The 72,089-nt window shown below is 46.4% G+C and overlaps 1 protein-coding gene across 3 annotated transcripts; it reads left to right on the top strand.

The window, feature by feature from the left end:
• The first annotated feature begins 12,521 nt into the window (after window positions 1-12,521).
• LOC143814895 (oocyte zinc finger protein XlCOF8.4-like) lies at window positions 12,522-71,124 on the top strand. 3 transcript variants are annotated; one of them, XM_077293566.1, is made up of 7 exons: window positions 12,522-12,655; window positions 52,900-53,049; window positions 53,179-53,355; window positions 54,981-55,104; window positions 55,184-55,281; window positions 58,114-58,204; window positions 69,472-71,124. In XM_077293566.1, the coding sequence occupies exons 2-7, from the start codon at window positions 52,972-52,974 to the stop codon at window positions 70,245-70,247; spliced, it is 1,344 nt and encodes a 447-aa protein (XP_077149681.1). In that variant the 5' UTR covers window positions 12,522-12,655; window positions 52,900-52,971; the 3' UTR covers window positions 70,248-71,124. The 3 variants fall into 3 exon arrangements, with proteins under 3 accessions (XP_077149681.1, XP_077149680.1, XP_077149678.1); XM_077293565.1 differs by lacking the exon at window positions 12,522-12,655 and adding an exon at window positions 30,621-30,670 and having other exon boundaries at window positions 69,469-71,124; XM_077293563.1 differs by lacking the exon at window positions 12,522-12,655 and adding an exon at window positions 44,890-45,196 and having other exon boundaries at window positions 69,469-71,124.
• The last annotated feature ends 965 nt before the right edge of the window (window positions 71,125-72,089 follow it).

Below are 72,089 nucleotides of genomic sequence, written 5' to 3'. Positions count from 1 at the left end.
CGGTCCTGTAAGAAAGGAGAGGCAGTAGGTCTGGTGCCGTTAGGACAGGCGGTCCTGCAGATTTAAAGAAGGAGAATGTAAAAGTTAAATTGCCTTATAATGTGATTATAAGAAGGTCTTTAGCGGATTCAGAGTGTACGTCCTTAAAGGCAATGTTAAATTATTGTTCAAGAATTTGTACTAAGTAGAATACCCGGTTGGGTAAGAGAAGTTATTTATAGCATGTTGCTATGATATTTAACCATGTTTGTAACGTTCAAGTGTCCTCACCTCCCATAAAGGGAAGCTCTGTTCAAGTATACTTATTGTTATTGCACTCAACAAAATTGTATGTCTTTTTGCTAAACTGTATTGTTGTTTTCTTCCCAGTCCCGGAGTACTGGATTTAACCAGGGGGGAGTGCAGCGCCCCAGAGTCCTGGTCATTGCAGTACTGTGGCTCCGCCACTAAGGGGAGCCGTGGTACGTCCGATGGCACTGAAGGAGTTCATCTGATCAGGTATCACAGACACCAATAGATTTCACCGCCGGGCCTCCAGGGGGAGCTGAGGGTTCTATTCATTAGGCCACTCCTCACATACTGGTAAAACTGGGGGTCAGGCAGGAAGTTAGAGAGAAAGCTGACTGGGTTGGAACCAGGCAACACCTTGTGGCAGAGGGTGTTGCGGGAGAAGATTCGGTAGGGTCTCTGTCAGGGGTGGGATCCTGACAGAGACTTGGCAACTTGAGAGAAGGCAACGGGACCGTGCCTGCTCAGTATAGCAGCGGTGCCCAAGAAGGGATTGGAAGCGAGATAGATTGTGCTGAGTGAGAAACGAGATCAACGCAAAAAGGAGAATACCAGTAGGGGTCGTGCTGTAAGACCGAGGCAACATCCTACTGAGGCGCACAACCGGCGGCCGGAACGCCGAGGGAGTATTACAATATTCAGCTTCAAGCAATACTCTAAACAGCGGCAGGACAGTCAGTCTAAGGCGGGCTGTCTCACTTAAATCACCTATGCAGTCTTGGGGGGCAACTAGTGGAGAGGGGCGACTCTAGGGTCCCGGAAGAGCTCCGAGCCTACCCGTCAAACGGGTGCCGTTCTAACCGTAACATCAGGGAGGGACGGAGGATTAGAAGAACATCATCTAATCGAGTTGTGAGGGAACTTAAGAAACAGACACAACAGTTGTGGGGACTTTCCGTAAGCACAGCAGGGAAGGACCGCAACACATAGCGCTAGAAGGAAGGCACAGATTTCCGCCTGCTAAGAGAACTCTGGAGGTGCCATTGGACCGGCCGGACTTGCGCAGCCTGGCTATCTGGACTCCGGACTGAGGACCCAGAGATCTTCAGTAAAGAGGTAAAGAGACTGCAACCTGGTGTCCTCGTTATTTACTGCACCGCACCACTACGGCATCACCACCACCATCATCTACCCACATCTATCACTGTACGCCCCTCAGCAGGGTCACGGACCGGGCCTAGCCACCGTGACAACCCTAGAGCAGAGACTCACAGGCCCGGTACCGGGTACCCCTCGGCCCTGCGGCAGCGGGGGCGCTACAATAGTAAGTGAGCATTTCTGCTACATAGAGCAGGGCTGCGTGACTGCCTATGTAGCACAGGCGATCGGATGATCGCAGCTTCTAGTTTCCCATGGAGGGTATTGAAGGAAGTGAAAAGTAAAAAAATGTTTTTAAAAATATAAAAAAATATTAAAGTTCAAATTACCCCCCATTCACCCCATTCAAAAATACTCATATCTGGTATCGCCGAGTTCAGAAAAAAAGAATTAATCCAATCGTTAAACGCCATAACAAGAAAAAAGTCAAAGCGCCAGAATTACATTTTTTTTAGACACCGCAACATTGCATTAAAATGCAATAACAGGTGATGAAAAGATCATATCTGCACAAAAATGCTATCGATAAAAATTACAGCTCAGAACACAAAAATGGAAAGCGCTCAAAATGTCCTCGGAGGGATACTAATAAAACGTGGATCCATGCTAAAAAAAGAGAGAGCAGCTAACGTCTCCGATTTGTTTGAGCGGATTGATCTCCATGACAAACAACATAAACGATCTGCTTCCCTCCAGGTACACGCAGATGCTAGAAAAGAGCTAAGGTATTCTCATGGATGGGGTACACACAAATATTGTGGAATTTCAGGGACCTAGTTATGGACAGAACCAAGTGGAAGCTTCTATTCTCGGTGCTAGATATGGGGCCTCCTCGAGAAAATGACCGAAAATGTCCTGCGCTAACGTTAATCTATAAGATGTGGGATAGGGTGAAATATTCTGGGGATTGAAAATGACACAAGCTAAACTCCTTTATTATTATTATTATTATTTATTTATATAGCACGATTGATTCCATGGTGCTGTACATGAGAAAGAGGTTACATCAAAATACAAATATCACTTACAGTAAACAAAACTAACAATAACAGACTGATACAGAGGAAAGAGGACCCTGCCCTTGCGGGCTTACATTCTACAGGATTAAGGAGACAGTAGGTCGGGGGTTGCGGTAGCTCCAATGGTGTTGAGGTGGCCGTGTGGTCTTTACAGGCTGTAAGCTTCTTTGAAGAGATGGGTTTTCAGGTTTCTTTTGAAGGATCCAAATGTGGTGGATAACCGGACGTGTTGGGGCAGAGAATTCCAGAGGATGGGAGATATTCGGGAGAAGTCTTGGAGGCGATTGGGTGAGGAGCGAATAAGCGTGGAGGAGAGGAGGAGGTCTTGGGAGGACCGGAGATTACGTGAGGGAAGATATTGTGAGATTAGTGTGGAAATATATGGAGGAGAAAGGTTCTGGATGGCTTTGTAGGTCAGTGTTAGTAGTTTAAACTGGATACGCTGGGAAATTGGGAGCCAGTGAAGGGATTTGCAAAGAGGGGAAGGAGGAGTGTAGCGAGGAGAGAGATTAATTAGTCGGGCAGCAGAGTTAAGGATGGACTGGAGGGGTGCGAGAGTGTTAGAAGGTAGGCCACAGAGGAGTATGTTGCAGTAGTTGAGGCGGGAGATGATGAGGGCATGCACAAGCATTTTGGTAGAGTGACGGTTGAGGAAAGGATGGATTCTGGAGATATTTTTGAGCTGGAGGCGACAGGAGGTGGCGAGAGCTTGGACGTGCGGCTTGAAGGACAGGGCAGAGTCAGGGGTTTCTCTGAGGCAGCGGATTTGGGGGACAGGGGAAAGTGTGATTTCATTTATTTTGATAGATAGATCAGGTAAGGAAGATATGCGAGATGGAGGAAAGATAATTAGTTCAGATTTATCCACATTGAGCTTGAGGAAGCAAGAGGAGAAGAAGGAGGATATGGCTGATAGACTGGCACAACTATAAGTTACCAGAGCTACAGAAACTAAAAGGAGGACAGGTGTAGATGTTTGGTATCACAACTAGTGTTGAGCGATACCGTCCGATACTTGAAAGTATCGGTATCGGAAAGTATCGGCCGATACCGGCAAAGTATCGGATCCAATCCGATACCGATACCCGATACCAATACAAGTCAATGGGACTCAAGTATCGGACGGTATTCCTGATGGTTCCCAGGGTCTGAAGGAGAGGAAACTCTCCTTCAGGCCCTGGGAACCATATTAATGTGTAAAAGAAAGAATTAAAATAAAAAATATCGCTATACTCACCTGTCCGACGCAGCCGGGACCTCAGCGAGGGAACCGGCAGCGTTGTTTGTTTAAAATTCGCGCTTTTACTTGGTTACGTGAAGTCCCGGCTTGTGATTGGTCAGGGCGGCCATGTTGCCGGGACGCGGACCAATCACAGCAAGCCGTGACGAAATTACGTCACGGCTTGCTGTGATTGGTCCGCGTCCCGGCAACATGGCCGCCATTAACCAATCACAAGCCGTGACGTCACGGGAGGCTGGACATGCGCGTATTTTGAAAAGCGCGCGTGTCCAGCCTCCAGTGACGTCCCGGCTTATGATTGGTCATGGCGCCATGTTGCCGGGACGCGGACCAATCACAGCAAGCCGTGACGAAATTACGTCACGGCTTGCTGTGATTGGTCCACGTCCCGGCAACATGGCCGCCATTAACCAATCACAAGCCGTGACGTCACGGGAGGCTGGACACGCGCGTATTTTAAAAAGCGCGCGTGTCCAGCCTCCAGTGACGTCCCGGCTTGTGATTGGTTAATGGCGGCCATGTTGCCGGGACGTCACTGGAGGCTGGACACGCGCGCTTTTCAAAATACGCGCATGTCCAGCCTCCCGTGACGTCACGGCTTGTGATTGGTTAATGGCGGCCATGTTGCCGGGACGTCACTGGAGGCTGGACACGCGCGCTTTTCAAAATACGCGCATGTCCAGCCTCCCGTGACGTCACGGCTTGTGATTGGTTAATGGCGGCCATGTTGCCGGGACGCGGACCAATCACAGCAAGCCGTGACGTAATTTCGTCACGGCTTGCTGTGATTGGTCCGCGTCCCGGCATCATGGCCGCCCTGACCAATCACAAGCCGGGACTTCACGTAACCAAGTAAAAGCGCGAAATTTAAACAAACAACGCTGCCGGTTCCCTCGCTGAAGTCCAGGCTGCGTCGGACAGGTGAGTATAGCGATATTTTTTATTTTAATTCTCTTTTTTACACATTATTACATTAATGTTGTTTCGATACCCGATACCCGATACCACAAAAGTATCGGATCTCGGTATCGGAATTCCGATACAGCAAGTATCGGCCGATACCCGATACTTGCAGTATCGGAATGCTCAACACTAATCACAACTCGTAATTCTCATAAAGGCAGATTTTAACCTTCCACAATGGGAGTTTCATCGACGTCGGCAGATACGTCATGTGTATAGTATACAGCTTAGAAGAAACGCCACCCTGATCGGCAGACATCCCACAATAGAAAGGTTTAATATCCCGCATTTATAGACTGTTACTGGCCCTACGATTGATAGTTAAGACAAAATGGGAGGAGGATGTGGGTCCCTCTTCTGAGGAGCAATGGGGGAAATACTGGATTGACACCTAAAGTTTCCTTGTTGGAGTCACAAAGATTGTCCCAAATTCTTCTCATCCATAGGGTATATAGATCCCCAAGTATTTAATTTAAAATTGGAATATGAACGGATGACGAATGCGCTAGATGTGGTCCCAATGACGCCCACCTGATGCATATGACGTGGGAATACTGGCAATTACTGGAAGGGGGGATCACTCTTATACTAACTGTATTTGGGATACAGCTTGTTGGAACCTAAAATCTGTCACCTAGGACTCCTGGGAGCGGGCTTAGACCCCGACTCCCATATAGCAATAGCTCAAGAATATTATTCTACCAGAAGGTTGTTGGCTCTACATTGGATAGACAATTCTCCCCCAACGATAACAGAACTAAAATCCGGGATAAATATCACTCTATGCTTGGAAAGGGAAGCTTCTAGTGATGAGCAAGTGTACTCGTTGCTCAGGTGACCTCCGAGTATTTGTTAGTGCTCGGAGAATTAGTTTTCATCGCCGCAGCTGAATGATTTACATCTATTAGCCAGGCTGAGTACATGTGGGGGTTGCCTGGTTGCTAGGGAATCCCCACATGTACTTATGCTGGCTAACAGATGTAAATCATTCAGCTGCCTCGATGAAAACTAAATCTCCGAGCACTAAAAAATACTCGGAGGTCACCTGAGCAACGAGTATACTCGCTCATCACTAGAAGCTTATATTAATGGAACGCTCTCAAGAAATCCATCCACCTATGGAACAATGGGTAATGACTCCAGACATTGCTTCAGAAAACCTTCTCAGAAATCCTATACTGGACCGATTCTCCATTTCCTTACAGTAAACCGGGAATTTCTATCCTTATTCCCAAGGTGTCCGCAGATAACAATTGTCTCAGACCACACAATTGCCCCTTCTTAGGTAGAGTCTTTTTCTTTTGAGGTCCCAATAGGAATAAAAATAATCAGCCAGAAAGTATTCCGATATTTATGTCTGTACAAATGTAAAATTACTATTCCAAAGCATTGTCCTATAGAGCGAAATTGGGATGTATATCGTTGTTACCGGTTGTTGTATTGTTTACTGGTTTTTCTTTCGTTTTATTGTTTTTCTCACAATGTTTGTAAAAAAAAAAAAAAATGTTGATAATTCTTTGTTTTGTTCAATAAAAACGATCTGATTGAAAAAAGAAAGAAGCCAAAGTCTCTAATAGATCAAACGTATACAAAATACCAAGATTGCATGAGAAGGTACTGGTCCGAATTCACAGATAATGTGGAGGCTAATTGGCGAGGAGGCTACATCCACGCAGGCAAAGGACATCTGTATCCAAAATAAAAGGGGCTCCCCAGCCAGAAATTCATAACCCCACTGACACAGCGGAAGCCTGGCTGTTATAGCTCGCAGTGCAATATCCATGGCCAGTACCACGACATGCCACCGAATATTCTATTATGGACCCTGCCCTTCCTTCCTACAGACCCCTGAGCAGGAGGTACTGGACAAAGCTGTCACTGAGCAAGGGATAGGAGAGGCCATTAAATCATTCCCTGTGGGAAGCGTCCTGGGCCAGATGGATTCAATAACAGATTTTATAAGATGATTGTGCCCCAGTTATTACCATTTTAGCCAAAGTGTTCAATAATATCCCAGAAGACTTCCCTTTGCCCCCAGTCACTTGAGGCTCATAGATTGGTTTTATCAAAGCCTGGAGAAAAACCAAATGTCTGCCCTAATTTTCATCCAATATCATTAATTAATGTAGACGTTAAAATATTCTCTAAAATAATTACAACATGGCTCTCCCAGTACCTACCGTCAATTGTTAGAACCGATCGGGTCGGATTCATTAGGGGTAGAGAAGCTCGTGAGAAAACGTTAGTTTCACATAAAACCCCAGGGGATCCCAATGTGCCATGTCTGTGTCGTCACTGAAAAAGCGTTCAATAACATTAAACTTCCTTGAAGATCGCCCTACGACCAATTGGGTTGGGCCCTTTCTTGTTATCTAAAGTTCTCTCCTTATACACTGACGCTAAAGTGATACTTTAGCACGGGTGTCCCTATCACCCTCCTATACACATCAGTGATGGAACATTTAGTGGTAACATTACGTGAAAATCCAGATAGGAGTGGAGTTACTACAGGCTGACATCACTATACACTAGCTCCGTACGCAGATCAGCTGCTGCTCGATGTTTCAGACCCAATGATCTTAGTTTCCTCTATTACAAAGAATTCGGCCATGTAAACAATCTTAAAGTCAACTACCCTAATATAGAAACCAAGAGCATAACGCTGAACTGACACAACAACTCATTTCTAAGACGCAATTAGCACCTTCACGCTGCAGCCTATTTTTTTTTTTTTTTGTTTCTATATTTTCTTTCCCTTCTTCCCAGAGCCAAGACTGTTTTTATCTTTCTGTTCACATAAACATGTGATGGCTTGTTTTTTGCAGGACGAGTTGTACTTTTGAATGCAGCCTGCCATCTAGCTGTAGCAGAGCTAGACCCATCGCAGGTCAATTGGATTACTATCTTCTCAGCAGTCAGGTGAGGAATGTGGTGGTTTATTATTTTAATTCTTTAACAGAGGACATTGGCTTCAGTGAATTGGGCGTAAGGTGAGTATAAGGCCATGTGCACACGTTCAGGATTTTTCTCGTTTTTTTCGCGTTTTTTCGCTATAAAAACGTGATAAAAACGCGAAAAAAACGCTAACCTATGCCTCCTATTATTTACAGTGTATTCCGCATTTCCTGTGCAAATGTTGCGATTTTTTCCGCAAAAAAATCGCATCGCGGAAAAAAAAGCAACATGTTCATTAAAAATGCGGAATTGCGGGGATTCCGCACACCTAGGAGTGCATTGATCTGCTTACTTCCCGCACGGGGCTGTGCACACCATGCGGGAAGTAAGCAGATTATGTGCGGTTGGTACCCAGGGTGGAGGAGAGGAGACTCTCCTCCACGCACTGGGCACCATATAATTGGTCAAAAAAAAAAGAATTAAAATAAAAAATAGTCCTATACTCACCCTCGATGTCTTCCCGCCTCTCAGCTGCATGCTGCTGCTTCGGTTCCTGTAGCTGGTGTGCGGTGAAGGACCTGCGATGACGTCACGGTCCTGTGATTGGTCGAGCCCGGTCATGTGACCGCTCACGTGACCGCGACGTCATGGAAGGTCCTGCGCGCGCACACCATCTATACGGAACGGATGCCGCTGAGGTCTGCAGGTGAGTATAAACATTTTTTTAATTATTTTTAAACATTCTATCTTTTACTATAGATGCGGCATAAGCAGCATCTATAGTAAAAAGTTGGTCACACTTGTCAAACAGTATGTTTGACAAGTGTGACCAACCTGTCAGTCAGTTTTCCAAGCGATGCTACAGATCGCTTGGAAAACTTTAGCATTCTGCAAGCTAATTACGCTTGCAGAATGCTAAAAAAACCGCAAAAAAACCCGGAAAAAAAACGCAAAAAAAAAAATGCGGATTTCTTGCAGAAAATTTCCGGTTTTCTTCAGGAAATTTCTGCAAGAAATCCGGACGTGTGCACATACCAAAGTGTTTTTGGTAAATTTAGAGTCAATAAAGGAGTCTGGGTCTTTTGTTCTAGCAGAGCTAGACGTGTCGCGGGTCAATTGGATTATTATCTTCTCAGCGGACAAGGGAGGAATGTGGTGGTTTATTATTTTCATTCTTTTACAGAGGACATTGGCTTCAGTGGATTGGGCATAAGGTGAGTATAGATGTTTTTGGTTAATTTAGAGTCAATAAAAGTCTGGGTGTTTTGTTCAAACAAAAGACTTTATTCTGGGTGTTATTTTTTTGACAATTTGACAATGGGGTTAGTAATGGGGGAATCTTATAGACTTCTATTTTTCTCACAAATGAGTATGAGCCCTTAATCTCATCATCTATAGCTCGTAGGTTGGGTCCATTAACGCCCTTGTTTGACAGCCCAGATTCCCCCTGCTTCAGGTGTGGACTCATTTGTAATCTGGGACAGATCTTCTGGGGTTAGATTGAGACACGTTCTCATGGGATCAGGCTCTTTTCTTTCCTTTACAGAACTTGGTGGCTCCTGTCCAGGTAGTTGTCGATCCTGGCTGCCTTATTTCCAGCTCAGGTCATTTATAAATTCTCACATATCTCTGCCTAGTACAAAGGATGAACTCGCTCTGTTAGAAACCTTTAGGCTATGTGCACACGTTGCGGATTCTCTGCGGATCCGCAGCGTTTTTTGCGGTGCAGAAATGCTGCAGATCCGCAATTGATTTACAGTACAATGTAAATCAATGAGAAAAAAAAATGCTGTGCACACTTTGCGGAAAATCCGCTGCGGAAACACTGCGGTTTAAAAGAAGTAGCATGTCACTTCTTTTTTGCGAATCTGCAGTGTTTTTGTACGTATTCCATTATAGAAAACCGCAGGGGTAAAAAACGCAGCAAATCCGCAAAAAAAATGCAGCAAAAACGCACAAGAAATGTGCCAAATCCGCCGGTGCGTTTTCTGCCAGGAGAGGCAGAATCTGCACCAGAAATTCCTAAGGCTAATCCGCAACGTGTGCACATAGCCTAATACCTCAAGTAGCTCCTTGTCCTAAACTTCTACCTTGTATACAGAAAGCAAGACAAAGGGACCCCTGCAATGACCTCTACCCTTGAGGCTATGTGCACATGTTGCGGATTTTGCTGCGAGTCCGCAGCGGATTTGATGCTGCGGATCTGCAGCTGTCTTCCATGCGTTGTACAGTACCATGTAAACGTATGGAAACCAAAATCCGCAGTGCACATGCTGCGGAAAAAAACGCACGGAAACACAGCGGTGTTTATTCTGCAGCATGTCAATTCCTTGTGTGGATTCCGCAGCAGTTTACACCTGCTCCATAATAGGAATCCGCAGGTGTAAAACCGCAGGTGGAATCCGCAAAAAAACCGCACAAAAACCGCGGGAAATCCACAGTAACTCTGCAGTGCGGTTTACCTGTGGATTTTCCAAAAACAGTGCCAAACAATCCGCACACCAATCCGCAACGTGTGCACATGGCCTCACTGGGGCTTGGGAGAAGGAATTGGGTAGTCACATGTCAGAGTCAGGCTGGCACAAAGCATTCCCACTCGCCCACAGATTATCTGTTACTTGCCGTGCCCAGAAGACAAGCGATCCGATGATATTCTGCTGTCCCACCGTGCTGTGTAGCCTTTCCTCTCTGTGGTGGTTCGGCCGGGTCTATGTTACATATGGTTATAGGATGTTTCGCCCCCGGGTCCATCCTGTTCGCGATGCCAAGTAGAGTCGCCCACCAGGGCAGTGGGGTACTCGGGACCGGTACTTGAAGGGCACGTCACGGTGGCTGTGACCTGGTCCGTAGCTCTGGGTGCCCAAGTAAAGGGAAGGTCTTTAAAGGGAGTTTAAGAATATTCAGTACGGACCAAAAGTTTGGACACACCTTCTCATTTAAAGATTTTTCTGTGTTTTCATGACTATGAAAATTGTACATTCACACTGAAGGCATCAAAACTATGAATTATCACATGTGGAAATATATACTTAACAAAAAAGTGTGAAACAACTGAAATTATGTCTTATATTCTAGGTTCTTCAAAGTAGCCACCTTTTGCTTTGATGACTGCTTTGCACACTCTTGGCATTCTATTAATGAGCTTTCAAGAGGTAGTCACCGGGAATGGTTTTCACTTCACAGGTGTGCCCTGTCAGGTGTAATAAGTGGGATTTCTTGCCTTATAAATGGGGTTGGGACCATCAGTTGTGTTGAGCAGAAGTCTGGTGGATACACAGCTGATAGTCCTACTGAATAGACTGTTACAATTTGTATTATGGCAAGAAAAAAGCAGCTAAGTAAAGAAAAACGAGTGGCCATCATTACTTTAAGAAATAAAGGTCAGTCAGTCCGAAAAATTGGGAAAACTCTGAAAGTGTCCCCAAGTGCAGTGGCAAAAACCATCAAGCGCTACAAAGAAACTGGCTCACATGAGGACTGCCCCAGGAAAGGAAGACCAAGAGTCACCTCTGCTTCTGAGGATAAGTTTATCCGAGTCACCAGCCTCAGAAATCGCAGGTTAACAGCAGCTCAGATTAGAGACCAGGTCAATGCCACACAGAGTTCTAGCAGCAGACACATCTCTACAACAACTGTTAAGAGGAGACTTTGTGCAGCAGGCCTTCATGGTAAAATAGCTGCTAGGAAACCACTGCTAAGGAAAAGCAACAAGCAGAAGAGACTTGTTTGGGCTAAAGAACACAAGGAATGGACATTAGACCAGTGGAAATCTGTGCTTTGGTCTGATGAGTCCAAATTTGAGATCTTTGGTTCCAACCACCGTGTCTTTGTGCGACGCAGAAAAGGTGAACGGATGGACTCTACATGCCTGGTTCCCACCGTGAAGCATGGAGGAGGAGGTGTGATGGTGTGGGGGGGCTTTGCTGGTGACACTGTTGGGGATTTATTCAAAATTGAAGGCATACTGAACCAGCATGGCTCCCACAGCATCTTGCAGCGGCATGCTATTCCATCCGGTTTGCGTTTAGTTGGACCATCATTTATTTTTCAACAGGACAATGACCCCAAACACACCTCCAGGCTGTGTAAGGGCTATTTGACCAAGAAGGAGAATGATGGGTGCTACGCCAGATGACCTGGCCTCCACGGTCACCAGACCTGAACCCAATCCAGATGGTTTGGGGTGAGCTGGACCGCAGAGTGAAGGCAAAAGGGCCAACAAGTGCTAATCATCTCTGGGAACTCCTTCAAGATTGTTGGAAGACCATTCCTGGTGACTACCTCTAGAAGCTCATCAAGAGAATGCCAAGAGTGTGCAAAGCAGTCATCAAACCAAAAGGTGGCTACTGTGAAGAGCCTAGAATATAAGAAATAATTTCAGTTGTTTCACACTTTTTTGTTAAGTATATATTTCCACATGTGATAATTCATAGTTTTGATGCCTTCAGTGTGAATGTACAATTTTCATAGTCATGAAAATACAGACAAATCTTTAAATGAGAAGGTGTGTCCAAACTTTTGGACTGTACTGTAGTTTGTGACGCCAGCTGTGGTATTCGGTCAGTGGGGACCAACGCTACTTAAAGGGGTCCTCTGGGGTGATGTATGGCAGCTGGATGGTATAACTTCCCACAGGTGAAGTAAATGTACCCGGGTGCGAAACATCCAAATCCCGTTACATATATGGTGGAATGGTCGCATTCGGTGACTACGTCGGACCTGCCTGAGTTTTTTGTGGGGTTTAATAAATTATTGAGCCAGAAATAGTATTGGGGAGCGTTTATTCACATTAAGTGTTTTTTTGGCTGTTTTATTTTTGATTACTGGGTCAGTAATGGGGGCGTCTGATAGACACCTGTCCATAACTAACACCAGGGCATTTGGGAAGAGCAAAGGCAAAATGCCATAATTCGTGCGTGTCATGTGATGCGCCACTTCTGGGGGGCTCCGGGCTGGAATTTCTAGGCTGGGAGGGGCCCAATATCCAGGGACCTTCCCAACCTCCATGTAGCGTCTTCACTGCGGATCACGTGACCCCTGACTCCTCCCTCCGGTGACCTCATCACAGGTCCTGTGCGCACAGAGCAGCCATATATGTGGAGTGCGGCTCTGCAGGTGGAGGGATGTGGAGATTCCCCATTACTGGACTCAGGTAAGGCCGGTTTTAGACACAGCGGGGCCCCAAATGCTCCCATATTGCTCCATCACACAGAAACATGTCTGCTGTATTTACCTGTGCTGATCTCAGGCCGCTAAACGAGTGTGATTGACAGTATTGAAGCCGTTCGCTTGTTTCCTGACCTCTTTACAGCGGCTGAGGAAGAATGATGGGACCAGAACAATCACAATTAGATCAATCTGTGCCCATACAGTATCATGTCATCAGCAGCACAACTACAGTTTACACCGGCGATGTGCTGCTGAGAACAAGGATTTTTGTTCCGGCATAAACAATCCAGTCACTCGATGAATAGGCAGCATTTTGCTTCTTTAGTATAATACACCCCATAGTCCTCCATATATTATAATGTGCACCTCAGTCCTCCATATTGTAAAATGCACACCCCATAGTCCTCCATATAGTATAATGCACCCCATAGTCCTCCATATAGTATAGCGCACACCCCATAGTCCTCCATATAGTATAATGCACCCCATAGTCCTCCATATATTATAATGTGCACCTCAGTCCTCCATATTGTAAAATGCACACCCCATAGTGCTCCATATAGTATAGTGCACCCCATAGTCCTCCATATAGTATAGTGCACACCCCATAGTGCTCCATATAGTATAATGCACCCCATAGTGCTCCATATAGTATAGTGCACCCCATAGTCCTCCATATAGTATAGTGCACACCATAGTCCTCCATATAGTATAGCGCACACCCCATAGTCCTCCATATAGTATAATGCACCCCATAGTGCTCCATATAGTATAGTGCACCCCATAGTCCTCCATATAGTATAATGCACCCCATAGTGCTCCATATAGTATAGTGCACCCCATAGTCCTCCATATAGTATAGTGCACACCATAGTCCTCCATATAGTATAGCGCACACCCCATAGTCCCCCATATAGTATAATGCACCCCATAGTGCTCCATATAGTATAGTGCACCCCATAGTCCTCCATATAGTATAGTGCACACCATAGTCCTCCATATAGTATAGCGCACACCCCATAGTCCCCCATATAGTATAATGCACCCCATAGTCCTCCATATAGTATAATGCACCCCATAGTCCTCCATATAGTATAATGCACCCCATAGTGCTCCATATAGTATAGTGCACACCCCATAGTGCTCCATATAGTATAATGCACCCCATAGTCCTCCATATAGTATAGTGCACACCCCATAGTGCTCCATATAGTATAATGCACCCCATAGTGCTCCATATAGTATAGTGCACCCCATAGTCCTCCATATAGTATAGTGCACACCATAGTCCTCCATATAGTATAGCGCACACCCCATAGTCCTCCATATAGTATAATGCACCCCATAGTGCTCCATATAGTATAGTGCACCCCATAGTCCTCCATATAGTATAATGCACCCCATAGTGCTCCATATAGTATAGTGCACCCCATAGTCCTCCATATAGTATAGTGCACACCATAGTCCTCCATATAGTATAGCGCACACCCCATAGTCCCCCATATAGTATAATGCACCCCATAGTGCTCCATATAGTATAGTGCACCCCATAGTCCTCCATATAGTATAGTGCACACCATAGTCCTCCATATAGTATAGCGCACACCCCATAGTCCCCCATATAGTATAATGCACCCCATAGTCCTCCATATAGTATAATGCACCCCATAGTCCTCCATATAGTATAATGCACCCCATAGTGCTCCATATAGTATAGTGCACACCCCATAGTGCTCCATATAGTATAATGCACCCCATAGTCCTCCATATAGTATAATGCACACCCCATAGTCCTCCATATAGTATAATGCACCCCATAGTCCTCCATATAGTATAGCGCACACCCCATAGTCCTCCATATAGTATAATGCACCCCATAGTCCTCCATATAGTATAGTGCACACCCCATAGTGCTCCATATAGTATAATGCACCCCATAGTCCTCCATATAGTATAGTGCACACCCCATAGTCCTCCATATAGTATAGTGCACCCCATAGTCCTCCATATAGTATAATGCACACCCCATAGTCCTCCATATAGTATAATGCACCCCATAGTCCTCCATATAGTATAGTGCACACCCCATAGTCCTCCATATAGTATAATGCACCCCGTAGTCCTCCATATAGTATAATGCACCTCATAGTCCTCCATATATCCTCCTTCTCTCCGCCACACTTATTCGCTCCTCATCCAATTGCCTCCAAGACTTCTCACGAATATCCCCCATCCTCTGGAATTCTTTGCCCCAACACGTCCAACTATCAACCACATTCGAATCCTTCAGACGGAACCTGAAAACACATCTCTTCAGGAAAGCCTACAGCCTGCACTGACCCCGCTGCCTCCTCATCACTACTCAAGCTACCGTCTCACCAACGCCGGAGCTGCAGCAACCCTCAACCTATTGTCTCCTTCCCCATAATCCTGTAGAATGTAAGCCCGCAAGGGCAGGGTCCTCTCCCCTCTGTATCAGTCTGTCATTGTTAGTTTGTTTACTGTAAGTGATATCTGTAACTTGTATGTAACCCCTTCTCATGTACAGCACCATGGAATCAATGGTGCTATATAAATAAATAATAATAATATAGTATAATGCACACCCCATAGTCCTCCATATAGTATAATGCACCCCATAGTCTTCCATATAGCATAATGCACACCCCATAGTCATCCATATAGTATAATGCACACCCCATAGTCATCCATATAGTATAATGCACCCCATAGTCCTCCATATAGTATAATGCACCCCATAGTCCTCCATATAGTATAATGCACCCCATAGTCCTCCATATAGTATAATGCACCCCATAGTCCTCCATATAGTATAATACACTCCCCATAGTCCTCCATATAGTATAATGCACCCCATAGTCCTCCACACAATACAATGCACCCCATAGTCCTCAGTATAGTATAATGCACCCCATAGTGTTCTATATAGTATAATGAATCATAGAATCATAGGATGTTAGAGTTGGAAGGGACCTCCTTGGTCATCTGGTCCAACCCCATGCTCAAAGCAGGATTCACTGAATCATCCCAGACAGGTGTCTGTCCAGCCTCTGTTTGAAGACTTCCATTGAAGGAGAACTCACCACCTCTCGTGGCCGCCTGTTCCACTCACTGATCACCCTAACTGTCAAAAAATGTTTAATTATTTATTATTATATATTTTTATAGAGCCATTTATTCCATGGTGCTTTACATGTGAAAAAGGGGCAAATATAGACAAATGAAATAAACATGAGCAAAAAAAAACAAGGCACAAATGTGCATAAAGAGGGAGGACCCTGCCCACGAGGGCTCATATCTAATCGGTGTCTCCTCCCATTCAGTTTCCTCCCATTGCTTCTAGTCTTTCCTTGTGCAAATGAGAATAAAGATCCCAGCCACTCTTACATCCTCAACCATTTCCTCCCTGTTTATAAGGATTAGATCCAAGGTAGCAGATCCCCTTGTTTTTTCCCCTACCTTTTGGAAGATATAGTTGTCAGCAAAAGAGGATAAGAATTTACTTGAGCTGTTAGTTTTACCTGAGATTCCCAACTATGCATCCCATAGTGCCCCATATAGTATAATGCACACCCCATTGTCCTCCATACAGTATAATGCACCTCATAGTACTCAATATAGTATAATGCCTCCCCCATAGTCCTCCACACAGTAAAGTACACACCTGATAGTGCTTCATACAGTACAATGCACACAATAGTCCTCGATATAGTACTATGCAGCCCCCATAGGAGTCTTATGCAGCCCCATAAGAGTGTAATGCAGCCCCTTAAAGAGTATAATGTAGCCCCACAGGAATGTAATGCAGCCCCAATAGGAGTATAAATCAGTCCCATAGAGTATAGTGCAGCCCCCCATAGAAGTATAATGCAGCCCATAGGTGTATAATGCAGCCCCCATAGAAAGATAATGCAGCCCCCCATAGGAGTATAATGCAGCCCCATAGGAGTATAATGCAGCCCTCATAGGAGTATAATTCAGCCCCCATAGTGCATAATACAGGCCCCCCATAGGAGTATAATGCAGCCCCATAGGTGTATAATACAGCCCCCATAGAAAGATAATGCAGCCCCCCATAGGAGTATAATGCAGCCCCCATAGTGTATAATACAGCCCCCCCATAGGAGTGTAATGCAGCCCCCATAGGAGTATAATGCAGCCCCCACTGGAGTGTAATGCAGCCCCATAGGAGTGTAATGCAACCCCCCATAGGAGTATGATGCAGCCCCCCTATAGGAGTATAATGCAGCCCCCCTATAGGAGTATAATGCAGCCCCTATAAGCCTCCACTATTATGGCCACCACGTACTCACTGATTTAAAATATAAATAACTACAATTCTCTCCATTTCGTTCTCTGCCGCAGCACGTCTCCTCACCTCAACATCTCCATCACGCCAGCTGCGTCAGATGCAGAGGGGGATGATGGGAGAGGGAGTGTCACGTGACACTCTATACTCCATTATTGCTTTCAACTGTATCAGCATCGAAGATGCCAATATAGTTAATTGCGGGGAGGGGGGCACTGGCACCATGCTCCTCTTACTCTCTTGCCCCATAGCGGCCGCATGGTGTGCAGCTATTTGTGGCACACGACTGGTTAAGGGCCCCTGTGGTAGTGCCTAGTGTGCCTGCCCCTAACGCCAGCCTGGGGCACAGGTGACATTAACCCCTTCAGCGCGGAGACTCATTTGGGGTCTCTGTGTGATGTGAACAGAATGCGGCTTAGCTGGTTCCCAAGTCCACATTAGATCCATTCACACAACTGCAGGATAAGAGGACAGAAGCCCAAAGATGTTCTCACAAAATGTGAATATTACTCTCCTAGTTCTGTATCATCGTCAGAACATTGGCAAAATCACTGGAGGAAAAATCCAAGAGAGAATCAAGGTCCAGGGTGCCGGGTTGTGAAGTGATACTCTTACTCATAACCTCAGGTGAGCCGAGCACGATAGAAACCTCTCTGGAGGAGCCGCATCTTTACACTCGTGATGAGCGGTGTGATATAGTGACCCCTGTAACAGGTAGGGGGCGCTGCATGGTCTCCCCGGTATGTGCACGGAGTCGTATTGAGGCCGTGAGAATCGACCTGCAGTGATGTCAGGATCACGTGACCAGCCCAGGTGATCCATTACTGTGGGTGTGGTTACAGGTACATAACCTGACCAGGGTGTGGGTCACAGGGTCTTCTGTGTGGTTCCTGTGTTGGATCTGAATGGTCCAAGTGCAAGGTCCTGGAAGCCTGTGCTTGGGCTGTGTGCCCCGTGTAGGAAGACCTGGGAGGAGGCTTCCTGGAAAGCACATGGCTTGGACCTGGTGGCCTGTGGTGTTGGACTGAGTCCTGAATAGCACCCAGACAGGCCACGGCCTCGGTGTTGAACGGTCCCAGGTGGGATGGACGTTCTGAAGACTACAGTGTGATCATGGTCCTGGACAGTCTGTGTTAGAAGCTCCTGTGAGTGGAGTCTTCTTGGAGCACCTGAGAGACTGTGGACCCGGATGATCGGCGTTGGGGAAGCTACCGGCCTTCGGTGGCTCTGGACTGACTGATGTGTGCCGGCCGGGCAAGTTGGTGAACCCCGTTAGGCAGTTTCCCCAGGAGAGCGGACTGACAAGGAGTCAGCAGATGGAGCAGGAGCTCCCATAAGGTATCATTGTCTGATGGTGCCTGTTATGTTCTATGAACTGTGTGGTAACCCACTGCAACTGGTCAGGAGAGGACCAGCGTGTTTAGTTGCTACAGACTGAGGATATGAAACGTGATGTGATGTCCGGGTACAGTGTGTAAATGGACTGTTCATGATGTGGTTTATGATACCCTAATAAACCAGATAGACTGTTTTGTTTTAAAAACCCGTGCCCGTGTGCTGAATGTCGCGGCAAAGCGAGTGTCCCCCAATACACTCAGTAAGAATAGTCTTACATTATCTTACATTTGGTGCTTGAATGCGGGCAACGATCCAGCACGCACACGTGGAGTTGATTGCTGTGGCTCGGCGGGGCCACGAAGATAGCATCTGGCTGTAACTCGGCGGGGTTACGAAGGGGACAAGCGGTGTCCTGTGGTTTGGCGGGTCCACGAAGCCGGCGGTAGAGCCTTGTGGAGCGTGGCTGCGGTGGCGGCAAGAGGTTCCACAGCAGACGGAGCTGCAGTGGCTTGTGGTTGGCAGCCGGAGGTGCCGGTTGTATGTGACTGCAGTGGGAGCTGTGGCGGTACCAGCAGGAGCTGGTGAAGTGATGTATAAAATAAAAAAAAAAAATAATATTTTTTTTTTCTTTCTTTTTTTCTGCCAAGTTGTGCTGACTCTTAAAGGGCCAGTACAAGACCAGAGACAAAGGGGTGTACTGTGCGAACTGGGGCCTGAGTGCCGTGGGGAAGTTCACGGGGTGTATCCCAGGGAGGGGAGTAACCCTAATAGTGAGCGCTGACCCAAATGGAGATGGTTGCCCAAAAGGGGGCGGAGTCCCAGAAGGGGGCGGAAACCCGAACAGGGGTAATGGCCCAAAAAGGGGTGGAATCCCGAAGGGGGGCTGAATCCCGAATCGGGGTGGTGTCAAAAAGCGGAGCACTTGCCCAAAAAGGGGGCGGAGCCAAAAAGGGGCGGCAATCAGTGAGGAGTCACGACTGTGTTCTTTTTGGCTGGATGGAGAGTGTGTGCGGGGATTGATAGACCCGGGGAGAGAAGCGTCTGTGCTGAGAACCCGTCCAGGAGATTCTGTGTCACCTGGGGACACTAAATATCTCCAGGTAGCCACTATCTACATTGTCGCAGCGGAGGTTTCCACATACCATGAGGTGGCTGTAGTCCCGATCTTGCCGTATCCTATGGTAATAGGACAAGATTTGGTAGCACTGTGGGAAAAGGCTGAAGTGTTTGTGGATATAATGTGGATGTCAGTTAGTAATATTGAGAAGGCGCCCCCTAGAGTTGACAGTCCTAAGGTAGGCCTGAACAAGGGAAAAGGTGCGACTGTCCAACTAACTGACCTGACGTCACCTGAAGTGTGCCACAATACGACTGGTAGTGGTCTGCTGGGTAAAACAAGTGGAGCTGACACCCAGACAGAGAGTGACTCGTGGCGTCATCATACTGTGGGGTGTGACACAGATTCTGGGGGTGACTGTGACAAGTCATGGCCAGTAACAAGCGCATGTGCCATGGTGACAGGTGGAGGACGGGGTCCGGGACCTGTGGTAACGGGTGGAGGACGGGGTCCAGGACCTGTGGTGACGGGTGAAGGACGGGGTCCAGGACCTGTGGTGACGGGTGAAGGACGGGGTCCAGGACCTGTGGTGACGGGTGAAGGACGGGGTCCAGGACCTGTGGTGACGGGTGAAGGACGGGGTCCAGGACCTGTGGTGACGGGTGGAGGACGGGGTCCAGGACCTGTGGTGACAGGTGGAGGACGGGGTCCAGGACCTGTGGTGACAGGTGGAGGACGGGGTCCAGGACCTGTGGTACCGGGTGGAGGACGGGGTCCAGGACCTGTGGTGACTCCCATTCAGACGGTGATGCCAGTGGAAAAGAGTATAATAAGGTTGACTCAGGCAATTCTTCCTCCCGTCGCCGGAGACGTAAAAGAGCCAAAGGGGCTGAACCGGTTGTTCCGTGTGAGGAATTGACGGAAGATGCTGAGGACCTGGGGTGTATGAAGTACTCTGAAGTCCCAGGGAAAAGGGACGAACCTAATGACGTCACCGCTGAGACCCAAGAGAGGGCCGACCCTGACAGTGCAGAGTCGGAGGGTGCAGAAGTGGAGGAGGCCACCAAGGAAATGGTGCCGGAAGTAAATACCTCCTCAAGTGATGGATGTTTCACCAATCCAGAGGATGGGAGAAGCGAAATAGAATTGGTTATAGAGACGGTGAACGACCATGTCGAACGAGAAAGGGTCCTGAGACAAGCGGCTGAGCGCAGAGTGGATGAGCTGGAGAAGGAAGTCTCTGAGCTCAGAGGTCACCTGTTCAGATGGCAAAGTGTGTATCAGACCCTAAAGGAAGGCATTGTAGTGCTTAGAGAAGCACTAAAAGGCCCTCTACAAGGAAAAGAGGTGGTGGTCGCAGACTTCTCGTGCCAGTACCAGAGTGGTAATGAGGGTAAAGCTGAAGAGGAGTTGGCGCTAAAAGCAGAACAAGATGATCACCCGGTTGTGACAGGTGTCTTGATGGAAAGGTCCATGGCAAGGCAGGAGCCATCTGTTCTTGAAGAAAGTGAGACTCCGCTCTTCAAGTGCGTGATAGATATACCCGTAGAGGTGCAAGATGCATGTACCCGCGAGGGTGTGCATGAGGCCTTTAAAAAGGCAGTGGAAGCATGTAGTTTGCACTGGGCACTGGAGACAAAACAGTTGGTGATACTGTCTACTAAGGAAGTCACAGTGAAGAGGGTGGCTGTCCTGAGGGACATGCACCTACGGTGCCTCCGCACAAAACAGATGGTCCTGTTGGGGAATGGTGAGGCCACTCGTTGTTTGGAGCAAGCCAGGAAAGCTCAAAGTCGTCTGGGCTTGGTAGAGGACACAGTCCAAGTGCCCAGAGCTCTGGTAGCGAAGCTCATTGGCCGATTTGGGAAAGCGATGCAGGAGATGGTGAATATATCCGGTGTGAAGAGACTGAGGATTCCGGCTGATGACGAGGCCCAGGTGGGTGAAGATGGAATGGTGTCGTTCCTGGTTGTCGGGTCCAAGGAGAGTCTAGCGAATATCCGGATGCTCCTGAGGTATCGCGTGGCCTACCTGAGAGAAATAGAGCAGCTAAGACTGTACAGACAGCAGGTCAATAAACAGCTGCAGAACATAAGGTGGCGGCCGCCTTCTTCCCAAGGAAAAGGAAACAAAAGGGACATGTACAGTAGTAGTCGTAGTGATGGAGGGTCAGACTCTGATCAGTTGCTAGTCTCGACTGTATGTGGGACCAATGACCGCACCAACCGTGGGTGGCGACCCTGGAGAGAAAGGTCGAGTAAAGAGACAAACTTGACTAAAGGTTTGGTGACACAGACAGACTGTGGCCAAAGCTCAAGGCCTACATGTTGACCACTGGGGGCGGGGTAAACTCAACAACTGGATGGTTGTGTGTGATGCTCAAAACCGACTGAGACGGTTCTCTCGACAGGTAGGGCAAGGCAACGTGCGTGACATAACCCGTGACCCCACGTGTATGACAGGTGTTCAACCCCACAAGCTTGAACAGAGGGGGGGGGATATGTGATATAGTGACCCCTGTAACAGGTAGGGGGCGCTGCATGGTCTCCCCGGTATGTGCATGGAGTCGTATTGAGCCCGTGAGAATCGACCTGCAGTGATGTCAGGATCATGTGACCAGCCATGTGATCCATTACTGTGGGTGTGGTTACAGGTACATAACCTGACCAGGGTGTGGGTCACATGGTCTTCTGTGTGGTTCCTGTGTGGTTCCAGTGTTGGATCTGAATGGTCCAAGTGCAAGGTCCTGGAAGCCTGTGCTTGGGCTGTGTGCCCCGTGTAGGAAGACCTGGGAGGAGGCTTCCTGGAAAGCACATGGCTTGGACCTGGTGGCCTGTGGTGTTGGACTGAGCCCTGAATAGCACCCAGACAGGCCACGGCCTCTCTGTTGAATGGTCCCAGGTGGGATGGACATTCTGAAGACTACAGTGTGATCATGGTCCTGGACAGTCTGTGTTAGAAGCTCCTGTGAGTGGAGTCTTCTTGGAGCACCTGAGAGACTGTGGACCCGGATGATCGGCGTTGGGGAAGCTACCGGCCTTCGGTGGCTCTGGACTGACTGATGTGTGCCGGCCGGGCAAGTTGGTGAACCCCGTTAGGCAGTTTCCCCAGGAGAGCGGACTGACAAGGAGTCAGCAGATGGAGCAGGAGCTCCCATAAGGTATCATTGTCTGATGGTGCTTGTTATGTTCTATGAACTGTGTGGTAACCCACTGCAACTGGTCAGGAGAGGACCAGCGTGTTTAGTTGCTACAGACTGAGGATATGAAACGTGATGTGATGTCCTGGTACAGTGTGTAAATGGACTGTTCACGATGTGGTTTATGATACCCTAATAAACCAGATAGACTGTTTTGTTTTAAAAACCCGTGCCCGTGTGCTGAATGTCGCGGCAAAGCGAGTGTCCCCCAATACACTCAGTAAGAGTAGTCTTACATTATCTTATAGCGGCTTCAGTAATAGCTATAATAAATATATATAACCCTATAACCCTAATATATATAACCCTTTGTATAATAAAATATTATACAAAGAAAGTCAATGCTGAAAACAAAATCATCTACAATCATCACAATATCGTCCTCACCGGTCTAGTAATCTGAGATCAGATCCGTCCTCTGTGTAATGTGAGATCAGATCCGTCCTCTGTGTAATGTGAGATCAGATCCGTCCTCTGTGTAATGTGAGATCAGATCTATCCTCTGTGTAATGTGAGATCAGATCCGTCCTCTGTGTAATGTGAGATCAGATCCGTCCTCTGTGTAATGTGAGATCAGATCCGTCCTCTGTGTAATGTGAGATCAGATCCGTCCTCTGTGTAATGTGAGATCAGATCCGTCCTCTGTGTAATGTGAGATCAGATCCGTCCTCTGTGTAATGTGAGATCAGATCCGTCCTCTGTGTAATGTGAGATCAGATCCGTCCTCTGTGTAATGTGAGATCAGATCCGTCCTCTGTGTAATGTGAGATCAGATCTATCCTCTGTGTAATGTGAGATTGGATCCATCCCCTGTGTAATGTGAGATCAGATCCGTCCTCTGTGTAATGTGAGATCAGATCCGTCCTCTGTGTAATGTGAGATCAGATCCGTCCTCTGTGTAATGTGAGATCAGATCTATCCTCTGTGTAATGTGAGATCGGATCCGTCCTCTGTGTAATGTGAGATCAGATCCGTCCTCTGTATAATCCGAGATTGGATCCGTCCTCTGTGTAATGTGAGATCAGATCCGTCCTCTGTGTAATGTGAGATCAGATCCGTCCTCTGTGTAATGTGAGATCAGATCCGTCCTCTGTGTAATGTGAGATCAGATCTATCCTCTGTGTAATGTGAGATCAGATCCGTCCTCTGTGTAATGTGAGATCAGATCCGTCCTCTGTATAATCCGAGATTGGATCCATCCCCTGTGTAATGTGAGATCAAATCTATCCTCTGTGTAATGTGAGATCAGATCCGTCCTCTGTGTAATGTGAGATCAAATCTATCCTCTGTGTAATGTGAGATCAGATCCGTCCTCTGTGTAATGTGAGATCAGATCCGTCCTCTGTGTAATGTGAGATCAGATCCGTCCTCTGTGTAATGTGAGATCAGATCCGTCCTCTGTGTAATGTGAGATCAGATCTATCCTCTGTGTAATGTGAGATCAGATCCGTCCTCTGTGTAATCTGAGATCAGATCCGTCCTCTGTGTAATGTGAGATCAGATCCGTCCTCTGTGTAATGTGAGATCAGATCCGTCCTCTGTGTAATGTGAGATCAGATCTATCCTCTGTGTAATGTGAGATCAGATCCGTCCTCTGTGTAATCTGAGATCAGATCCGTCCTCTGTGGAATGTGAGATCAGATCCGTCCTCTGTGTAATGTGAGATCAGATCCGTCCTCTGTATAATCCGAGATTGGATCCATCCCCTGTGTAATGTGAGATCAGATCCGTCCTCTGCTACATACATTCTGCTACATACAGGAGATCTGATCGCCGCCTGTATGTAGCAGAGCCGATCGGGTTATGCCATCTTCTTATCTCCCATGGAGACTATTGAAGCATGCCAAAAGTGAAAAAAAAGTTTTTAAAAATATAAAAAAATTATAAAAGTTCAAATCACCCCCCTTTCACCTCATTAGAAATAAAACAATAAAACCCCCCACATATTTGGTATCGCCGTGTTCAGAATCGCCCGATCTGTCAGTAACAAAAGAATTAACCTGATCGCTAAATGGCGTAGTGAGAAAAAAATCTAAACGCCAGAATTAGGTTTTTTGGTTGCCATGACATTATATTAAAAAGCAATAACAGGCGATCAAAAGAACGTATCTGCACCAAAATGGTATCATTAAAACCGACAGCTCGGTGGGCAAAAAAAAATAAGCCCTCAACCGACCCCAGGTCCAGAAAAATGGAGACGATACGGATATTGGAAAATGGGCAATTTTGTAAAAAAAAAAATTTGTAACAAAAGTTTGGAATTTTTTTTCACCACTTAGATAAAAAATAACCTAGACGTGTTTGGTGTCTATGAACTCATACTGACCTGGAGAATCATAATAGCTGGTCAGTTTTAGCATTTAGTGAACCTAGCAAAAAAGCCAAGCAAAAAAACAAGTGTGGGATTGCACTTTTTTTGCAATTTCAGCGCACTTGGATTTTTTTTCCTGTTTTCTTTTACACGACATGGTAAAACCAATGATGTCGTTCAAAAGTACAACTCATCCCGCAAAAAATAAGCCTTCACATGGCTATATGGACGGAAAAATAAAAAAGTTATGGCTCTGGGAAGGAGGGGAGTGAAAAACGTTCCGGGGGTTAAGGGGTTAACCTTAATGAGAAGCTCCATGAATTTCTTTGAGCCGTTAGGCTGTGTGCACACGTTGCAGATTTTTCGTGTTTTTTTCACTATAAGAATCATTTAGAATGCATTCCGCAATTTTTGTGCACATGATGCATTTTTTTCCGCGAAAAAAACGCATCACAGTAAAAGACGCAGCATGTTCATTAATTTTGCAGATTTTTTGCGGATTTCCCGCTATATTATTACACTGGGAACCTCCAGAAAAATCCGCAAAAAAAACGCACGAAAAACGCATGCGGATTTCTTCCAGAAAATGTCCTGAACGTGTGCACATGGCCTAAATACAAGTACTTTCCCTGTTATTGATGAACTCTTGGTCCTCGTACACACACGGCTCCGCTCCGAACACCTCGTACACACGGCTCCGCTCCGTACACCTCGTACACACACGGCTCCGCTCCGTACACCTCGTACACATGGCTCCGCTCCGAACACCTCGTACACATGGCTCCGCTCCGTACACCTCGTACACACGGCTCCGCTCCGTACACCTCGTACACACACGGCTCCGCTCCGTACACCTCGTACACACGGCTCCGCTCCGTACACCTCGTACACATGGCTCCGCTCCGTACACCTCATACACACACGGCTCCGCTCCGTACACCTCGTACACACGGCTCCGCTCCGTACACCTCGTACACACGGCTCCGCTCCGTACACCTCGTACACACACGGCTCCGCTCCGTACACCTCGTACACACGGCTCCGCTCCGTACACCTCGTACACACACGTCTCCGCTCCGTACACCTCGTACACACACGGCTCCGCTCCGTACACCTCGTACACACACGGCTCCGCTCCGTACACCTCGTACACACACGGCTCCGCTCCGTACACCTCGTACACACACGGCTCCGCTCCGTACACCTCGTACACACGGCTCCGCTCCGTACACCTCGTACACACACGGCTCCGCTCCGTACACCTCGTACACACACGGCTCCGCTCCGTACACCTCGTACACACACGGCTCTGCTCCGTACACCTCGTACACACGGCTCCGCTCCGTACACCTCGTACACACACGGCTCCGCTCCGTACACCTCGTACACACACGGCTCCGCTCCGTACACCTCGTACACACACGGCTCCGCTCCGTACACCTCGTACACACACGGCTCCGCTCCGTACACCTCGTACACACACGGCTCCGCTCCGTACACCTCGTACACACACGGCTCCGCTCCGTACACCTCGTACACACACGGCTCCGCTCCGTACACCTCGTACACACACGGCTCCGCTCCGTACACCTCGTACACACGGCTCCGCTCCGTACACCTCGTACACACGGCTCCGCTCCGTACACCTCGTACACACACGGCTCCGCTCCGTACACCTCGTACACACACGGCTCCGCTCCGTACACCTCGTACACACGGCTCCGCTCCGTACACCTCGTACACACACGGCTCCGCTCCGTACACCTCGTACACACACGGCTCCGCTCCGTACACCTCGCACACACACGGCTCCGCTCCGTACACCTCGTACACACACGGCTCCGCTCCGTACACTTCGTACACACACGGCTCCGCTCCGTACACCTCGTACACACGGCTCCGCTCCGTACACCTCGTACACACACGGCTCCGCTCCGTACACCTCGTACACACACGGCTCCGCTCCGTACACCTCGTACACACACGGCTCCGCTCCGTACACCCCGTACACACACGGCTCCGCTCCATCCACACTGTAAACCCCTCCTCCCACACATCAACTTCCCCTCATCCGGCACCATGACAACCAGCAGAGTCCTGCACACACTGAGGCCCTGATCATGTGACCCTGACTCCTCCCTCCGGTGACCTCATCACAGGTCCTGCACACACTGAGGCCCTGATCATGTGACCCTGACTCCTCCCTCCGGTGACCTCATCACAGGTCCTGTGCGCACAGCAGCCATATTAGTGATGGGCAGTCCGGCTCTTTTTGGTGATCCGGCTCATTCGGCTCCGCTCACTATAAAGAGCCGGCTCTTTCGGCTCGTGAACCGGCTCTTTTTTTAAATAAAACTAGATTTTACACTGTCATCGTTCCCAGTCTTTGCCTGTAAAGTGACAGCCTCATGGTACACCTGTATAAGTATCTAGTGAAGCAGTAAAGACTGGTTTTTAGCATTGCTGTTTCTGCAGATTGTTGGCTCTTGTGAACAGAGCCCGCGCTACTTGGTTGTAGTCCTAAGGCCGGGTCCACACTGCGTTAGCAGCAGCCCGCTCAGCACATACGCTAACGGGCTGCTGTTAACGCAAGTGCCGACGTTTACATTGCGCTAGCGCAGATAGAGCATCTTCTAGCTCTATCTGCGCTATCAGTGACGGACCCGGAAACGCTGCAGCCCGCATCCCAGAGTCCGTCACTCAATGACGGCACATCGCTAGCGCACGCCCATTGTGGGTGTGCGCTAGTGATGCGTCCGACATTGGAGTCAATGGCGGCCGTAACGGACTGCGTTACACCGCGTTTATGCCGCTGTGTAACGTAGTCCGTCTAACAGACGCCACTAACATAGTGTGAACCCAGCCTAACTTGTATTACTTTGTAATATGTGCTGTTTTTTGTACACGTCCTTTCTGAATTAGTAAGTGCTGTGCTATATGTTGGTGCTGTATAAGATTGTAATTCATAAAAATAAAGGCATGCTGCAAGCACTATGCTAAGGCTACTTTCACACTAGCGTCGGTACGGGGCCGTCGCCATGCGTCGGCCCGATGTACCGAGCACGTTGTGAAAGAAATGAACAATGGGGGCAGCGGATGCAGTTTTTCAACGCATCCGCTGCCCCATTGTAAGGTCCGGGGAGGAGGGGGCGCGGTCGAAAATGGCGGACGTGACGCACAAAAAAAGTTACATGGAACTTTTTTTGTGCCGACGGTCCACCAAAACACAACGCATCCGTCGCACGACGGATGCGACGTGTGGCCATACATCGCAATGCGTCGCTAATGAAAGTCTATGGAGAAAAAAAGCATCATGCAGATAATTCTGCAGGATGCGTTTTTTCTCCAAAACAATGCATTGCGACGTACACCAAACAACGCTAGTGTGAAAGTAGCCTTACACGCACACTGTATACACACACTGCGCACACACTACACACACATACACTGTATACATACACACACAAACACACTGTGCAAAGCATACGGAATAGTAAACTCAGTTTATTTCAACACAACGTGGAACAGAAATGTATAAATGCTACTATACCATGGTATCAACTTCTCCTGCTGGTGGTGCACAGCACTACAAATCCCAGCTAGTCAAACAGAATATGGCACTGCAACCCTAGTTACATACCAACTTTATTAACAGTTAAGTTACAGTAAATATGATTGAGGTAGTATTACAGATAGAACAAGTTTAAAGAGATTGTCCATGACTAACATTGATGGCCTGGCCTTAGGGTACCGTTACACTAAACGATTTACCAACGATCACGACCAGCAATACGACCTGGCCGTGATCGTTGGTAAGTTGTTGTGTGGTCGCTGGAGAGCTGTCACACAGACCGCTCTCCAGCGACCAACGATGCCGAAGTCCCCGGGTAACCAGGGTAAACATGGGGTTACTAAGCGCAGGGCCGCGCTTAGTAACCCGATATTTACCCTGGTTACCATTGTAAATGTAAAAAAAACAAATACTACATACTCACATTTTGATGTCTGTCACGTCCCCCGCCCGTGGCTTCCCGCACTGACTGTGTCAGTGCCGGCCGTAAAGCACAGCACAGCGGTGACGTCACCGCTGTGCTCTGCTTTTACTTTACGGCCGGTGCTCAGTCAGTGCGGGAAGCAGACGCCGGGGGACGTGACAGATATCAGAAGGTGAGTATGTAGTGTTTGGGTTTTTTTTACATTTACAATGGTAACCAGGGTAAACATCGGGTTACTAAGCGCGGCCCTGCGCTTAGAACCCGATGTTTACCCTGGTTACAAGGGAACACATCGCTGGATCGGTGTCACACACGCCGATCCAGCAATGACAGCGGGAGATCCAGCGACGAAAGAAAGTTTCAAACGATCTGCTAAGACGTACGATTCTCAGCAGGGTCCCTGATCGCTGCTGCGTGTCAGACACAGCGATATCGTATGGATATCGCTGGAACGTCACGGATCGTGCTGTCGTAGCGATCAAAGTGCCACTGTGTGACGGTACCCTTACTGTAGGTGATCAATGTGGTGAGACGCTGCAGAGAAGCGAGTGCAGCCCCAGCCTCCTGTGATGCCACGTGTGAGACCACCTCAAATGAAACCGTGCACTCTGAACTACGCAAAACAAATCCCCCAAACTATATGGTGGAATTGCTTCCCCACCTTCATTTTACCTCACTGTGAACTTTTTTTTTCCTGGTTTTTCAGGACATTATATGGTAAAATGGGCTCATTCAGAACTAAAACTTGTCCTGCAAAAAAAGAAACACAAAACCCCAAGCCCTTAGGCTATGTTCACACGATGCGGTTTTCGCTGCGGATCCGCAGCGGATTTGCAGCTGCGGATCCGTAGACGTTTTCCATGCAGGGTACAGTACAATGTTACCCTATGGAAAACGAAATCCGATGTGCCCACTATCCTTTTTTCGGCTTGAAAATCAGCGTGGATTTTCAGCGGAAAAAAAGAAGTAGCATGTCAATTCTTTCTGCGGATTCCGCAGCGGGTTTCCACCTGCACCAATAGGAAAATGCAGGTGGAAACCCGCAGTGGAATCCGCAGTAGAAAAAGGACTGAAAACCGCAGTGAAAACCACCGCAGGTTTTGCACTGCGGTTTTCACAAATCAGGACCTGAAAAATCTGCAGCGAAAAAAGGATCGTGTGAACAAGCCCTTACAAAGGCTCCTGAAAGGTGTGGCAGAAAAAGAACAATAGCTGCAACATGAAGGGGTTAATCACCATGATTTGCAGATAATTTGGGTGCATTAAAAAGGTTGCAAAAGTGTAAAGACAAGAAGAGCTGCAGAGTGTCAGATAATTGGAGATGGCACAGAACTGCAGCCGTTATTAGAGGGAGCTGACAATAACAGCATGGCCACCTCTCCAGCACAAGCCTGGCCTGATGGGAGGCTACAGGCTGCACAGCTGCGGTACTTGTGTGAGGTGAATGCCTTCCTGGGGACTGATCACATCACTGGACTCACAGGCATTTCTTTACACTCCACAACTCACATCTCCCTCTCTGCTGTCTGCTCCTCCCACATGAGTCACAGTCACAGTCACTGAGCTCGCTGAATCTGATAGGCTGCAGGCGCCAGACAAGGAAAAAAAAAAAAAAAAAGATTCGGTTCACTCACGCTGCAGAGCCGGCTCCCATCGTTCACAGCAGGGAGCCGGCTCTTTGTGTCGGCTCGTTCACGAACGACACATCACTAAGCCATATATGTGGAGGCGGCTCTGCAGGTGGAGGGTCCACACAGACCTGGAGCAGGTAAAGACCCCAATATCCAGATTTGTGCCTTCTGATTGGGGGAACTCTCAGCTCTACTAATCCCCGGACAGTTCTGCCCTTTATGGAGGTGACAGGAAGTCTGTGTAGTGACTGTAGCTTCATAGTATCAGCTCCAATCCAATGGGGAGAGAGCGATTCCCCCGAAGACTCTCAGACTGTGGGGGCCGCAGAGAAACGTTACATTTACACCTTATAGGAATCACAAAGGTTTTGTTCCAACTATTAACCCCTTAACGACCGGCGAGGCGCCTTTTCACGGCTGCAGTTAACGGTACTTAAACCACAGCGCCGTTACGGTGCTGAGGAAAAATTGTATAGCGTCCCCCAGAGTTGGATTTTCTCCGGGGTCTCATCTGCCGGCGGTAGCCCAGAGAACATGATTTGGGTCCGTTTTTACCAGCCCCCGGGTTGCAATCGCCCGTATTAACCGTTTACTGGCCATGTAATTTCTCTGATGTGATCGCACATTAGAGGACAGAGAAACAGGGTCCCCAATCGCCCCCGATACTTACCAGTGTCTCCTGGTGCTCCTCGGCCCTCCTGCTTCACCCAATCGGCGCCACCATCTTTTTCCGGGAAGAAAATGGCTGGCACATCATTTTGGTCACTGTGATAAACCCTATCACAGTGATCAAAATAACAAAAAATATTAAATAAACCCCCCCCCCCCCTTAGTTAGGAAAATATGATAAAATAAAGAAAACGTATTTATTTCCATTTTCCGATTAGGATTAGGGTTGGGGCTAGGGTTAGGGGTGTGTTAGGGTTAGGGTGGGAATTAGAGTTATTGGTGTGTTGGGGTTAGGGTTGGAGTTAGAATTGGGGGTTTCCACTGTTTAGGCACATCAGGGGTCTCCAAACGCCACATGGTGCCACCATTGATTCCAGACAATTTTGCGTTCAAAAAGTCAAATGGTGCTCCCTCCCTTCTGATCCCTGCTGTGCGCCCAAACAGTGGTTTACCCCCACATATGGGGTATCAGCGTACTCAGGACAAATTGGACAACTTTTGGGTCCAGTTTCTCCTGCTACCCTTAGGAAAATAAAAAAAATTGGGGGCTAAAAAATTTTTGTGGAAAAAAATATGATTTTTTATTTTCACGGCTCTACATTATAACTGTTCTAGGCACAATCCCTGTGGAACTTGAAACTTCAGGGGGAGCCTTGAAACTCCTCTCTGCTCTTGTTCCCCTCACGTCGGAATTTTAATTAACCTGGAGCATGTGCAAACTTCTTTGTCTAAGTCCAGGTGTTTGCTGAAAAGGGGGGAGATATTTAATAAGCCACAACACGCCGCCCATGTATGATAGAGACATGCCAGAAACATATTCAGGACAGGCGTTAATAGAGCTTCACTGCAACACTGGACGCTGAACGTTAGCTACAACAGAACCTGAGAAATGGATTTCTCCTGAACCGTCTGGAACAGCTAGCCCGAGTCTAGACTCTTTGAATAGCTAATTTCAATATAAGATGAATGATGTGTGTGTTGTGACTCTGCTAGATTCTCAAGCCAAGTTCTGAGAATTATAGGTATTGCTGGTAAATCTGTAATTTGGAGAAAGGGAGGGCGAGGGTAACTCAACCCCGTTTAGTGATGTCACAGCCTACAAGTATAAGTTACTGCCAGTGAGTCCAGCATTCTTTCTTGCCTGGGACTTCACACTATCCAGACTGCCTAATGAACTGGGACATTTGGCTCCGCCCACCAGCATGGTTAGCTGAAATGATCTAAGCAAATGTGAGTTTTTATCTTCTTTAATCCCTGTTTATTTTATAATTGCTGTACATACTTTAAATTGTCTCATATTGTAAAATCTTTATATACCTTTTGTAAACACTGCCTACTTTTTGAAGTAAACTATAAAACTACTAGTTCATCTTCTCCATATTCTATGTGAATTTTTCACGTGCCTGAAGTTAATTACGCTACTAATTTGGGTTGGCTCGTAAACCTCTGTGGAGAAATCTGAGTTGGTGGCAGCGAAGTGTGTTCTGGGCTAGGTGGGTACAGCTGGCACTGACGGAACGGGGTTTTACAAGCTATTGTCCTGCTGCGGCCTGAGCATTTATAATTCCCTCGCTGCAGCGTGCCTGCTAGCCAGTCCACAGTGAAGCGGCTTGTCCGGCGACCAATAATCCTTGGTGTAGTTTCCTCACTGACCTGAGGGTAAGGGGGCGCCGGAGTGCTGCAAGTTCCAAAGCGGATATACATAAATCCCTGCAGTTTGTGATACATTGTAGCAGCAGTGGGATAACTAAGATAAGCCTCCTGCACATGTGATAGTCGTGTGTCGGCCAAAGGTCACCCCGATTCTTGACATATCGGTGGCAGAGTGGTGGGATCATAGAGCATTAGTGATCTGGTATGAGCAATCATTCCTCTCACTAAAACTGGCACGGTTCTTTCCAAGGACCCTGCAGCAATAGTTTGGAGAATGAACTCAGTGTTTATTAGTCCTGAGACAATTGTGTACTGGTAATTATCCCTTCCCTTTCTCTTCATTTTCTATCCTATCTTTTATTTGGCAACCATGGCTGCGATGGGAGATGGGTGGTATAAGCAGCATGACAGGGACAATCTTATTGCCCTTTGCGGGATGTGGCAGATCGATGCCATGAACAAAACCAGAGTCCCAACTGGTCGCGGCTCAGGTGCAACGGGAAAACGGCCAGAGCCCAGCGGGCGCAGAATTCGGCCAAAACAGAGATGGTGCTGCTGCTGAGGTCCAACCACTGAATGCCGGCCCTACTAGCAACCAGGGCGAATTGGACCCCCACCTGCTGACGGCCTTGCAACAACTCCCCACTGACGACCGTGATGGACGTCTGCAGCTGATTTACCAATACCGGCAGGAAGCCCAAGCTGAGGGAGAGGCTGAGAGAGTCCGGCGGGAGGCCCAAGCGAAGCTGCAAGCGGAGCCGGAGCACCAGCTGGAGTTAGCCCGACTCCCAAGTGCAGGGGTCGTCCTAGTCCAGTGGCGAGCCTAACAGCGCTCAGACCCCTAAACCCCGGCCAGAGCACATTCCTGTGATGGAAAAGGATGGGCACTTGGACACTTTCCTGCAGGCATTTGAGAAAGCCTGCAGACAGTACCGGCCGCCTGGGGACCAATGGGCCAGAATCCTGACCCCAGGGCTAAGAGGCAAAGCTCTGGAGGCGTTTGCTGCTCTCCCGCCAGAACAGGACGGTGACTATGAGGCTATTAAGCAGGCCCTGATAACCAAGTACCAGCTTACACCTGAGGTTTACCGTAGAAAGTTCCGGAACCTCCAATGTGTCCCACACAACAGTTACAGCGATGTGGCGCATGAAGTCGGGACCCACTTTGACCAGTGGACCCAAGGATTGTCAGTGACCACCTTTGCACAGTTGCGAGACCAAAGACCAGTTCTTACATCTTTGCCCAGCTGAGGTGCGACAGTTCTTGATGAGCAGAGAACCCAAAGACGTGACTAAAGCAGCGCAGATTGCCGATGCCTATGAGGCCAACCGTAGATCGGAGGTGCGGAAGCCAGTCACCACCAGCTGGAGAGGGGGTAAGCCTGCAACCAATGCCAGTGCCCCTGCCAGCCAACACATCAGATGCCCTGTCCTCGTTGCCAACAGCACCGGACCTACCACCGACCGCCAGTGTTTTGTTTGCAAACGGACTGGTCATATCAGTCACTACTGTCCAGAAAGCAGAGGAAACCCACAGCCAAGGCCCCAGGGCCTAATGCAACAGTTCTTTTGGTGGGTGGGGTGGTTGGGAGGGTGTGTGACAACGTGCAGCACGTCACCGTGGGGGGCCATGTCGCTACAGACCTCAAGGACACCGGGGCTGAACGGACCCTCATCCGACCCGAACTGGCGGCCCCTGAAGAGATCATTCCGGGGAAAACCCTATATATCACCGGGATTGGGGGCATCAGCTGTCCCTTGCCAATGGCCCGAGTTTATATTGATTGGGGTGCCGGGAGCTGGGTGAAGGAAGTGGGGCTGTCTGATAACTTGCCCACTGATGTTTTATTGGGGACTGATTTGGGGAGAATGGTTGCATACTATGTCCCTGACTCACCTCCCCTATCGAATGCTTATGATAGCAATGGGAAATCGCATGTGTTTCCTGACCATGCTTTATCGAGTAATGATGCATCTGATAACCATTTTTTCCCTAGGAATGATGCTGAAAATGATATAAATGTGCCAACTGTACCTGATAATGATTTTTCTGCAAAGGTTGATGTGTCCACAGGTGCAGGAGTGCTCAGCCACGTCACTCTGCTGGATGCGAAGGCTGAGGAACCCCTAACAGGAGCAAGTGTCGGTGCTCAAGGAAATTGGTAGGTGCATGGGAACCGTGAGGAAGGTGATGCCATGTAATTGACCAGTGCCACCGAGGAAGGTAACTGCCCCCTAAGTAGCACGGCTCCTGAGGTAATGGGAGTGGATGGGGAGGTAGAGCCCATAGCAGCGCCGGCTGATGGGTCTGTGGAAATCCCCGGGGAGACAGCCTACGTAGCTGCTGTCACCCACAGTCAGAGTGCCCGGAACGCAGATAACTGTCTGCCTTCCGGACCCTCCTCAGTCATCATTGTGACTGAACCAGAGATGGACCCAGAGTAGGTCCCAGAGGGCTCCCGTGGGAAAGGGACCCTAACTTCGCTTCTGGCTTCCCCTAGCCAGGAGTTTCAGGCCGCTCTGCGCGCAGATGCGAGCCTAGAGAATTTGAGACAACTTGCCGAGACGCCCACCTCCGTGACTGACAAGGAGAGGGTGTTCTTGGAACGAGGGAGGTTGTACCGGGAGACAGTACCCGGAAAATCGCAAAAGGAGTGGTTGAGGGAAAGACAGCTGGTCATCCCGCAGCAATTCTGGAGTGAGTTGTTGCAGATTTCCCATGAGATTCTGCTCGCTGGACACTTGGGGATCAGAAAAACTAAGGCTCGGCTGTCTCAACACTTCTATTGGCCCGAGATGGAGACAGATGTGCCAAACTACTGCCGCTCCTGTGTCACCTGTCAAAGAGTGGGGAAGGCGGGGCCTGCTCTTAAGGCTCCCCTCATCCCTTTGCCAGTGATAGAGGAGCCTTTCCAGAGGATCGCAGTGGACATTGTGGGCCCGCTGGCCGTCTCCAGCAGCTCTGGAAAGCAATACATCCTTACTGTGGTAGACTACGCTACCCGGTACCCAGAGGCAGTAACTATGTCTTCAACTAGAGCAGATAAGGTGCGGATGCCCTGTTGGCCATCTTTTCACGTGTAGGATTTCCCAGGGAGATGCTTACCGATCAAGGGACCTAATTCATGTCTCGCCTAATGGAGGCTCTCTGTAAGAGAATGCAGGTGAAGCGTCTGGTATTGAGTGGGTATCACCCACAGACCAATGGCTTGTGTGAACGCTTCAATGGTACCCTCAAACAGATGCTACGCATGCTTGTTGAGACCCAAGGACGCGACTGGGAGCAGTACCTCACACACCTGCTGTTTGCTTACCGGGAGGTTCAGCCGGCCTCGACTGGTTTTTCCCCCTTAGAGTTCCTGTATGGCAGGCGAGTCCAGGAACCCTTTCGGTTGGTAAGGGAATCCTGGGAAGTGGAGCCGAACCCTTCTGAAGTGTCCATAGTGGAGTATGTCATGCGCTTCCGTGACAAGACGCAGACTTTGACGCAGTTGGTGCATTACAACATGACTCAGGCTGATCAGAAGCACTGGTACGACCAGAATGCCCGGGAGCGAACGTACCACATGGGTCAAAAGGTGCGAGTGCTGGTCCCCGTACCAAAGGATAAGCTTTAGGCAGCCTGGGAAGGCCCGTATGTTGTCCACCAACAGCTCAACCTGGTCACTTACGTGGTCACGCTTGACCACGCTCGGGGTAGGCGAAAGGCCTTTCACGTCAACATGATGAAGGCTCATAATGAACGTGAACCTCCCGTCCTACCGGTCTGCAGCCTGCCTGAGGACTGGGAGGAAGACCCCCTCCTGGACATGCTGGCTCAAGCAAAGGCTGGTGGGTCCATTGAGGACATGGAGGTAAGCGCCTCTCTAACCTAACCCCAGCGGTTGCATTTGCAGACCAAGCTGGAACTCTTCTGGGCCGTGTTCTCCAACCGACCTGGAAGGACTGAGTTAGCGGTCCATGAGGTGGACACCGGGAATCATGCCCCCTACGGCGAACACCCTGTCGAATCTCCGACGAGGTGCAGCAGGTTATTTGCCAGGAGATCGATGAGATGTTACAGCTGGGGGTGATTCAGCGGTCAAAGAGCGCGTGGGCTTCACCTGTAGTCCTCGTGCCAAAGAAGGATCAGACCACCCGGTTCTTCGTGGACTACAGGGGCCTAAACGCCATCACAGCCTCTGACGCGCACCCAATGCCGCGCATCGAGGAGCTGCTTGAGAAGTGGTGCAAAATACCTGACCATAATGGACCTGAGTCGAGGATACTGGCAGATTCCCCTGAGCCATGGGGCGCACAAGAAGTCCTCCTTTATCACACCCTTCGGACTGTATGAGTCCACGGTCATGCCCTTCGGCATGAAGAATGCCCCTGCCACTTTCCAGCGGATGGTCAACCACCTGCTTCAGGGACTGGAGAAGTACGCGGTGGCGTACTTAGATGACATTGCCATCTTCAGTTCCTCCTGGGATGAACACCTGCAGCATCTCGAGGAGGTGTTCAGGCGAATTCACCGATCCAAACTGACTATCAAGCCGGGAAAGTGCCAGATGGGCATGAGTGAGGTCCGCTACCTGGGGCACCGGGTAGGCGAGGGCACCCTAAAGCCAGAGCCTGAGAAAGTGGAAGCCATCGTGAACTGGTCCACCTCCAGGACCAAGAAACAGGTGATGTCCTTCCTGGGCACTGCAGGGTACTATAGGCGCTTCATACAGAACTATAGTAGCCTGGCAAAACCCTTGACGGACCTCACCAGGAAGAAGCTACCCCACATCGTCAACTGGACCAACGGCTGTGAGGGGGTCTTCCAGGCATTGAAGACAGCACTGTGCAACACCCCTGTGTTGAAATCAGTCGACAGCAGTAGACCATTCTTGGTGCAGACCGACGCCAGCGAGTTAGGCCTCGGAGGATCAAGAGCACCCCGTGTTGTACCTGAGCCGGAAATTTCTGCAGAGGGAAGTGGCCTACTCCACCATCGAGAAGGAGTGCCTGGCCATAGTCTGGGCCCTGCAGCACTTGCAGCTCTACTTGTACGGTCAGACCTTTACTGTGGTGACTCACCACAACCCTCTGCTCTGGCTAAACGCCATGTGTGGTACCATCAGAAGGTTGCTAAGCTGGAGCCTTGCCCTCCAGCAGTTTGACTTCACCATCGAACACAAAACGGGCAGGTAGCATGGCAATTCGGATGGGTTATCCCACCGGGGTGAACCTGCTGAGGTGCGCATGGAGGCTACCGAGAGGTTCTGCCTCCGTAGCGCAGTCCAAAAGGGGGAAGTGTCACGTTAATGTATAAAATGGAGTATGGTTTTCATTTCCCCCTTGATATCACACACGCTGTGAGCTCTGACCCTCCTTCCCCTTTTCATTGCCTTCACTGTTCTAGGCACAATCCCTGTGGAACTTGAAACATCAGGGGGAGCCTTGAAACTCCTCTCTGCTCTTGTTCCCCTCCCATCGGAATTTTAATTAGCCAGGAGCGTGTGCAAACTTCTTTGTCTAAGTCCATGTGTTTGCTGAAAAGGGGGGAGATATTCAATAAGCCATAATGCGCCGCCCATGTATGATAGAGACATGCCAGAAACATATTCAGGACAGGCGTTAATAGAGCTTCACTGCAACACTGGACGCTGAACGTTAGCTACAACAGAACCTGAGAAATGGATTTCTCCTGAACCGTGTGGAACAGCTAGCCTGAGTCCAGACTCTTTGATTAGCTAATTTCAATATAAGATGAATGATGTGTGTGTTGTGACACTGCTAGATTCTCAAGCCAAGTTATGAGAATTATATGTATTGCTGGTAAATCTGTAATTTGGAGGAAAGGGGAGGGCGAGGGTAACTCAACCCCCTTTAGTGATGTCACAGCCTACAAGTATAAGTTACTAAAAAAACACCATAAGAGGAAAAACCTCCACTATTCTAGACAAAAAAACACCAGTATACAGGCAGAGATGCTTACCTGTCCAAGGCCTCCAACAATTGCACTAACCAAGGTGCAGCGGACCCAAGTTAAGATGGCAAATACACAGGTGCAATAATACCGATAAGGCAGCCACCCTACAATCAGGAATTGGCCGCTTGGTGCACCTGTGCAAACCGATAGTCTGTATGTGGCATGTTCACACAGGAATGCAAAGTATATGGCTCAAAGCCTATTAATGATGCCATGTAGCGGGCTCACCATAATGCATCCTGTGTGAACAGAGGCCACAGTATTTGCCATCTTAAATTGGGTCCGCTGCACCTTGGTTAGTGCAATTGTTGGAGGCCTTGGACAGGTAAGCATCTCTGCCTGTGTTTTTTTTGTTTAGAATAGTGGAGGTTTTTCCTCTTATGGTGTTTTTTTAGATTAGGACTGCCAATATGTAAGGACCCTTGACGCGGGTTGGCAGCTTAAATATTGTGGCCATAATATCGACCAATACCTTGCATACATTGTTATGTTTTTGGTGCACTGTATATTTTTCCAGGGTGCGGCTGGGCCCTAGATGGCTCTGTACACTGTGGCCTCTGTTCACACAGGATGCATCATGGTGAGCCCGCTTCATGGCATCATTAATAGGCTTTGAGCCATATACTTTGCATTCCTGTGTGAACACGCCACATACAGACTATCGGTTTGCACAGGTGCACCAAGTGGCCAATTCCTGATTGTAGGCTGACTGCCTTATCGGTATTATTGCACCTGTGTATTTGCCATCTTAACTTGGGTCCGCTGCACCTTGGTTAGTGCAATTGTTGGAGGCCTTGGACAGGTAAGTATCTCTGCTTGTGTACTGAAGTATAAGTTACTGCCAGTGAGTCCAGCATTCTTTCTTACCTGGGACTTCACACTATCCAGACTCCCTGATGATCTGGGACATTTGGCTCAGCCCACCAGCCTGGTTAGCTGAAATGATCTAAGCAAATGTGAGTTTTAGGCTGTGTACACATGTAGCATTTTTTTCGCGGTTTTTCGCTATAAAAACGCTATAAAACCGCGAAAAACGCTCACATTAAGCATCCTTTTTAATAGAATGCAATCCGCATTTTTTGTGCACATGCTGCATTTTTTCCCTGAGCGGAATCGCATTGCAAAAAAAAAATGCAGCATGTTCATTAAATTTGCAGAATCGCGGGGATTCTGCACACCTAAGAATACATTGATCTGCTTACTTCCCGCATGGGGCTATGCCGACCATGCGGGAAGTAAGCAGATCATGTGCGGTTGGTACCTAGGGTGGAGGAGAGGAGACTCTCCCCCACGGACTGGGCACCATATAATTGTTAAAAAAATAGAATTAAAATAAAAAATTGTGATATACTCACCCTCTGATGGCCCCGGAGTCTTCCCGCCTCTCAGCGGTGCACGTGGCCGCTTCCGTTCCTATAGATGGTTTGTGTGAAGGACCTGCGATGATGTTGTGGTCACGTGACCGCGACGTCATCGAAGGTCCTGCACACAGCATCTATAGGAACAGAAGCCGCTGAGGAGATCGGCTGTCTGCAGGTGAGTATAACCATTTTTTTTATTTTTAACATTCTATCTTTTATTATTGATGCGGCATAGGCTGCATCAATAGTAAAAAGTTGGTCACACTTGTCAAACACTATGTTTGACAAGTGTGACCAACCTGTCAATCAGTTTTCCAAGCGATGCTACAGATTGCTTGGAAAACGCTAGTATTCTGCAAGCTGCAGGAGCTGCAGAATTGCCTCGGAAATTTCCGCGGCAATTCTGCAACGTGTGCACTTAGCCTTATCCTTCTTTAATCCCTGTTTATTTTATAGCTAGATGGTAGCCCGATTCTAACGCATCGGGTGTTCTAGAATATGTATGTAGTTTATTTATGAAGATTTTAGAATAATACATTGAATACACAGGATTCGGCCGGCTGCGACCAATTAGTGAAGCGTGGTTCAAATCCCGCGCCAATTCGCAGCCGGACTGCGCCTGTCGCTGATTGTTCGTGGCCGGCCATGTAGTATATAACAGGCCACGTAGTATATAGCACAGCCACGTAGTATATAGCACAGCCCACGGAGTATATAGCACAGCCACATAGTATATAGCACAGCCCACGGAGTGTATAACAGCCCACATAGCATATAACACAGCCACATAGTTTATAACAGCCCACGCACGCAGTATATAACAGCCCACGTAGTGTATTGCACAGCCCACGTAGTGTATTGCACAGCCCACGCAGTACATTGCACAGCCCACGCAGTACATTGCACAGCCCACGCAGTACATTGCACAGCCCACGCAGTACATTGCACAGCCCACGCAGTACATTGCACAGCCCACGTAGTACATTGCAGCCCACGTAGTATATAGCACAGCCCACGTAGTATATAGCACAGCCCACGTAGTTCATTGCACAGCCCACGTAGTATATAGCACAGCCCACGTATTATATTGCACAGCCCACGCAGTACATTGCACAGCCCACGTATTATATTGCACAGCCCACCGCTGTTCTGGAATGGCCATCCCAGTCCCCAGACCTGAATATCATTGGACATCTGTGGGATCATTTGAAGAGGGCTGTCCATGCTCGGTGACCATCAAACTTAACTGAACTGGAATTGTTTTGTAAAGAGAAATGGTCAAAAATACCTTCATCCCGGATCCAGGAACTCATTAAAAGCTACAGGAAGCGACTAGAGGCTGTTATTTTTGCAAAAGGAGGATCTACTAAATATTAATGTCACTTTTCTGGTGAGGTGCCCATACTTATGCACCTGTCAAATTTTGTTTGAATGCAGATTGCACATTTTCTGTTAGTACAATAAACCTCATTTCAAGGCAGAAACATTACTGTGTCCAACAGTTATTAGATATATGAAACTGAAATAGCTGTTGCAAAAAAAACAATTTTTATAAAACATTAAGCTTAAGATTAATAGGGGTGCCCAAACTTTTTCATATAACTGTAATTCCCTCGCTGTAGCGTGCCTGCTAACCAGTCCACAATGACTGACCTGAGGGTAAGGCTATGTGCACACATCAGGATTTCTTGCAGAAATTTCCTGAAAAAAACCGGATATTTTCTGCAAGAAATCCGCATGCTTTTTTTTCCGCATTTTTTGCGCTTTTTTTTCCGCAGATTTTTTGCTGATTTTTCTGGAGGTTCCCAATGCAATAATATAGTGTGAAATCTGCAAAAAATTTGCAAAATTAATGAACATGCTGCGTTTTTTACCGAAACATATGCACAAAAATTGCGGAATGCATTATAAATGATGGGATGCATATGTATGCGTTTTTTAAGCATTTTTATAGCGAAAAAACACAAAAAATCCGGAATGAGTGCACACAGCTTAAGGGGGGTGCCAAAGAGCTGCAAGTTCCGAAGTGGAACTGGAAAGGGGGATATACATAAATCCCTGCAGTTTGTCTTCTATTGTAGCATCAGTGGGATACCTAGAATAAGCCCCTGCTGTAAACTAAGAGGTCAATAGCCTTGTTTGTGTTTTTATCACAGTGTAGCAGTGGTGGGATAACTAAGATAAGCCCCCCTGCACATGTGATAGCCGTCTGTTGGCCAAAGGTCACCCCGATTCGTGACATTGGACAACAACTTTTGTTGTTCATGTTTAGTGATGAGCTAGCATACTCGTTACTCGAGATTTCCTGAGCATGCTCGGGTGACCTCTGAGTATTTTTTAGTGCTCTGAGATTTAGTTTTCATCGCCTCAGCTGAATGATTTACATCTGTTAGCCAGGCTGATTACATGTAGGGATTCCCTAGCAACCAGGCAATCCCCACATGTACTTATGCTGGCTAACACATGTAAATCATTCAGCTGAGGCGATGAAAACTAAATCTCCGAGCACTAAAAAATACTCTGAAGACACCCGAGCATGCTCAGGAAATCTCGAGTAATGAGTATACTTGCTCGTCACTATTCATTTTCTCTTTTCACACTTGTGAAAATAAAAAAAATTGGTTCTTAAGTAAAATGTTCGTAAAAATAAGTTAAATGTTAATTTTTTCCTTCCACATTGCTTCAGTTCCTGTGAAGCACATAAAGGGTTAATAAGCTTCTTGAATGTGGTTTTGAGCACCTTGAGGGGTGCAGTTTTTAGAATGGTGTCACTTTTGGGTATTTTCAGCCATAAAGACCCCTCAAAGTGACTTTAAATGTGAGGTGGTCCTTAAAAAAAAAAATGGTTTTGTAAATTTTGTGGTAAAGGGCATAAAAATTATAAGTTTGAAAATTGCAAAATTGAAAAATTTTTCACCAAATTTCCGCTTTTTTCATAAATAAACGCAAGTAATATCGAAGAAATGTTACCGCTAACATGAAGTACAATATGTCACGAAAAAACACTCTCAGAATCAGCGGGATCCATTAAAGCTTTCCAGAGTTATAACCTCATAAAGAGACAGTGGTCAGAAATGTAAAAATTGGCCCGGTCATTAAACTGCAAATTGGCTCCGTCACTTTTGTCTCTGTATATTGCATTGATTTTCTATAGTATGCACTGAATGTCCCCAGCTCTCCCTGGATCCTGAATGTCTCTGTATATTGCATTGATTTTATATGGTACGCACTGAATGTCCCCAGCTCTCCCTAGATCCTGAATGTCTCTGTATATTGCATTGATTTTCTATGGTACGCACTGCACACCCTTAACGTTTGCTCCATAATGTATTTCACTTCTCTGGTGTCCTCCATGCATACCTCTGAGTGGTCAGTCTAACCCCTCGCCCCCTTTTTTGAGCTTTTGTTCAACTCTGAACATGTGTTCTGGACACACACCCACATCCACTCACAGCTGAGTCGTGTTACCAGCACATACATTCAGATGGTGGAGTCTGCTCCAGACGTAGTCTGATCCATACATCTTTCAAATTACATCTTTTTAATTACTTTGAATTAGACTGGAATTGACTGGAAGGTAACCGAATACCAAACCTCTACAATGTAAGAAGGAAAGTAGTGTGGGAGTGAAAGAGAATAGAAACCGAAACAATCTCTTGCAATCCCTCCATCTAGTAAAGAACTAGTCATTTCTTCCTCCATCCTCCCCAGTCATCTCACCTTCTCCTCACATCTGTTCCTCCACATACAATCCTTTTTCTCCAGACACACACGGCCGCATCACGTCCTATCCTGCTCCCACCTTCTAACGCTCTCTCTGCTACTCCTCATTGCTGGAGATGTATCCCCAAATCCCGGCCATCCTCAACACACCCCCACACTCATTTATAACCCCCTGCCACGATCCTCTGCACGTTTTCCCAACCAGGATAACCTCATACCCATCTGTCATGATTCCCAATGGCAGGGAAACATCAGAACACAAAAATAACGGACGAGCTCTGGGTGATGGAATATCGAGCTGACCGTGAGCTAAATCTACCACACAACTAATAGTGGCCAGGGAGCATACCTACGACTTCCTAGATGCCACGCGCCAGCCGGAGGACTAACTACGCCTGGTAGAGGAAGGAACAGACCTGGCTTACCTCTAGGGAAATACCCCAAAAGCTGATAGCAGCCCCCCACATGTAATGACGGTGAGGTAAGAGGAAAAGACATACACAGTATGAAAGTAGATTTAGCAAAGTGAGGTCCACTTACTAGATAGCAGAAGGATACAAAAGAGGACTTCACGGTCAACTGAAAACCCTTTCAAAAAACCATCCTGAAATTACTTTAAGACTCCTGTGTCAACTCATGACACAGGAGTGGCAATTTCAGCCCGCAAGAGCTTCCAGTTACAGAGAATAACAAAACTGCAAACTGGACAAAAGATACAAAACAAAAGGACAAAGTCCACTTAGCTGATCAGCAGACTAGTAGCAGGAACATGCAACCGAAGGCTCTGGTTACAATGATGACCGGCAAGGAAATGACTGGAGAGCAAGGCTAAATAGGAAACTCCCAAACACTGATGGGAACAGGTGACCTGAGACAGCAAAGCACACACAAGTCACCAGTACCACCAGCAACCACCAGGGGAGCCCAAAAAGCGGATTCACAACAGTACCCCCCCCTTAAGGAGGGGGCACCGAACCCTCACGAGAACCGCCAGGGCGATCTGGATGAGCCCTATGAAAGGCACGAACCAAATCCGAGGCATGAACATCAGAGGCAGTTACCCAAGAATTATCTTCCTGACCATAGCCCTTCCATTTAACCAGATATTGAAGTCTCCGTCTGGAAACACGGGAATCCAAGATCTTCTCTACAACGTACTCCAATTCACCCTCCACCAGCACAGGAGCAGGAGGTTCAGTAGAAGGAACCACCGGTACCTCATATCTCCGCAACAACGACCGATGGAATACATTATGGATAGCGAAAGATGCCGGGAGGTCCAAACGAAAGGACACAGGGTTAAGTATCTCCAAAATCCTATAAGGACCGATGAACCGAGGCTTAAACTTAGGAGAAGAAACCCTCATAGGGACAAAACGGGAAGACAACCACACCAAGTCCCCAACACGAAGGCGAGGACCAACACGACGACGGCGGTTAGCAAACTGCTGAGTCCTCTCCTGGGACAACTTCAAATTGTCCACCACTTGTCCCCAAATCTGATGCAACCGATCCACCACCGCATCCACTCCAGGACAATCCGAAGATTCCACCTGACCAGATGAAAAACGAGGATGAAACCCTGAATTGCAAAAGAAAGGAGAAACCAAAGTGGCAGAACTAGCCCGATAATTAAGAGCAAATTCCGCCAACGGCAAAAAGGCAACCCAGTCATCCTGATCCGCAGACACAAAACACCTCAAATAAGTCTCCAAAGTTTGATTAGTTCGCTCCGTCTGGCCATTAGTCTGAGGATGGAATGCAGACGAAAAAGACAAATCAATGCCCAACCTGGCACAGAATGCCCGCCAAAATCTAGACACGAACTGGGTTCCCCTGTCAGAAACGATGTTTTCCGGAATACCATGCAAGCGAACCACATTTTGAAAAAACAGAGGGACCAACTCAGATGAGGAAGGCAACTTAGGCAATGGTACCAAATGAATCATTTTATAAAAACGGTCCCACACCACCCAGATGACAGACATCTTCTGAGAAACAGGGAGATCAGAAATAAAGTCCATAGAGATGTGCGTCCAAGGCCTCTTCGGAACAGGCAAGGGCAACAATAACCCACTAGCCCTAGAACAACAAGGCTTGGCCCGAGCACACACATCACAAGACTGCACAAAAACACGCACATCCCGAGACAGGGAAGGCCACCAGAAGGATCTAGCCACCAAATCTCTGGTACCAAAGATTCCAGGATGACCTGCCAGCGAAGAAGAATGAACTTCCGAGATGACTCTACTGGTCCAATCATCAGGAACAAAAAGTCTACCAGGCGGACAACGATCAGGTCTATCCGCCTGAAATTCTTGCAAAGCACGTCGCAGATCTGGGGAGACAGCAGACAAAACCACTTCATCCTTAAGGACACCAGCAGGTTCAGAATCCCCAGGAGAGTCAGGCTCAAAACTCCTAGAAAGAGCATCTGCCTTAACATTCTTAGAACCCGGTAAGTATGAAACCACAAAATTAAACCGAGAAAAAAACAACGACCATCGTGCCTGTCTAGGATTCAGGCGCCTGGCAGACTCTAAATAAATCAGATTCTTGTGATCAGTCAAAACTACCACCTGATGTCTGGCACCCTCAAGCCAATGACGCCACTCCTCAAATGCCCACTTCATGGCCAAAAGCTCCCGATTACCAACATCATAGTTTCGCTCGGCGGCCGAAAATTTTCGAGAAAAGTACGCACAAGGTCTCCTCACTGAGCAGTCGGAACTTTTCTGCGACAAAACCGCCCCCGTTCCGATCTCGGAAGCATCGACCTCAACCTGAAAGGGAAGAGAAACATCAGGCTGGCGCAACACAGGGGCAGACAAAAAGCGGCGCTTAAGCTCCCGAAAGGCCTCCACAGCAGCAGGGGACCAATTGGCAACATCAGCACCCCTCTTGGTCAAATCCGTCAGAGGTTTAGCAACGCCAGAAAAACCAGTTATAAATCGACGATAAAAATTAGCAAAGCCCAAGAATTTCTGAAGACTCTTAAGAGAAGTAGGCTGCGTCCAGTCACAAATAGCCCGAACCTTGACAGGGTCCATCTCGATAGAAGAAGGGGAAAAAATATACCCCAAAAAGGAAATCTTTTGAACCCCAAAAACACACTTTGAACCCTTTACACACAAAGAATTCTCCCGCAAAACCTGAAAAACCCTCCTGACCTGTTGAACATGAGACTCCCAGTCATCAGAAAAAATCAAAATATCATCCAAATACACAATCATAAATTTATCCAAATATTCACGGAAAATATCATGCATTAAGGACTGAAAGACTGACGGTGCATTAGAAAGGCCGAAAGGCATTACTAAATACTCAAAATGGCCCTCAGGCGTATTAAATGCGGTTTTCCACTCATCCCCCTGCTTAATTCGCACCAAATTATACGCCCCACGAAGATCAATCTTAGAGAACCACTTGGCCCCCCTTATGCGAGCAAACAAATCAGTCAGCAAAGGCAATGGATACTGATATTTGACTGTAATTTTATTCAGGAGTCGATAATCAATACAAGGCCTCAGAGAGCCATCCTTTTTAGATACAAAGAAAAAACCAGCTCCTAAAGGAGATGAAGAAGGACGAATATGTCCCTTTTCCAGGGACTCCTTAATATACTCTCGCATAGCAGCATGTTCAGGTACAGATAAGTTAAACAAACGACCCTTTGGAAATTTACTGCCAGGAATCAGATCTATGGCGCAATCACAATCTCTGTGGGGAGGGAGTGAACCAATTTTTGGCTCCTCAAAAATATCACGATAATCAGACAAAAATGCCGGAATCTCAGAGGGAATAGATGACGAAATGGAAACCAAAGGTATGTCCCCATGAGCCCCCCGACATCCCCAGCTTAACACAGACATTGTTTTCCAGTCAAGGACTGGGTTATGAGATTGTAACCATGGTAATCCAAGCACCAAAACATCATGCAAATTGTACAACACAAGGAAGCGAATCACCTCCTGATGGTCTGGAGTCATACGCATAGTCACTTGCGTCCAGAATTGTGGTTTATTACAAGCCAAAGGCGTAGAATCAATACCCTTCAGAGGTATAGGGACTTCCAGAGGCTCTAAATCAAACCCACAGCGCCTGGCAAAGGACCAATCCATAAGACTCAGAGCGGCGCCAGAGTCCACATAGGCATCCACGGTAATAACTGATAATGAACAAATCAAGGTTACAGACAGAATAAATTTAGACTGTAAAGTGCCAATTGAAATAGACTTGTCAACCTTCCTTGTACGTTTAGAGCATGCTGATATAACATGAGCAGAATCACCACAATAGAAGCATAACCCATTTTTACGCCTATAATTCTGCCGCTCGCTTCTGGACAGAATTCTGTCACATTGCATTTTCTCTGGCGTCTCTTCAGAAGATACCGCCAAATGGTGCACGGGTTTGCGCTCCCGCAAACGCCGATCAATCTGAATAGCCATTGTCATGGACTCATTCAGACCTGTGGGCGCAGGGAACCCGACCATAACATCTTTAACGGCATCAGAAAGGCCCTCTCTGAAATTTGCCGCTAGGGCGCACTCATTCCACTGAGTAAGCACAGACCATCTACGAAATTTTTGGCAGTATATCTCAGCTTCATCTTGCCCTTGAGATAGGGCTATCAAAGCTTTTTCAGCTTGAATCTCCAAATTAGGTTCCTCATAAAGCAACCCTAAAGCCAGAAAAAACGCATCCACATTGAGCAACGCAGGATCCCCTGGTGTCAATAAAAATGCCCAATTTTGAGGGTCACCTCGCAGCAAAGAGATTACAATCTTAACCTGCTGGACAGGATCTCCAGAGGAGTGAGGTCTGAGAGAAAGGAACAATTTACAATTATATTTGAAATTCAGGAACCGAGATCTATCTCCGGAAAACACCTCTGGTGTAGGAATTTTAGGTTCAGACATCGGAGTATGTATAACAAAATCTTGTAAATTTTGAACCTTGGTAGCAAGATTATTTAAACCTACAGCTAAACTCTGAGGGTCCATCTTTAAACAGGTGAGATCAGAGCCATTCAAGGATTAGAAGGAGAGAAAGGCAAAGGCTGTAATTAGAGCTGAAATACAACTGATCCAACTATGGAGCAAGCATAGGGGGAAGAAAAAAAAAATAAAAATCTACAGACTTATTTTTTCTCTCCTTTCTTCTGCCAATAACTTTAACACGGGCCGGTCATACTGTCATGATTCCCAATGGCAGGGAAACATCAGAACACAAAAATAACGGACGAGCTCTGGGTGATGGAATCTCGAGCTGACCGTGAGCTAAATCTACCACACAACTAATAGTGGCCAGGGAGCATACCTACGACTTCCTAGATGCCACGCGCCAGCCGGAGGACTAACTACGCCTGGTAGAGGAAGGAACAGACCTGGCTTACCTCTAGGGAAATACCCCAAAAGATGATAGCAGCCCCCCACATGTAATGACGGTGAGGTAAGAGGAAAAGACATACACAGTATGAAAGTAGATTTAGCAAAGTGAGGTCCACTTACTAGATAGCAGAAGGATACAAAAGAGGACTTCACGGTCAACTGAAAACCCTTTCAAAAAACCATCCTGAAATTACTTTAAGACTCCTGTGTCAACTCATGACACAGGAGTGGCAATTTCAGCCCGCAAGAGCTTCCAGCTACAGAGAATAACAAAACTGCAAACTGGACAAAAGATACAAAACAAAAGGACAAAGTCCACTTAGCTGATCAGCAGACTAGTAGCAGGAACATGCAACCGAAGGCTCTGGTTACAATGATGACCGGCAAGGAAATGACTGGAGAGCAAGGCTAAATAGGAAACTCCCAAACACTGATGGGAACAGGTGACCTGAGACAGCAAAGCACACACAAGTCACCAGTACCACCAGCAACCACCAGGGGAGCCCAAAAAGCGGATTCACAACACCCATCCATCCAGCCCCCACTCCACTGGTCCCCCTACCTGGAGCACTAAGGAACACACGCTCTGTCTGCAACAAACTGTCATTTATCCTTGACCTCTTCATCACCAACAAACTCTCCTTCCTTAGCATCACCGAAACCTGGCTCACCTCCTCAGACTCAGCCTCTCCTCCTATGCTTTCCTATGGCAGATTCCACCTCTCTCACACCCCTCGCCCCAGCAACAAACGTGGTGGAGGGGTTGGCTTGCTCCTGTCTGTCACCTGCTCCTTTGCTCCAGTCCCGCTCCCACCCTCCGCTACTCTTCCCTCGTTTGAGGTGCACGCCGTCCGCATCTATTCCCCCTCCAACCTCCAGCTGGCTGTCATCTACCGCCCCCAGAACTAGCCATCTCCACCTTTCTCGACCACCTCACCACCTGGCTACTTCATTTCCTCTCTGGTGACATCCCCACTATCATCATGGGTGACTTCAATATCCCCATTGACACTTCCACCTCAGCTGCCTCTAAACTTTTATCGCTTACTGCCTCCTTCGGCCTCACTCAATGGTCCTCTGAGGCCACTCACAAAAATGACCACACGTTGGACCTCATCTTCACCCGCCTCTGCTCCCTTACTAATGTCACTAACTCACCCCTCCCCCTGTCTGACCACAACCTACTGTCATTCTCTTCCCTCTCCTCTCCTAGTGTGCAATCCCCACTCCACAAACTCACCCTCGTAGAAATCTCAAACGCCTCAACTTACAGTCACTCTCTGAGTCCCTTCTCCCTCTTACAGACATAGCCTCCCTTCATGACACAGATGCTGCTGCCACTTTTTATAACGCCACAATAACAGCAACATTTGATTTGGCCACCCCGCTCATGCATAGCAAAACTCGTACAATCAACAGGCAGCCCTGGCTGACCAGCCTCAGCCTGACCAAAGAACTGAGACGGGATTCCAGGATCGCTGAGCGGAGATGGAAGCGATCCCACTCTGCTGACCACTTCACCGCATACAAGCAGTCCCTCTCCAGCTTCAAGTCCACGCTCACTGCCGCAATATAAACTTCTCATCTCTCATATCCTCCCTGTCTCACAACCCTAAACAGCTTTTCAACACTTTCAATTTTCTACTCCGTCCCCCTGCACCGCCTCCCTCCCCTCTCATTTCTGCTTAAGACTTTGCCTCTTTTTTAATCAGAAGATCAATACAATCAGAGAAAGCTTTGGCCCACAGCGCCCAATGCCCCTTTTAGCTGCTCAGTCCTGTTCCTTCAAAACCAGCTTCTCCACCATGGTAGAAGATCACCTCTCCACCCTCCTGTCAAGATCACATCTCTCCACCTGCACGCTTGACCCGCTCCCGTCACACCTCATCCCTAACCTTGCCACGGTCTTCGTCCCAACCCTAACACACCTCTTCAACCTCTCACTCACATCAGGTGTCTTCCCCTCAGCTTTCAAACATGCCAAGATCACACCCATCCTCAAAAGCCTTCCCAGGACCCATCCTCTGTGTCTAGCTATCGCCCAATATCTCTTCCCTTATGCCTCAAAATTACTGGAACAACACGTCCATCTTGAACTGTCCTCCCACCTCTCCTCCTGCTCACTCTTCGACCAGTTACAATCTGGCTTCCAACCCCATCATTCAACTGAAACTGCCCTAACTAAAGTCACCAATGACCTACTAACTGCCAAGACCAATCGACACTACTCTGTCCTCCTTCTCCTGGACCTGTCTTCTGCCTTTGACACTGTGGACCACCTCCTTCTGCTACAGATCCTCTCATCTCTTGGCATCACAGACTTGGCCCTATCCTGGATCTCGTCATATCTGACAGACCGAACATTCAGTATCTTCCCCACGCCACCTCCTCACTTCACCCCTTGTCTGTAGGTGTTCCTCAAGGCTCTGTTCTAGGACCCCTACTCTTCTCCATCTACACCTTCGGCCTGGGACAGCTCATATTATCCTACGGTATGCAGTATCATCTCTATTCCGATGACACACAGATCTACCTATCCGGACCTGACCTCACCTCCTTACTTGACAAAATCCCACACTGTCTGTCTGCTATTTCTGCCTTTTCTGCTCGCTTTCTAAAACTGAACATGGACAAAACTGAATTCATCTTCTTTCCCCATCTCACTCTACCCCTCCACCAGACCTATCCATCAATGTCAATAGCTGCTCACTTTCCCCAGTCCCACACGCCAGGTGCCTCAGGGTGATCCTTGACTCTGCCCTCTCTTTCAAGCCACATATCCAAGCCCTTGCCTCCTCCTGCCGTCTCAAACTCAAAAATATTTCCCGGATCCGCGCATTTCTTGACCGCGACACCACAAAAACACTAGTACGTGCCCTTATCATCTCCCGCCTTGACTACTGCAACCTCCTACTCTCTGGCTTCCCCTCTAGCACTCTGGCACCCCTCCAATCCATCCTACACTCTGCTGCCCGACTAATCTATCTGTCTCCCCGCTATTCCCCAGCCTCTCCCCTACGCCAAGCCCTTCACTGGCTTCCTATCGCCCAGAGACTCCAGTTCAAAACCCTTACAGTGATATACAAAGCCATCCACAACCTTTCTCCTCCATACATCTGTGACATGGTCTCCCGGTACTTACCTTCACGCAACCTCCGATCCTCTCAAGATCTCCTTCTCTACTCCCTTCTCATCTCTTCCTCTCACAACCGCATCCAAGACTTCTCCCGTGCTTCCACCATACTCTGGAACTCTCTACCCCAACACATCAGACTCTCGCCTACCATAGAAACCTTCAAAAAGAACCTGAAGACCCACCTCTTCCGACAAGCCTACAGCCTGCAGTGATCCTCAACCTACTGAACCACCGCACGAACAGCTCTACCATGGAAGATGAGTCTATGAGGAACGTATTCATCTGCCGACTCCGAGGAAGAAACTGCTTGTTGTCTGTGGCCTAAATATATAGGTTTTATTAGTATATGTAAAGAAGGAAACTAAATACTGTAAAATAATAAATCTCCTCATATGTTTCCCTTATTATCTCCAGTAATTGTATTATTACACAGGATTCTTATGATGTTACATCGGCTCATCTTCTCATTCAGGTCTCTACAATATCGGATCCTCTCAGTGAAGATCTTCTACAGAAGAGAATTTTCCTGATTTACCCATCAGTGATGGATATGGACAGAGACAAGATGGCGGAGAGGATATTACACCTCACCCTAGAGATCCTCTTCCGGCTTACTGGAGAGGTGAGAGATTCTGATGACGTCACATTACATCATTCTTATCTATGGGAATAACAGATGGACAGAACTGGAGAGGTGAGGACTCTGGAAATGTCTGTAGTGAGAGTTATTAATGTGTCTCTCCATTACCAGGATTACACAGTGGTGAAGACCTCTAGTGATCGCTGTCAGGACCCTGTGTCTGAGGGATGGGGAAGACCCCTGAGCCCAATCACGGGGCCTCGACCTCACCTCCTGATCCATGAGGACATCAATGACCAGAAGATCCTAGAACTCGCCTACAAGATGATTGAGCTGCTGACTGGAGAGGTGACACTGCTGGGAATGCTGGGACATTACAGGTCCTTCTCAAAAAATTAGCATATAGTGTTAAATTTCATTATTTACCATAATGTAATGATTACAATTAAACTTTCATATATTATAGATTCATTATCCACCAACTGAAATTTGTCAGGTCTTTTATTGTTTTAATACTGATGATTTTGGCCTACAACTCCTGATAACCCCAAAAACCTGTCTCAATAAATTAGCATATCAAGAAAAGGTTCTCTAAACGACCTATTACCCTAATCTTCTGAATCAACTAATTAACTCTAAACACATGCAAAAGATACCTGAGGCTTTTAAAAACTCCCTGCCTGGTTCATTACTCAAAACCCCCATCATGGGTAAGACTAGCGACCTGACAGATGTCAAGAAGGCCATCATTGACACCCTCAAGGAAGAGGGTAAGACCCAGAAAGAAATTTCTCAACAAATAGGCTGTTCCCAGAGTGCTGTATCAAGGCACCTCAATGGTAAGTCTGTTGGAAGGAAACAATGTGGCAGAAAACGCTGTACAACGAGAAGAGGTGACCGGACCCTGTGGAAGATTGTGGAGAAGGACCGATTCCAGACCTTGGGGAACCTGAGGAAGCAGTGGACTGAGTCTGGTGTGGAAACATTCAGAGCCACCGTGCACAGGCGTGTGCAGGAAATGGGCTACAGGTGCCGCATTCCCCAGGTAAACAGCGGCAGAAGCGCCTGACCTGGGCTACAGAGAAGCAGCACTGGACTGTTGCTAAGTGGTCCCAAGTACTTTTTTCTGATGAAAGCAAATTTTGCATGTCATTCGGAAATCAAGGTGCCAGAGTCTGGAGGAAGACTGGGGAGAAGGAAATGCCAAAATGCCTGAAGTCCAGTGTCAAGTACCCAGTCAGTGATGGTGTGGGGTGCCATGTCAGCTGCTGGTGTTGGTCCACTGTGTTTCATCAAGGGCAGGGTCAATGCAGCTAGCTATCAGGAGATTTTGGAGCACTTCATGCTTCCTGGCACCTGCTCACAGTGCCAAAACCACTGGTAAATGGTTTACTGACCATGGTATTACTGTGCTCAATTGGCCTGCCAACTCTCCTGACCTGAACCCCATAGAGAATCTGTGGGATATTGTGAAGAGAAAGTTGAGAGACGCAAGACCCAACACTCTGGATGAGCTTAAGGCCGCTATTGAAGCATCCTGGGCCTCCATAACATCTCAGCAGTGTCACAGGCTGATTGCCTCCATGCCACGCCGCATTGAAGCAGTCATTTCTGCCAAAGGATTCCCGACCAAGTATTGAGTGCATAACTGAACATTATTATTTGATGGTTTTTTTGTTTGTTATTAAAAAACACTTTTATTTGATTGGACGGTTGAAATATGCTAATTTATTGAGACAGGTTTTTTGGGTTATCAGGAGTTGTAGGCCAAAATCATCAGTATTAAAACAATAAAAGACCTGACAAATTTCAGTTGGTGGATAATGAATCTATAATATATGAAAGTTTAATTGTAATCATTACATTATGGTAAATAATGAAATTTAACACTATATGCTAATTTTTTGAGAAGGACCTGTATACAGTAACACTATGAAGGGATCGGGGGATGACGGTATCATTGTATGTGTCAGGTTCCTATAAGGTGTCAGGATGTCGCTGTCTATTTCTCCATGGAGGAGTGGGAGTATTTAGAAGGACACAGAGATCTGTACAAGAACGTCATAATGGAGGTTCCCCAGCCCCTCACATCTCCAGGTAATAGGACTAAATACACACGGCCTATAATTATCTGTATGTAAAGAATGAATTCACTCCCTGTATGTGTTTCCTCCAGATCTATCCAGTAAGAGGACAACACCAGAGAGATGTCCCCGTCCTCTTCTTCCACAGGACTGTAAACAAGAAGATCCCAGTGCTCCTCAGGATCATCAGGTAGATGGAGAGAAGGTGTCAGGAGATCTCCCCTATGATGTGTAGACGCCGGTGAAGGTCTTGTGCTCAGTCATTCCATGTCAAGTGAACTAATGAATATTACCACTAGATTTTTAATTCTTTTGACAATTTGTTCTTTGGTAATACTGTGATATAGTATGTAAAATGTGAAGAAGAAAAATTCTATAAATTTTAGTTTGTGAATTTCTGGGGAAAACACCTTTCAACTTAGAACAATACAGGCTTTCAACAGATTTGTCACAAGAGTATCTTGTGAGGAATCAAAAGCAAAATCTATATGAAATAAAATTTCCCAAAAATTCCCAGGTGCCTCTTGTGCTCCTAGCCACATCTGTACCAAAATTGAAGTTTGACTCTCAATGTGATCATTCTTAAGTAAAAAAAAGCAAATAAAACCTCTATATAAACAGTGTCAATTAGAAAATCTTGAATTCAGATGTGTTCAGCCTGGGGCCTAATAGTGTAGGGACTAATAGTGTAGGGACTAATAGTGTAGGGACTAATAGTGTAGGGACTAATAGTGTAGGGTCTAATAGTGTAGGGTCTAGGTTTTCCAAATAAAAGACTAAAGCCTTTTTTTAGATATTGGGAGGGATGCTTCGGCTGTTTCTTCACACGACGAACAGCTTCCTGGACCGTGAGATGAGCTTTATAAACACTCAATTCTTCCCGCTCAAACTGCTCTCCACCAATCCAGTCACATCTCCCCGATCTGCCCAGTAACAGAGACAACCTGAGCAGATTCTAGAAAGGCGAGTACCACAAGCGCACCCCAGAAGGGGTGAGGAATACAGCAATAACTAACATAAAAAGGAGCAAATGAATAAATACCCAAAGGGGAAAACTAAGGTGTTATTACTACAGGAGTGAAGTATTATTTTAAAAGTGAGAGAGGCGAAGGAGAACCCAAGTCCTGACGAGCCTGGACCTGTGCCCTCTTGCTGAGTTACACGAACAGTAGTCTCTACAGAGGCATCCAGCGAGTCCGTGTGCTACCATCCGGCTGGTGTGTTCACTTTCTGTGCATTTGAATTAATAATGTTTTCCTTTTTTTGTATTAAAACTGACTTTAGTTAAAACTGTAACTACACAGTGTAAAGTACTGAAAAACTCCATTTTATTACTATGTTCCTATAGAGCAGAGGTCCCCAACCCTTCTGACCTTGAGCGCCAGCTCTCACCACGCTCTCAGTAGTGACTCGCGGAGCCCCCATTACCGGTATAATGACAGCCAAAGCTTGGCCACAGAAATCCCTGCCGAGCTCCAGGGGTTCCTACCTTACCCCCTTTCCGATCTGCACTTCTATGAGGGGCTACTTACAACAGTCACCATCTGGAGACCTAGTCTTCATAGCTGATTGCTAGACCTGGTGCTAATGCACCAAGCTGATAGACAGCTACGAGCCGCACATCATGGGCCTGTGAGCCACAAGAGACTCCCGAGCCACAGGTTGGGGACCTCTGCTGCAGCGCGTACAGTACTGAAAATCTCCATTTTTATTACCTAACATTAGCTGTTTGGTCTGTTTCTCACGGCAATGGCTGGTACTTCTAACCTCCCAATGGCTTTTAGTATATACTGTTGTAATAAGAAATCTTCGGCAAGATTGGATGTTTCATATAAATCCATCAATCAAAGCAGGCGTGAAAATTTGTGACCGTTGTAGAAAGCAACTTGTAAAAGAGAAAGATACTATACAAAGAGAAAGATCCTATACAGGCAGAAAGTTTGCAAGAACCTGGAACTTCAAACACGGGTGAGAAGTTTACAAATCCTGATTTAATAATAAAGTATTTGAATAAATAACTTTCTACCTTCAAAGAGTCACCTATTGCATTTTCCAGGTTATTCCAAAGGAAAATTACAAAATGCAGCAAAAAGGTGACCCAAGAACTGGTAGGTGAAACAGAATAATCTTTATTTAATAATAATCTTTATTTTTATATAGCACTAACATATTCCGCAGCGCTGTACAGTTTGCACATTATCATCACTGTCCCCGTTGGGGCTCACAATCTAAATTCTCTATCAGTATGTCTTTGGAATGTGGGAGGAAACTGAAGAACCTGGAGGAAACCCACGCAAACACGGGGAGAACATACAGACTCCTTGCAGATGTCGTCCTTGGTGGCATTAGTACCCAGGACCCCAGCGCTGTCCACTGAGCCAAACAGAAGAAGATGAAGGAAGATTTTACTTTAGTATTAAACATTATGATTAGGATGAGGCTGTATTTAGAAAATCACACTTAAAAACATGATCCCCAGGAGAGCCCAACTTGAATCCTTGTACAAATGTAACCAGAAACTCAAGTAACATATTGTTCTTTTAAAATTACCCATCAAAATGTTGAATTTGACTCCTCAAAAGCAAAATATCAACAAATATAATCTTGTGACAGATCAAATTAAACCCTGCACCATTCTAACCAAAGGGTGCCTCTCCAGTCTTTTATCTTATTTCTAACCCGAGATATGATAACAGATGTAACATTATACAAACCCAAATTTCAGACTTTTTGCAAACTTTAAAAATCTATAAAAAATGCACTAATGAAGATAAAAATGTAAATTTTCTTTTGTAATTCACTAAAGTAGCACTTCAAAAAACAAAGAAAATAAATATCTGGAGACATTGGGTAAAAAAAATTCAGATTGAGATCACTTGACATGGAATTACCCTGCTCAGTCTTGTTTTATCCACCAGTATTATATGATTTTTACTTATAGAACGGTGGAGATGGCAGGATTAGAGCTGATCATAGATGGGACTTCTCCATCTGTCGGTGACTTTTATAATATTTGTTTCAGGGTGAAGATCTGACCCATAATAATACTACAGAGACATATGTGAGGGGGGATGAGTGGTGTAAAGAGGAGATTCCTACATATGGCTACCCAGGTGAGTAGTGACCACTAACTGCAGAGAAGTCACAGATTGTCCTCAGTCACCGGCTGTCACCAAACTTTACTTTTATGATTGACAACATTAAATGTGCAGTGAGGCAAAGTGTGAATTTCTGTACAATAACAACAGAGTTTCCTTTATTCTGACTTTTCAATTTATTTTACAACCAACTACCCTCAAACGGGATTGTGATAAGCTACATAAAACATCACACCGGTGCCATGATCTATCTCTGAGCTGTGCGTGGCTGATGGTTGTAATATACATTTATCCACGCCTGCAGGAGATGTTGGCTCGCGCCCTGGTTTCATAGATTCACTCCACGTCATAAATTCCATTGTTTTTTGAATCCTAAGGGATTCAGATTACTGCACAATCTCTCCTCAAATGGGGGGCGCTAATAATTTCTCTACTCTTCTGGTCAGGACTCATAGTAGACCAAAATTACTAGCGACCTACTTACAGCAAAAGCCAACGGACAATACTCTGTACTCCTCCTTCTAGACCTGTCCTCTGCTTTCGACACAGTTGACCACTGCCTCCTACTACAGATCCTCTCCTCCTTTGTCATCAAAGACCTCGCCCTATCCTGCATCTCCTCGTACCTTTCCAACCGCACATTCAGCATCTCCCACACTACCTCCTCATCCCACCCTCTCTCTGTTGGAGTCCCCCAAGGCTCTGTTATAGGACCCCTGCTCTTCTCAATCTATACACTTGCCTGGGACAACTCATAAAGTCCCATAGATTCCAGTACCACCTTTATGCTGATGACACTCAGATCTACCTCTCTGGCCCAGACGTCACCTCTCTGCTGTCCAGAATCCTGGAGTGTCTATCAGCCATATCCTCCTTCTTCTCCTCTCGCTTCCTCAAACTCAATGTGGACAAATCTGAACTCATCATCTTTCCTCCATCCCACAGATCTTCCTTACCTGACCTATCTATCGCAATTAACGACATCACACTTTCCCCCGTTCCAGAAGTGCGCTGCCTCAGAGTAACCCTTAACTCTGCTCTGTCCTTCAAACCGCACTTCCAAGCTCTCTCCACCTCCAGTCTCCTCCAGCTCAAAAATATCTCCAGAATCTGTTCTTTCCTCAACCATTAAGCTACTAAAATGCTTGTGCATGCCCTCATCATCTCCTGCCTCGACTACTGCAACATACTCCTCTGTGGCCTCCCTGCTAACTCTCTCGCACCTCTCCAGTCCGTCCTTAACTCTGCTGCCCGACTAATTCATCTCTCTCCTCGCTACTCCTCCGCTTCCCCCTCTGCAAATCCCTCCACTGGCTCCCATTCCCTCAGCATATCCAGTTCAAATTACTAATACTGACCTATAAAGCCATCCATAACCTGTCTCCTCCATATATCTCTGACCTAATCTCCCGATATCTTCCCTCACGTAATCTCCGGTCCTCCCAAGACCTCCTTCTCTCCTCCACACTTATTCGCTCCTCACCCAACCGCCTCCAAGACTTCTCCCGAATATCCCCCATCTTCTGGAATTCTTTGCCCCAACACGTCTAACTATCAACCACCCTCGGATCCTTCAGACAGAACCTGAAAACCCATCTCTTCAGGAAAGCCTACACCCTGCACTGACCCCCCTGCCTCCTCACCACTGCCGGAGCTACCGCCTCACCAACACCGGAGCTCCTACAACCCTCAACCTATTGTCTCCACCCCACCATCCTGTTGAATGTAAGTCCACAAGGGCAGGGTCCTCGCCCCTCTATCAGTCTGTAATTGTTAGTTTGTTTACTGTAAGTGATATCTATAACCCTGTATGTAACCCCTTCTCATGTACAGACCATGGAATCAATGGTGCTATATAAATAAATAATAATAATAGTAGCTCCAATGGTTCACCATAAATGAGTGCAAGTCCAGTTAGGCCGGTTTCACATTTGCGGTTGTGTCCGCAGCGTTTCTGACGCATACATCCGCATGCGTCTTGATTTCCTATCTTTAACATTGTAGATGCAGGTTCATGCGTTTGCATGCATTCGCCTGTGTTTGCTTACGCATGTGTCTTTTCGCAAATGCTGCGGGGGGTGGCTAACGCATCATGTTGGAATTTTTGAGGTGGCAAATTTCCGTCAAATATGCGCAGGCATGTGGATGAGTGCTTTAAAAAAACGCATTACTGTCTATGGGAACGCATGCGTACGCATGCTTTCGATGCGCTTGCGTACTTCGGACTGCGCATGTCCAGGAACTGATTTAGACGCCCATTGAGACACACCCTCCTGGAAATATCAAATGCATGTGCATGAAAAGCGCCAACGCATGTAAAAATGCAAGCAAAGGCTGCGTTTTTTTGCCGCCATGCATAAGCTGATGCTGATAAACACTGCGTTTTCATGCGTTTTTGCATGCGTTTGCGGACGATACGCTGCGGACTCGACTGCAAATGTGAACCTAGCCTTAGTGTTGGAGTCCTCCCTCATACATATGTTGCTGTTGGAGATGTAACATATAATGGAAAAAATGACTTTTTTTACAGGTTCATTCTGTGTGATAGTTTGATTGTGGTGGGATCGGCGTGCCTCACTAATCTGAGTCTATAACTCCCTGGTATCTTTAAAAACGGTCTCCATTGTCTCTTCCAAATGCCCAAGATCTAAATTTGCAATACCTCAGTTCTGCACTATTATAAATAGTTCTCTTTAAAAGTATATCTCTTCTTGAAACTCATGTGTGAGGAGATGGCCACGTGCTAAAGACTATAGGACAAATGGACGAAGAGCCGAGTCCACAGCTCTAAGAGACAGAGACTTTTTCCTGCACGGAGCACCAATATTGTTGTGTTTTATTAGATATTTTCTTGCTGTGTTTTATTAGTGATTTTCTTGCTCGTCAGTTCATCCTCAGGAATCAATGTTCCATTCAGTGACGGTAAGCAGAGGATGACGAGCAGGCTGAATCTTATGTATACCTGGCCAGACAGTAAACTGCTAAAGTTAAATGTAATGCAGTCATCCTATCAATCCCCTCTGTATCTCAAGGTTCACACCACTGTACTCCCACTCCTAGGCCCATTGGGTCGATGAAAATAATAGACCCAGAGGAGCCGTCACCACAGGGGTCTCACACCAGCCTTAGGTGATGGAATATGCTTTGTTCTGTGAGCTAAAGAAAATGTATAAGAAGGAGGGAGAAATTGACACAAGAGGTTGAATCGGGCAGTGGTGAGGGTGACTTAAATGTGAGAAGATCTGAGCTGGGATGGATGGACTATGGAGTTTTGGAGATCTCAGATCTCACACTGGGAACTTATGGACTGAGGACATTGTATGTTGGCAATCTAAATGCTGTACAACCATGGATTTTATGGAATAAAGAGATGGTTTGGGGTGAGCTGGACCGCAGAGTGAAGGCGAAAGGGCCAACAAGTGCTAAGCATCTTTGGGAACTTCTTCAAGATTGTTGGAAGACCATTCCCGGTGACTACCTCTTGAAGCTCATCAAGAGAATGCCAAGAGTGTGCAAAGCAGTCATCAAAGCAAAAGGTGGCTGTGAAGAAACCAGATTGTATCTTAATTTCCCGGACAACCATGTTTTTGCAAACTAAAAGAACTGGCTTTTTATCTGTCTATTGGCTTGTGAATTTAAGTGTTTATGTCTGGTGGGTCAAGAAGACAGACTTGCCCACTGATATACTATCTAACATACTGTGTAAGTCTGTAATAGTGACTGTACATTGAGTGTGTTAAGCTTTGTTTATTGATGTGTGCTTATATGCTAATAGTGCTACTTGATCCCATCACCATTGTTTACCTTATCTTGATGTTGGACTGAAGGACCCTGGGTAATTCTAAAAATAGCTTACATTCCTTGGGTATAAAAAGACTCAGAGATCACATCCTGGGAGACTGAAGTAACACAGAGCTACCAGCCGGACATTTTGCAAACCACCCAACAGACAAGAGAAAGGACTGCAGTCAATTCATCATAGCACCATCACAAGGGACACTGATCTATGATTCTATAGGAAACAACCCAGGGGTTTTCGGCTCCGGTTGGAAGGAAATAGATCTGATCCAGTGACCATCTCTGCACCATGGATCTGTTTGGAGAAAGCCAGGGTTGGGACCCGCTGGTCGCCTGGTTCCATGGAGATGGTCAGATAAGCCAGGTGGTGACTCTCGTGTCAACTGGCTTTGGACCTTGTATGGACTCTATGGACAGTTCTTGGTCATCTCCCTACGCTTGTCGTTACCTCTTCTTTGTGTGTGTATCACAGGTGGAATAGCGAACCCGGGAGCTCTGACATCATGTCAACTGGCTTTTGACCTTGTACAGACTCTTCAGGATCTTAGCGGAGCGTCTGTCGGACCCGGCTGAAGAACACAGCACTGTTCTCGGATATCTCCCTACGCTTGTCGTTACCTCCACAGATGGAGTAGTGACCCTGGGAGCTCTGACATAACATCTGCAATTATCTCGGCAAGTCAGCGGAAGGGTGAGGCTCTGTAATGTGCACCATCTTGGGGTAATTGCTGAGATTGTTCTGTTTGCTATTGTGTGTTGTGGTTCAATAAGGTATTGCCACACTGTTTTACGTTAATCCTGTGTTGTCTGTGTAGTGTATTGCCCACCAGGAGATAGAGCGGGCGTTCAGTGGTATGAGCCCTGGTCCATGCAGTCTTGCTAAAGACAGCCGGGCCAGCGGACGAGAGCACCCACTGACCCCGTTTCTCCACAGTGGCTACTTTGCAGAACCTAGAATATAAGACATAATTTCAGTTGTATCACACTTTTTTGTTAAGTATATAATTCCACATGTGTTAATTCATAGTTTTGATGCCTTCAGTGTGAATGTACAATTTTCATAGTCATGAAAATACAGAAAAATCTTTAAATGAGAAGGTGACTGTATGTGGTACAAGGAAGGTGTCCCAGACTCAATGGGACACCTGAGCGACCATGAACCAGCATCTGCAGCCAGTCTGGGTAGAGGGCATGGAGGCTGCGGGGCTCTGTGACTCCGGAGCCTCTTACATTGATCAAAGAACATCTAGTACCGGGCCAGTGGAATGGTGGATGTAGGAGTAGTGCAGCACCTACCAGTAGATGTGTTACTGGGAAAAAAAACCTAGGAGCAGGGTTGGTGTGCCACTGGGCCAATGTTGTAACCCAAAGCCAAGGATCAGTTCACACTGCGTCAGCAGAGAGGGAACAGAGCAATCTCAACCTGCCGACTACTCCCCTGCCAGTGGTAATGCCCAAAATGTAATTACTGTTACCATGAGGGAATGTGACCCTGGGAGGTAAATGACATCAGGGAGGAGGCCCGGGGATTTCGGGACACTGGGTCTACCATCACCCTGGTCAGCCCAAGTACTGTCCCCCCAGAACATCATTTACCAGGCCGCCAAGTGACCATTCCCCCAGCTGGGGGTCAGCACTCTGGGGTTGGACGTAATGGATACAACTTCGGTTCTCATCAGGTACGTGTGGAGTTTCCCAGGTCCAACCATGGATCAGGGGGAGGATATGGAGGACCGCGCTGGAGAAACAGACCCCTGACCTAGCTAACAAAATATAGAGTCCTCTTCTCAGTGCTTCCCCCATCGCGGAGTTGGCAGGATCTGATAGATCATATGAGACAAGCTGGAGATGTCTACTATGTCGATGTACACCAGGGTGGAATTGGGACTGTGGAGTTTATTCGCAAGGACGGCTTGGAATATGCCCTGAGGAAACTGGATGATATCAAGTTTCGCTCTCATGAAGGTGAAACCTCTTACATTCGTGTCCGTGCTGAAAAATGTGGGAGAGGAATGTGAGGAGATGACCGCTTACTAAAGACTATAGGACAAATGGACGTAGTGCCAAGTCCACAGCTCTAAGAGATAGAGACTTTTTCCGGCACGGAGCACCAATATTGTTGTGTTTTATTAGATATTTTCTTGCTGTTTTATTAGAGATTTTCTTGCTTGTCAGTTCATCCTCAGGAATCCATGTTTACCTTCAGTGATGGTAAGGAGAGGATGACGAGCAGGCTGAATCTTATGTATACCTGGCCAGACAGTAAACTGCTAAAGTTAAATGTAAAGCAATCATCCTATGAATCCCTGCTGTATCTCAAGGTTTCACACCATTGTACTCCCACTCCTAGGCCAATTGTGTGGATGGGAATAATAGACCCAGAGGAGCCGTCACCACAGGGGTCTCATCTCACATCAGCCTTAAGTGATGGAATATGCTTTGTTCTGTGAGCTAAAGAAAAATGTTTAAGGGAGAGGGAGAAATTGACACAAGGGGTTGAATCAGGCAGTGGTGAGGGTGACTTCCATGTGAGAAGATCTGAGCTGGGATGGATGGATGCACTATGGAGTTTTGGAGATCTCAGACTGGGAACTGATGGACTGAAGACGTATGTTGGCCATCTAAATGGATTTTTTGTACAACCATGGATTTTATGGAATAAAAAGAGTTGCATCGTTAACCTGCCTAGGTGATTATTACAACCCACAACCTCAGATCTTCACATCGTGTGATAGAAAATATTGGCCCTTACGAAAGTTTAGATTGCCAAGAGCCACAGAGCGTCATACTCTAATTACCTCAGAGAGGTTTCACCACTAGTTACTCATTTTTTTTTTTATACAGTCATATGAAAAAGTTTGGGCACCCCTATTAATGTTAACCTTTTTTCTTTATAACAATTTGGGTTTTTGCAACAGCTATTTCAGTTTCATATATCTAATAACTGTTGGACACAGTAATGTTTCTGCCTTGAAATGAGGTTTATTGTACTAACAGAAAATGTGCAATCTGCATTCAAACAAAATTTGACCGGTGCATAAGTATGGGCACCCTTATCATTTTCTTGATTTGAACACTCCTACCTACTTTTTACTGACTTACTAAAGCACTTTTTTTGGTTTTGTAACCTCATTGAGCTTTGAACTTCATAGCCAGGTGTATGCAATCATGAGAAAAGCTACTTAAAGTGGCCACTTGCAAGTTGTTCTCCTGTTTGAATCTCCTCTGAAGAGTGGCATCATTGGCTCCTCAAAACAACTGTCAAATGATCTGAAAACAAAGATTATTCAACATAGCTGTTTAGGGGAAGGATTCAAAAAGTTGTCTCAGAGATTTAACCTGTCAGTTTCCACTGTGACGAACATAGAAAGGAAATGGAAGAACACAGGTACAGTTCTTGTTCAGCCCAGAAGTGGCAGGCCAAGAAAACCATCAGAAAGGCAGAGAAGAAGAATGGTGAGAACAGTCAAGGACAATCCACAGACCACCTCCAGAGAGCTGCAGCATCAACTTGCTGCAGATGGTGTCACTGTGCATCGGTCAACTATACAACGCACTTTGCACAAGGAGAAGCTGTATGGGAGAGTGATGCGAAAGAAGCCGTTTCTGCAAGCACGCCACAAACAGAGTCGGCTGAGGTATGCAAAAGCACATTTGGAGAAGCCAGTTACATTTTGGAAGAAGGTCCTGTGGACTGATGAAACCAAGATTGAGTTGTTTGGTCACACAAAAAGGCGTTATGCATGGCGAGAAAAAAAAAAACGCATTCCAAGAAAAACACTTGCTACCCACAGTAAAATTTGGTGGAGGTTCCATCATGCTTTGGGGCTGTGTGGCCAATGCCGGCACCAAGAATCTTGTTAAAGTTGAGGGACGCATGGATTCCTCTCAGTATCAGCAGATTCTTGACAATAATGTTCATGAATCCGTGATAAAGTTGAAGTTATGCAGGGGATGGATCTTTCAGCAAGACAATGATCCAAAACACCGCTCCAAATCTACTCAGGCATTCATGCAGAGGAACAATTACACTGTTCTGGAATGACCATCCCAGTCCTCAGACCTGAATACCATTGAACATCTGTGGGATCATTTGAAGAGGGCTGTCCATGCTCGGCGACCATCAAACTTAGCTGAACTGGAATTGTTTTGTAAAGCGGAATGGTCAAAAATACCTTCATCCAGGATCTCATTAAAAGCTACAGGAAGCGACTAGAGGCTGTTATTTTTGCAAAAGGAGGATCTGCTAAATATCAATGTCACTTTTCTGGGGAGGTGCCCATACTTTTGCACCTGTCAAATTTTGTTTAAATGCAGATTGCACATTTTCTGTTAGTACAATAAACCTCATTTCAATCCAGAAATATTACTGAGTCCATCAGTTATTAGATATATGAAACTGAAATAGCTGTTGCAAAAACCCAAATTGTTATAAAGAAAAAAGGTTAACATTAATAGGGGTGCCCAAACTTTTTCATATGACTGTACCTAAGAAAAATATTCAGCTTGATCATTTCAGTAGATGTGTTATTGTCTATAGTCACAGTTTTGCCCATCACCTTGTAACTTCTTTAACCTCTCTAAATCTGAACTTACACAGAGACCTCTATGTTGGGCCACGTTGTCACCAATCTAACCCAAGAAGAGGTGCGAAACCGGCTAAATAAGATTAAAATAGATAAATCTCCGGGTCCGGATGGCATACACCCACGAGTACTAAGAGAACTAAGTAATGTAATAGATAAACCATTATTTCTTATTTTTAGGGACTCTATAGCGACGGGGTCTGTTCCGCAGGACTGGCGCATAGCAAATGTGGTGCCAATATTCAAAAAGGGCTCTAAAAGTGAACCTGGAAATTATAGGCCAGTAAGTCTAACCTCTACTGTTGGTAAAATATGTGAAGGGTTTCTGAAGGATGTTATTCTGGATTATCTCAATGAGAATAACTATTTAACTCCATATCAGCATGGGTTTATGAGAAATCGCTCATGTCAAACCAATCTAATCAGTTTTTATGAAGAGGTAAGCTATAGGCTGGACCACCGTGAGTCATTGGACGTGGTATATCTCGATTTTTCCAAAGCATTTGATACCGTGCCGCACAAGAGGTTGGTACACAAAATGAGAATGCTTGGTCTGGGGGAAAATGTGTGTAAATGGGTTAGTAACTGGCTTAGTGATAGAAAGCAGAGGGTGGTTATAAATTGTATAGTCTCTAACTGGGTCGCTGTGACCAGTGGGGTACCGCAGGGGTCGGTATTGGGACCTGTTCTCTTCAACATATTCATTAATGATCTGGTAGAAGGTTTACACAGTAAAATATTGATATTTGCAGATGATACAAAACTATGTAAAGCAGTTAATACAAGAGAAGATAGTATTCTGCTACAGATGGATCTGGATAAGTTGGAAACTTGGGCTGAAAGGTGGCAGATGAGGTTTAACAATGATAAATGTAAGGTTATACACATGGGAAGAAGGAATCAATATCACCATTACACACTGAACGGGAAACCACTGGGTAAATCTGACAGGGAGAAGGACTTGGGGATCCTAGTTAATGATAAACTTACCTGGAGCAGCCAGTGCCAGGCAGCAGCTGCCAAGGCAAACAGGATCATGGGGTGCATTAAAAGAGGTCTGGATACACATGATGAGAGCATTATACTGCCTCTGTACAAATCCCTAGTTAGACCGCACATGGAGTACTGTGTCCAGTTTTGGGCACCGGTGCTCAAGAAGGATATAATGGAACTAGAGAGAGTACAAAGGAGGGCAACAAAATTAATAAAGGGGATGGGAGAACTACAATACCCAGATAGATTAGCGAAATTAGGATTATTTAGTCTAGAAAAAAGACGACTGAGGGGCGATCTAATAACCATGTATAAGTATATAAGGGGACAATACAAATATCTCGCTGAGGATCTGTTTATACCAAGGAAGGTGACGGGCACAAGGGGGCATTCTTTGCGTCTGGAGGAGAGAAGGTTTTTCCACCAACATAGAAGAGGATTCTTTACTGTTAGGGCAGTGAGAATCTGGAATTGCTTGCCTGAGGAGGTGGTGATGGCGAACTCAGTCTAGGGGTTCAAGAGAGGCCTGGATGTCTTCCTGGAGCAGAACAATATTGTATCATACAATTATTAGGTTCTGTAGAAGGACGTAGATCTGGGGATTTATTATGATGGAATATAGGCTGAACTGGATGGACAAATGTCTTTTTTCGGCCTTACTAACTATGTAACTATGTAACTATACTTGCTTTTATGTAGTGAGATGGTAAGAAGAATAGTATGGTAGTCAGGTCACAACCATGAAATCAGAGAAAATTCAAAATCAGAAGCCATAAGAGTAGTCAGTAAATGGGTCAGGGTTACAACAGGAAACAAATAAACAAGCCGGGAGCTGAGCACAGAGGACTGAACCAGAGGAGAACAAGGCTGTATCTGGCAGTTTCTGACAATATGTTTCAAGCTTTAGTAGGGTGTGGTGCTTTCCAGTTGGCTGAAGTAGGGAGCAGATTACTTCAGCTGTACAGCACACACACCCATACTGCTAGACTGGAAAAAACTACAGGTCCAAGGCACCCTAATGGCTGGACAGAGCAGGGGCCACTTCTAGTTCTGATGTCTCCTCCATTACCAGCGCTGCCTGCAGAATGAATGAGGCAGCGCCTGGTGACAGAAGCAGACGTCGCATGAGCAGGTTCCATAGGAGATGGGATACACCATTTGTGGAATAATAATAATAAAATAATAATAGAAGCCCTAATATTACAAAATGTCAGAAAACCAGAAGTGATTCCATTTTGGAAATTATAACCCTCAGTGAATTAATCTATAGGAGTAGTGACTATTTTCCTTCACAGTCACTTCCCGGTAAGTAGCACAAAATAATGTTGGAGAGTAAAAATTGCAAATATGCCATTTTATTACCCAACACATAGTGCCCACATTGTTCTCCAGGAGACGCACACACAGTAATTTTAGTGGGTTCTTCTCGCTATAGTAATGCCAAATGCATGGATGCTAAATGTTGTTTGAGCACACTGCAGGGCTCAAAAGCGAGGGGGAAAATTTAACTTTGGGAGAACGGATATTGGTGGATTGATTTATGGAAGCCATGTTGCTTTTCAAGTGCCTTTGAGCCACTAATAATGTGGAAACCTCTGTTTTTCCATTGACAGGTGATGGACCTTTAGTGGGGACTTGGTTTTTTGTAAGAAGAGTAGAACATAACATTGTTTGGTGGCTTTTTATTCCATATTTGGGAGGCAGAATGAACAAGCAGTTGAACTCCAAGCTCTACTGGTTCAGCCTATGTGGTTTTCTATTCGACCGTGAACTGTCATTGTCTTGGTGAATAATTCAAATTTTTTACATAACTTGCCATTTTTATGGACAGTTTAAGTAGAAATGTTAAATCTAAAATTCGAGGATATTTTATTCTAAAATAATAATTGGTTTTATTCTTAGCAGACTTATTAGCAGATGACTGTACCGGGAGATCAGAGGGACAGCTGACATCTTCAATTTTTAAATCAGATGATCTTGAGATCACACAGGATACAACTGAAGTGACTGTCATTACTCCAGATATACCATCATCCCTTCACTGCGAAGATCTGTCATCTGATCATTTGAAACAGTTCCTGTCTTCTGATTCATTACCAACTACTAAAGAAAATCATAGTCGCAAAATAAGCATGAAAAAACAAACTCTTCCTAAATCAAAGAAGCCAATATCCTGTTCAGAATATGGAAATAGTTTTTCCCTCGAAAAATCTTTTCTTAAAAATCAAAAAATGTACACAGCAGAGAATAGATTTTCTTGTTCCAACTGTGGGAAATGTTTTAACCAGAAATCAAATCTTCTTAGCCACCAGAGAACTCACACAGGGGAGAAGCCATTTTCATGTTCAGAATGTGGGAAATGTTTTAAATGGAAAACAAATCTTGATAGCCACCAGAGAACCCACAGACAGGAGAAGCCATTTTCATGTTCAGAATGTGGGAAATGCTTTACACAGAAATCAAATCTTGTTAGTCACCAGAGAACTCACACATGGGAGAAGCCATTTTCATGTTCAGAATGTGGGAAATCTTTTAAATGGAAAACAAATCTTAATAGCCACCAGAGAACCCACACACGGGAAAAGCCCTTTTCATGTTCAGAATGTGGGAAATGTTTTACACAGAAATCAAATATGGTTAAGCACCAGAGAATGCACACAGGGGAGACGCCATTTTCATGATCAGAATGTGGGAACTGTTTTACAGAGAAATCAAATTTTGTTAAGCACCAGAGAACCCACACAGGGGAGAAGCCTTTTTCATGTTCAGAATGTTGGAAATGTTTTAACCGAAAATTGTATTTTCTTAAAGGGGTTGTGCATTACTAAGGCAATCCCTTGTCATTCCTCATGTTTGGCTTTGTTAAAATAAATAATACTTATACTCGCCTTCTGTGCCGGTGCCGTTCTAGCGTTGTCAGCACTCGCGTTCCCGGAGCCAATCAATCTTGGTTTACTGTCCACAACATCAACAGGTAGTCAGGGCTATGACTTCTCTCTGACTTCCTTTTACTGTTCAATTTGTTCGAAGGTAAGAACAGTGAGGCCATCGCTAATTGGACGCAGGGCTCACATGACCTAACAACCTTACATGAGCCCTCGAAACACAAGTGCTGGAACAGTGCCAGCATGGGAGGTTTATATAAGTGTTTTTATTTTAACAGAACCAAACAGTGGACAACCCCTTTAAACGTAAAAAAATTCTGCAGAGAGAGAAGCCATTATCATACATAGAGTGTGAAAAATGAATTACTGGAAAATTGTACTTTGTTGACCATCAAAAATAACTCGGGACAGGAAGAAACTATATATATTATTGACAAATTGTGGAAACACATATAAGAGACAGTCATATAATTAGATGAGAAATGGAAATTATTTCAGAACTTACCATATTTCTTGGACAATAAGACACACTTTTTTTTTTTAATCATCATTTTTATTAAGAAAATTACACAATAAAGTTTTTACAATGAGACATCAGTGGAACAAAGATATTTTCAATGTTACATGGTATCATTGTTGTTATACATAAAATACAATAAAGTTGTCGTCTTCTTCCAAGGATTCCATTTTTTTCATTCAAACAAGCTAATTCTGTATTCATATTATTTTGTAATGATGTGTACATACATTAGAATATCTGCCATTCAGTTCTAATAATTGTTTTGCAATACAACAAGTGTCATGAAACCAGAAATTGCCATATGTTATCTCTCTCAGGAGTACTGCAGATGGCCGGCGTGGAACGTTCAACCAGGCTCCCCAGATGTTGTCACATTTCTTGATTGTTTTTCTCTTTCTATATACTCCTTTTTCCAACCAAATAATATTGTTTAGCTTATTTATTAACTCATTAATGGTCATTGGTTGGGCGTCTGGCCAATGTTGTGCAATAAGTTTGCGTGCTTGATACAGTGTTCGAGAAAGACCTAGAGCCATTCTGGATGGATTTGAGATATATTGATTCTCCCAAATATCCCAATATGCATCTTTTGGCGTCTGTTTGGATTTGCATACCAAACCCCTTTTTTATTAAAATTAGTGTGTGTTTCCAGTAGGAGCCCAATCTCCTGCACACCAGGAACATGTGTAACAAATGTGCATCTCCAGTTCCACATCTTGGACAATCTGCTTTTAAAGTACCTAAATTCTAAAAAGAAAGATCGGTGTTCTAAATACTGTATGTGTAAGGTAAATCTGCGAGAGACTAGTAAATATTCTTTCCGTATATCTGGTGCCGCAGCGTTAAATTGTGTCAGATATCCATGCCTACGTGGTGCAGGTTATTGAGGCCGTGAGGCAATCCAAACTCTTGTAGTAGCTTGTTAAAGCTTTTAAGTGTTCCATTTCCTACTAACTGATCTAAAGTCTGAATTCCCCTTGATTCCCAACCTCCGAAACCAGCCATTTTGTCAAACTCCACCAGTTGCTGATTTTGTCATAATGGGGTAAAATTAGTGGCCACCTCCAGCACGTATATGGGCGACACATTTTTTGTGTTGTAGGACGAGACTACCATTC

The sequence above is a fragment of the Ranitomeya variabilis genome, chromosome 3 (genome assembly GCF_051348905.1).
Source record: "Ranitomeya variabilis isolate aRanVar5 chromosome 3, aRanVar5.hap1, whole genome shotgun sequence".
NCBI classification, from domain to species: Eukaryota; Metazoa; Chordata; class Amphibia; order Anura; family Dendrobatidae; genus Ranitomeya; species Ranitomeya variabilis.
This window is presented reverse-complemented; position numbering and strand designations above follow the sequence as displayed.

Coding starts and splice junctions, on each gene's coding strand:
- LOC143814895 (XM_077293563.1), top strand. CDS start 44,903: ATGAGCCCTATGAAAGGCACGAACCAAATCCGAGGCATGAACATCAGA. Junction 55,282..58,113: donor GTGCTCCTCAGGATCATCAG/GTAGATGGAGAG, acceptor TATTTGTTTCAG/GGTGAAGATCTGACCCATAA. Junction 58,205..69,468: donor TCCTACATATGGCTACCCAG/GTGAGTAGTGAC, acceptor TTTTATTCTTAG/CAGACTTATTAGCAGATGAC.